Source organism: Arachis hypogaea, chromosome 8, assembly GCF_003086295.3.
Source record: "Arachis hypogaea cultivar Tifrunner chromosome 8, arahy.Tifrunner.gnm2.J5K5, whole genome shotgun sequence".
Classification (NCBI taxonomy): Eukaryota; Viridiplantae; Streptophyta; class Magnoliopsida; order Fabales; family Fabaceae; genus Arachis; species Arachis hypogaea.
Genome location: NC_092043.1, coordinates 31,187,583 through 31,259,435, shown reverse-complemented (window position 1 = coordinate 31,259,435; position 71,853 = coordinate 31,187,583). Strand labels below are relative to the sequence as shown.

Here is a 71,853-nt window from a genome sequence, read left to right as displayed (position 1 = left end):
AGATCTCCCAGACCCTACTGCTCCTTCACCATACCCTCGTACACTCCCAATCCCTCCAATGGAAAATGCTTGGTAAGGAGCCATGTCACCAACAATTGAACCACCTGTAAGTCTGTCAGAAGAAATGGTAAACAGGATATCCAGAATTCTTGTTGAAATTAGGACTCATAGTGTAGGAAAGACATGAAATAGTAAAATATACTATTAAAATGTCATAATTACCAACCTTGTTAACAGAAATGCTGGTCCAAGTTTGATTCCTTTAGAAGCAACAAATTTAAATCGATTAAAGATTAGCCACTTGGAAAGAACTGGAATGCCTTGCTCTATTTGAAGATTAAACTGAAACAGACAAGCATCTGGTCAGCCAAACAAATACACAACAATATCTTTGTAATCAATCGTATATAGATAGTAAGCAAACTGCAGATAAGAATCGATTGTATTACATGGAAAAAGCTGCGATCATTTGCCTTCGTATATCGAGACTCTTGCTTTAACACTACCATACTGTCATGTGTACTACCACTGCAAGCAATGTATATCATAAGGTCAAAATCAGTCCAACAATAGGAGAAATGAAATACTAGTTACTAGAATGTAGAATCCATGATTACCTGCAAGTCAAAGGCAACCCATCATGATCTCTACTTATCGAGTGACCATCATCGTTCAATGGACGGACATGCTACAAGATGGTTTATCATAATTAGTTTCCAATTCAACATTCTCTATTACCGAAATCAAAGAGTAATGCAACCTAAGGGAACTCAATCAACTCATGCTACTGAGCTTTAATAACATGAATGAAAGATTCACAAAAAACCTAGCTGAACCTCAAACTTTATACTGGTTGAACTGCTCCATTTCGTACTTGCAGGTTCCTTCAAGTCCAGCCCAACCGATAATCTAGACAAATTTACACCTCCACTTCCAGAGCGGGAGAAATTGTTTATAGGTATACCATGGATACCAATCTCAGGTGAAAGAGAATGCTGAAGATGCAAAGGGCGACAACAAATAAAATTTAGAATATGCTATAACAATTTTCATCTAATTTAGTAGATTTCACATATTAACTAACTTAAAAGTTCCATTTTAGAAACTAAGCTTATTTTACAGCATGGCCTTGCATCCTTTCTCATACCATAAATAAAATTAAAGTTAATGAAAGAAAGACCAACCTGTAACACAAAAGATTGTTGAGCAAGCCATTTTGGTCGTGGCCTTCTATAGGCAACTAAGATATTTGAATCATATAAACCCTTGTCCCACGAAACATCAAGCTTCTCACTCCCACCAAATAAGTTTGGGTGCTTGATGCAGAGACTAATCACACAAAAAAAAGTTAACAAAACAAATAAATAAATTGAACCACTCATTAAACAAATAAGGGACAGCCATATACTAAATCCGATGCATAACTCAAATGTCATCATCTTTATAACACAGAAAGCATACTGAATGAAATTCTTACCTCCCAATAACCAACGAAAGAGGACTGTCAGAACTCCTATCAGGTAAAGAAAAAAAGGGTTTTCAAATAAAACCGCTTTCATAAATTGTATACAAAATTAATAATTTGATCAGAAACAAACCTAAGGGTAGGGAGCATCAAAGAAGCGCAAAGCTTGTGAGAAAAATCAACATGAACGTCAATCTTTGCTGCAAAAACCATTCAAATGCAGAACAAAAAGAAACACTAATCAGTTAAAAGAGTAAACTTTCCAATTTAGGGCAGATGTATAATCTTCGGAAGTTCGAACCTTTGCCAGCATGGATGCTCTTCTGAGCTCCCATCGCGTTACATATGCATCAACCATTAAATTTCGCACTAAAAAATTTATGTTACCACATCAAGTTTGAACAAAAAAAGAAACGAAGAAAAAGGCAACGTTTGAGACAAGAATGCGGCGTCGTTTTGCAATTTCTGAATTTTGGGGAAGAAGAGGATTAGAGGAAGAAGAAAGAAGAAGGCGTTCTTTGCTTCCAACCTCTGTTATCCCTTTTGCTTCTCCACACTCCACCACTGAACGCCACAAGCATTGCACATGATACGCACGTGACACCCACTCAATATTAATGGGCCTCGTCAAAAATCAACTGGGCTTTATCCAAAAAAGTGAAGCCCATGAAAGGGAAGTGGTTGTAGCCGTAGCCACAAGCAGAGTAGCGCCACCGCCACTCTCTGACTCCTCGAACCGGAGAATTCTCTGGCATCAGGGGTTACCAGAAACGAGTAGACACGTGGCAATAGGAGAGAAGAGGATGATGAACAAGCAATTTGACACGTGCGAGATTGTGCATATTCCAGAGAAGGAACCGCATGACCTTCATAACCAACCCACTGGTGAAGTTGATCGAAACCCTATTTGATTTTTTGGTTCCCTCTCTTTTTGAAGCTCAAAGTTTGGTGCTTTGATTTTGGTGTGTGTGTGTTTTTTTTTTCCTGTGCAGAGTTTGTTTTTGCTTCAGCTATTGACCCACAGAATGCAAACCACATTGTTAGGTTAGCACCTCTTAAAGCATACTAGCATTTTGGTTTTGGTTTGCTTGTTTGGAAGCTTGAATTTTGAATTTTGTTGCTTCTATCAATAAAAGTGTGGATTTTTTTTATGCATGTGGAGTTGTGTGCTTTGTAAACTAACCTGTTGGGAGATGTTTGAATTTCATTGTTAGGCGTCTGAATCAAATAGCACCGTTAGAAAATCTCCGGCATGTCAAACGAATTCAGAAGAAAGTACTAGAAAGAGGTATGGTGGTATTTCATGTTTTATAATTGCTTTATTCTTCGTTGTTGTGTGAAGTGAGTGGCTTGTGGTGACACTTAGAATATTTGACAGGACAAGTACAGTTATCAGTGATCTTGTGTGCAGCATCTGAAGGTGACAATCAATTGGATAGTGTGCCGCCTGCTCTCCAGGAATTGATTAGTTCCTTTCAGTTGAGTCCTTTTATCACAAAAGTGGGTGTTCTTTTATTTTGTTATATTTATTTTTTCTCTTTTCCTAGTTAATACTTGCTCATATTATGCTTTGCTCTTTGGTTATTTGTATGATGATATCAATTTCAGATGGTTTTTTTTTTTAACCTGAGTTTTATATTCAGGTAGTAGCATTTTGTTCTCCCTTTTTTAGTATTCTATAACTTGCTAACTAAATCACAAAATGTAAAAGAAAGGGATAATCCTCAACATTTGAAATCAATTATATGAATGAAGTTTTAGTTTTATCATGTTTGATAACTGCAAGCTCCAGGACATACTTTATTTGGTGGCTATCACATATTTTTTCAGATACACTATTAATGAAGAGATGTTTTGATTAATTGAAGATATTGTTGAGAGTTTTGGTCAGAATCCCATGGATTCTTCATTCTTGTTCATTTTACATCAGTTAGTTTGTACAATAAACTTGGATTTAATTGTTATTAGGTCTGCAAATATGCTGCAACATCAAAAGAAGAGTGGCAAGAGCAATGTAAAATTTGGCCAACATCATATCATCCAAGGACTTAGTAGGCTTTATGTTCTTATTCTACAGTTCTTCATTTATCATAGTGCGAAATCCTGTCTTATATGAGAATAAACTGATTTCTTCTTTGTGTTTGCTTGGCATTTTGAATTACAGTAATATTGATGGTATTACTGGGTTTAGCGACGAAAACTCAGAATGCATTTTTAAGTTTATGCAATCAGCTATGGAGTTGGCAACTTCTGATGGCGTGGTAAATATGCATTTTTCCCCCTGTTCATATATTTGTACTCAAGAAATAATGTACTTGCACCTGGCTGTACTGGCTTAACTTCAGTTTCTTTTCTCTCTGATAATTTTTTACCACATAATTGGTTGAGCTATTCTTAGTAATGTCTAGCTTTTCTGTTAATATTTACCCAAAATTCAATCTGTTTAGGTAGTCAATGCTGCAGTCATAGTGGATCCTTCAGCTAAGCAAATAATTTCAAGGGCACGCGATCAGGTTTTTGCTTGGAGCACTAACAAAGAAAACAGTAGCATCGACTCCAGTTGCAATAGAAAGTCAGAATTCTCTAGTTCTGATGTTATTTCCAATAACTTTGCGACACATGAGTCATTTCAAGTAAATGAATCAAACAACCAACTCAAACAACCATATACAGGTGTTGCATGTTTATATCCTTGGCAATGGGCTAAGCAGCAATTGCATTCACAGAGTTCATATTATTGCCACCCTTTGCGGCATGCTGCCATGGTGGCTGTAGAATCATCGGCTGCCAGGGATAGATATCTTTTCCCCAGCGAGGAAAATAATGGAGAAAAACCTTTGGAACTGGATCACGAGAATCCTTCTTCTACTAGCTCTCCCGCAAAGAGACAGAAAACTGTTTGTACTACTGTAAGTACACCTGTATCTATATCTGGTACTATATCTATTTAAAAACCAAATATAGCTGCCAATCTTTATGAAGTGTTAACTATTTGAAATATCCAAAACAATAAGAACATCTTTACTTGAGCAGTAAGATTTTTTATTTTCATCACACTTGCCTTATGACCTTAATGAACTGTGGAATTTGAAGATTAAGTATTATATCAAGTTGGCAATTCGTTTGGATAGGTGATATACCACAGACACAGATTGCCATGGAGGCAGAACCATGCATTTACTTGAAACTTATATAAATTTGTCATTTGTCTATAATCTAGACCGTAGTGAGGCATCTCATACCAACCTCAACATTGATAATATGAAAATATGCATTACATATGCATTGTCATTAGCTTGATCATTTTTTGAAAGAAGTATTTAGGTATTGCATTATGGAATTTTCAGGTTGAGAATGATGATGATCAATTGAAAGCTCGAAATCAGAGTTCCAATCAGCTGTTAGAACGACCTTACTTGTGCACTGGATATGACATCTATCTTGTTTGGGAACCATGCACAATGTAAGCTTATAAACAAGATCATGTTCTACCTTTGAACCACGTCTGTCACTTTCTTGAGATTGTTTGAAGAAGTAGTTGTTCTTATTTGCTCAGGCATGTAATTTGTCAAATATAGATTTCCACCATTGATTGAATACATTGTTAATGAATTTCTAGAAATTCATAGAGGCTAGCACTATAGTATATTCTCCCGTTTATGTTGAATACCCTTTGCATCATAGAAATGAGAGAAACTCTAGGATTCACCTTTTGGCGAGTTTCAGTTTCTGATGGTTGAAACACGCCTTATGGTTCGTTTTTCTGACACATTCGCTGCCACTGTTATGTCAGGTGTGCTATGGCCCTAGCCCATCAAAGAATCAGGAGGATATTCTATGCTTTCCCTAACCGGAACGCCGGCGCACTGGGAAGTGTTCACAGATTACAAGGAGAGAAGAGTTTAAATCATCATTATGCTGTTTTCAGGGTTTTGTTACCTGAAGAAGCCCTCCATAAATGTCATACTGAAGTCCCTCAGACATAGATCATGTAATGGAATAGTGAAGACATGATTATGACCTACCTTCAAATTATCATGTTGTACGTCCTTTTTCCTGAGCATTTTTTAAGGTTTTGATCGTTGTTCTATTTGAGAATGAATTATTTGAGCTAATTACCGTTCTGTTACACTCTCTGGACATTTTGGTGTAGTGTAAATTTTTGCAAATGACAGCTTAATGTAGTGATTATACTAATTAAAACATGATTAATCATTAGACTTTTGAAATAGCTCTTGGAATTCATACAATTTATTGGTTAGAATTAACGCTTAAATTATATTTCTCATAAAAGCACTGTATAAATAATAACATTTTTTTAAAGAAAATAAAAAATGAGTATATATATATATATATACCCTCTACCAAAAAAAGTATTATTAATAAATCTCATTTCGCTATTTTTTATGGGTTTTTTAGAATTTATTTAAAAAAATAATATAAACAAAGCAAAAGTCATATTAAACAAAATAAAAACTTCAAAATACCGTTTTTGTAATAATAACGTTTAAAATACAGTTTGTGTTCTGGTTATGATGGAGAGCTGCGTCCTTTTCACTACCTATACTGTTTGCTTCAGTGGTTGAGTCAGTTTTTTCTTCCCCCTCTTTGGACCAATAACAAATTTAACTTTTTAGCCTTTAGTAACGTATAAAATCCACGGAAAATAATCAAATCTTCGGTGGTATGACTTAATGATACTGAAAATAAAATATACAAATTAATAATATAAAAATTAGTATTTTATATTTTATTTGATAATAAATTATATAAAAATGGTAATAAATAAAATATAATTTATAATTTTATATTAATAAATTATAAATTATATATTAAAAAATATTAAAAAAAGTAAATTTTATATATTATTTATCTATTAATTATTAATTTTTTATTTATATCTTATATTAAAATTATATATAAAAAATTATTATAAAATTTTAAATAATTAAAAATATTAATATATATTATATTCATTTAATCTATACTTTTAATATTATATATATAATCGAGCTAGCTCACAAGATAAGTTTATCTAAGTTCGAATTCGGCTCATTTAATTTATGAACTCAATTCGACGTTCAAACTCGATTCACTAGCTCACAAATTTAACTTATCAAATTATTAACGAGTCGAGTTCAAATTAATTCATGAGCTGACATAACTCACTTCTAAATCTAATTTGAATTAATGGTGGAAAATGGAAGGATACAGTATTTTTAATTACACTTATTAGGAATTTAGGATACATAAATGTATTTCACTATTTGGCAATTGGCATAACTCTATCTTAGCTTCCTCTTAAGGCATGCATGTGTCAACTTGGACCATGAAAAATTGATCAAATGATATGGCAAACTCTAGTGATTAGTTTTGGATTCTCTCATTGAATAATGTGACATTCAAATACAAATAGCGTGCTATTTATTCATTTAGAAATGCTGGAGTTGATAGAAGAAGAAAGAAAGAGAAGAAAGCTTTGTAAGAAAGAGAGAAGCTCTATAAAAAAGAGGAATTTATATTTTTCCGATGAATGAGTTTGTATTATCATTTTTAGCCAATATAAATTAAGAACATAAAACAAAGGCATTTTGTACATAAAAAGTATGGATTCTTTGTTAAATACATTTGCATAATTTATAAGATTGCGTTTGTTTATAGAGATGGAATACTGAAATATAGCGATACAAAATTGTATTTGACAGATAAGACATGAATACAAACATTATATTGAAAGATATTGAATTAGTATATTTTGTGTTCACTGACAAAAAAACACATAAACACTAACGAGAGATACAATTTAATTTTTATTTTTTTATTATTTTTATTAATTTTTTATAAATATATTTTTTATAATTATATTTTTCTTCTCACAATTTTTTAATGAAAAATAAAATGAAATAAAATAAATTTTAATAATTTGTTCTAATTTATTTCTAAATAAAATATAAAAATAAAAAAAGTTATATTTCTGAACTTTGTGTCTTATTTTCAGTCTTGTCTTATCTTGTCCTATTTTTTGAAACAACTATAATCTAAGAACATGGAGGGCGGTATGATTGATTGAGACAAATATTTGTTCAAGTTTCAATTCAACTTTTTTATTAAATTACTCTTTTATCTTAGTCTATGATAATAATAAAAAAGTCTCATACTAGTCCATAAATTCAATTTAACAAAATATATAAATTCGATTATAATTTCAGTTTGTATATTTAGCTTTACTTTTATAATTTTTTTAATAAAAAAATATATAACACAATTTTCTTTATCTTTACATCCTCTTCAAATTTTATTATGTTATCAAAGTTCAATTTTGAATAAACCAACCATTGATGTGAATTCTCATGAAAAGTTTATTTATTTGACTCATAATTTGTGATTGAATGATGGAACGGTCACTATACTTACTTGAGTTTGCTCCAACTTGGAGATGATAGATTTGAGCAACTCAATGTATTCAAAATGTGCTATTGAAGTATGGAGCTGTGGTAAGATTCGGCACATGGACTTAACTCTATTAGAATATGATATGTTTCGGTTTTAATTTTAGGTCTTTGATGTTTTTACATTATTTGTGTTGAATTTGTCATATTTGAATATTAGCTACCAGAAACTCTTTCTTTGTTCGTTACAAGTTGAAAGAACTTAAATTCAGGTCAACAAAATATATAAATTTAGTTATAATTTCAGTTTATATACTTAGTTTTATTTTTATAATTTTTTAATAAAAATATATATAACAACTTTTTTTAATTTTTGCGTACTCTACATATTCTTTTGCATATTCTTTAAGTTTTATCATTTTTATTGGATGATCAATTTAAATGAGTAATTTTTAAAAGAACAATTATATTATATATACAAAAAATCTTTCATTTCTATATATAAAACAAGTATTATAATACAAAGTAACATTAAAAATATGTGAAATAATATATATTTTTATAGAAATAAATAATTATTGATTTTTGATATATGCATAACATTTTTATTAAACGAATAAAGTAATGATTGATTAAATTTAGGATTATAAAAAAAGTGTGTGAAGATTAGAGAATAATTCACTAATGGTATGAGAAGTTATTGGTCCATGTGGATTGTCTTTGAGATTCCACCATATTTTCAATTTATAAAATTACTGAGCTGAAATAAATATGATAAAAGTCACCTTCATAGTTCTTCTTATACGCCAAACACAAATTCCTTATCGCACTTTAATTAATAACCGAAAGATCCTCGTCTCTCTAGGTTTAAAATAAAGTGTAATACAATTTTTTAAATTATAATAGATTTAAGTTGATCTCATATAAACAAATGTTAATATACTCTAAATAAAAATAACAATAAAAAATGTATCATTTTTTAGAAGTTAGATTGTTATTTTAAATTTTAAATTTTAAATTTTAAATTTTAAATTTTAAATTTTAAATTTTAAATAATTAAAAAACTAAAATTTATTTAATTAACAAATACTTTATTTATTTAATAGAAAATAGTATTTTAAGAATGAACCATTTAATAGAAAATAGCATTTTAAAAATGAACCATCTCTAATATAAAAGATACATATAAATGTAAATAATCTTCGAGTAAAGAACAAAATCACAAAAATTTAAAATTTATATTTAATAAAATTTATCAGTAATAGTATTTATACAAAAAAACACTTGTGTTTATTTAAATTTTTTATAATTAAATCAAATAATTAATCCTAGTTATTTTTTACCTTTAAAATTAAAAATTATCTAAGTAGACACTAATTTTTGGATTTGTTTTGTCTTTCGAAAATAACATCTCTTAGTTATATTTTTTTTCCTTGATAAAAACATTAAATAACTGCTTTATTATACTATTTTTTGCAAAAATTATTAAAACTATAAAATATAAAAAGTGTTTGAGACGGATAAGGAAAAAGACAAGTCTAAGAAAGTGTGATGAGTGTTTTTTTTTATTTATTGATGCATATCTGATGTCTCTGGCTATTTGGCATCATGGAATCGTCTTTTATTTTCTAATTTATTTTTAATTGAGAGCGTTAAATATAATTTTTAATTCTTTAATATTTTTGTTTTTATAATTTTTTTTATTCCACTCATAAAATGGGCCATGGATTCTATGTTCCTACAAAATTGTAGGTTAATCATTAACCATCATAAAAATAATTACAAAATGTACCCCGTTTTTTTTTTTGAAAATTGACTAATTAAATTTGAATCCCTTTAACTTTTGATATTTACAATTTTTCTCTTTTTCTTTTAGTTTCAGATTCAAAAGAGAAGAGAGATCTGCTAGGGTTTAAAGATTGGAAAACCTAACTCTGCCCTCCCCTTTCTCACCAAACCCTATCGCTATGCCCTCCAATCTCAGTTCGCTGCAATAGCCTGGACGCAAAATTCTCTTGCAGCATCACTCAGTGAGCTCTCACATTCACCGTACTATTCTCAATTTCACTGTATCCTTTTTGTTTTCGCGTGTTTGATGTTGCTTCCTGTTCGTTTAGGTTTCATCCCTGCGTCCGCCGCCGCTCCCTGCGTCCGCCACCGCTCCCTGTTTCTGCCGCCGCCGCGCAGGACTCTGCCTAAACGCTTGGAGGTTAGTTAATCATTATGCCTTTTCAATTCACAGTTGACCTGTATATTTATTTTTATGTTGATATGTGATTTTATTCTATGGTATTCCTGTGAAATTTTTTGATGAATTTTCAAGTGAGTTACCACCGTTTTATGTTTCAAGTGGGTTACTCTATGGTATTGCTATTAGAGGCTGTTGTTTCTTTCTTTTTTGTGTCACGAATTTCAGCGGCTAGATGCGAATCAGAGAAACTATACGGAAAGAAAGTTGCACCTTGGTAACAGCTATAACTTTAGAACTAGTGGTAATAACTCATTCCAAAGTGCTTGTTCCAAGTTGCACCCTTACTAACCACTATTGCTTTCTATTGGCATCAAGGTGCTCTTAAACTTGCAGTCTTCTATCATAGTTAATCGGCAATTGGAATAAGGCATTGCAGCTTAAAGTTTATATATATCCAAACACACCAAGGCATTCTATCAAACAGTTAAGGTTCAATTAAGAAACAACTTTAAGATGAGAAATATAGAGAAATGAAAAAGACAATTCAGTTTAGAATGTTATGTTACTGGGATTACCTGAGAATTTCAATAGATTCCTATGGCAAATATGAGAATCCAGAGGAGCCTGTGGGTTGGGTTTGCTACTTCACCGTCAACGAAGAGGAACGGAGGCACCAAAGCGCGACATCAGCGACGGTAACCTGGCGGCTTTGGACAAGGCAACGATAACCCAGCAATGGCGGAGCTATCACTTCGGCAACGTGACAAACCCCAATGTGACGGTTTATCTTGTATTGATTTTAGGGGATTTTATAACCTTTTACCCACATTTATTCAATGAAATAGCATGGTTTTGTATATTCTCCTTTAATTGTGCTTAAGAGTGAAAACATGCTTTTTAGGACTTAAAATAGCTAAATCTAATTCACCTTGATTCCATTAGATGCCTTGATATGTTTGTTAAGTGATTTAAGGTTTAGGAGGCAAAGATTGGATCAAGGGAATAAAGAAAGAAGCATGGAAAGTTGGAGAACTCATGAAGAAATGAAAGAACCGGAAAGCTGTCAAGCCGACCTCTTCGCACTTAAACGACCATAACTTGAGCTACAGAGGTCCAAATGATGCGGTTCCAGTTGGGTTAGAAAGCTAACATCCGGGGCTTCGAAACGATATAAGATTTGCCATAGTTGCTACAAGTATGGTGGCGCGCACGCGCATAGTACGCGCACGCGCCGTTGCTGCCACCTAGTCCACTTGAAGCAAAACGTGGCCAGCGATTTTAGAAGCCTTGTGGGCCCAATCCAACTCATTTCTGATGCTATTTAACCCAAGGAGTGAAAAGGGAAACATAAGTTAGTTACCATTAGTCATAGTTTAGTTTTAGAAGTAGTTAGAAGTAGTTTCTAGAGAGAGAAGCTCTCACTTCTCTCTAGAATTAGGATTAGGATTAGGATTAGTTCTTAGATCTAGGTTTTAATCTTTGCTTTCTTCTACTTCTACCTTTCAATTCTTTGTTGCTACATTCATCCTCTTCTATTCTTTTGTTGTAATTTCCTTTATGTTGTTCTTACATTTTGTTGTAGATCTAGTATTGTTCTTTCTACATTCTTCCAATTCAATAAGAGGTAATTCATAATAAATGTGTCTTCTTTGCTCTTCTATTGTTGATCTCTTGTTTTTGTAGTTAGATCTCTCTTTAATTCTTGTATTTAATAATGTTTACTTCCATTGCACTTTATGTGTTTGTTGAAATGTCTCTTTTAGTTTTAGTGTAGATTTTGTCCCTCTTGGCCTAGGTAGAGTAATTAGTGACACTTGAGTTATCTAATTCCTTTGTTGATTGATAATTGGAGAGATTGCTAATTGGTTTGGAGTGCACTAAAGCTAGTCTTTCCTTGGGAGTTGGCTAGGACTTGTGGCTCAAGTCAATTCATCCACTTGACTTTCCTTTATTAGCAAGGGTTAACTAAGTGGTAGCAATGAACAATTCTCATCACAATTGAGAAGGATAACTAGGATAGAACTTCTAGTTCTCATACCTTACCAAGAGCCTTTTATAGTTGTTAGTTTATTTTCATTGCCATTTACTTTCATGTCTCTTATCCAAAATCCCAAAACAACTCGAACCAATAACAAGACACTTTATTGCAATTCCTAGGGAGAACGACCCGAGGTTTGAATACTTCGGTTTATAAATTTAGGGGTTTGTTTTAGTGACAAACAACTTTTTGTATGAAAGGATTATTGCTTGGTTTAGAAACTATACTTCGACGAGATTTTATTTGAGAAATTCTAAACCGTCAAAAATTCATTCGTCAAAATGGCGCCGTTGCCGGGGAATTGCAATGGTGTTATGTTATTGGTTATTGTATATATGTGAATATTGTGAATAGCTTGATTTTTGCTTTATTTGCTTGTTGTAGAGTTGTTTCTCTTGTTTTCTATTAGCTTTTGATTTTTATTTTCTCTTGCTACCATGAATTCTCATTTTGGCTATGAGTGTGATTACAATTATGTTGTAGGTGATGAGGACTATAATAGAGATATGTATCAAGGATGGGATAATCAAAGGTGGGAAGAGCCATATGCATATGATCAATCCTCATGGCAACAACCCCCACCAATGAACTATGAAGAAGAGCCATTCCATGATGCATACCAATCAAATGGCTATGGTGAATCTCCTTGTGATTTTCAAGAACCACCACCATATGCCTATGATCCATATCCTCAACATGACCCTCAACCACACTCACAAGCCTATTTTCAACAAACACCTCCATATGACCATGATCATTACCCACCATACCAACCTCCTTTTGAACCATATGAGCCATACATGGAACCACAATTCCAAGATTACTCCCAAGAACCACCTCAATACACACCACCACCTTACCAAGAAGAACCACCTTCCTATAATGAACCCTCTCTCCAAGACAATGAACCCTCTTATCCACCCCAATCTCTAATGGATGAAACCCTTGATGTTCTTCTTCAAGGGCAAGATGAAATGAAAAGGGATGTGCAACAATTTGTAGCTACCATGACCAAGGTAGTAAATCATTTAGCCTCCCAATGCTTGAATATTCAAGAAACTCCTATAGCTACATGTGAAGGATCCAAGAAAGAGCATAGCATGAAGGAGAGATTGGAAACTCCGATGGAAAAGGAGGAATGCCACTTTGTGTTAGAACAATTGGAGGAACCTATGATTATTGAACAAGAGGAAGAAGTGGTTGAAAACTTAGGAGATGCGGAACCTCCATGGGAACCTATAGTCAAAGAAAATCCCTCCAAGAAGAGTAAATTTGATGTTGAGGAGGAATGTGCACAACCTCCAAGGCATATTCTATATGAAGACTTGGAGAGAATGAAGCAAGAATTGAGTTCCCTTGGTGATGAAGATCATGCATCCAACCTTCTTGGTGAAGAATCCTTTGAATTTGAAGAACCTTCTCCCAATGAATTTAAAAGTGATGTGGAGGTAGATTTCTCTCAACCTCCCATTTATGACTTGAGTGATGGAGAAGAGTTAGATGAAGTTGATGAACAAAGGATTGAGAATGAAGAAGTTTGTGAAAAGGTGGAGGCAATCAAGGACAAAAACAAGGGAGTAGAGCTTGCAAGCACATTGGAGATACCTCTCCCCAAGCCACCACCATCCATTCTCTCATTCAAGTGGGTAAATTCCTTATACTCAAGCTTTATTATTCCCCTTGAATATGGTTTGCTTGAAACGGATGGTCAACTTAGATATATTTGTGGCTTTAAGAGTAAAAAGGAGATGGTTAGTGGTTGGAAGCATCATTCTAGGTTCACTATGGTCACATGTCCAAAGCTTGATAGCAAAGGTTGGTGTATAACTAGAGTACATGGGTCTAGAAGGATGTTTGGTCACCTTGTTGAGAATTCACCTTGCTCACCACCCACATGGATTAATGATAATCAACTTGGAGATGGGTGTGAAGACAAAATATGGGATCCGGAACACATGAGGATCAACATTGGGAGCCCATGGTTTGTGAAGAACTCCATCAAAGCTTGGAGATATTAATCTTGAATGATGGAGCTTATTGGAAGTCCAAGCATTGGTGGAAGTTCCAAGATGAGTACAAGCACAAGCCACCTTGAGAGAAGCTCCCCATAAGTCCAACTTAAGGACAATAAATAAAAGTGCTAGGTGGGAGACACCCCACCATGGTAAAATCCTTGCATTTTCTCTTTTTGTACATATTGGTAGAATTGGTTTAAATTCTTGTTTTGATTGATTTGATGAGTTTAATTGGTATTTTAGTATGTTAAATAAGGTTTTAGGGTGTTTTGGTAGTTGCTTGGAGGTTTGGAATGCTTGGATTGGTGCAAAAACATAGCAAAAATTTTTGAAAAAAACAGAGCACCATCCACGCGTACGCGCACTGCGTGCGTACGCGTGCATCAAGCGTTATGGACCATCCACGCGAGCGCGCCATGCATGCGTACGCGTGGACTGAGTAGTTCCACCTTCCATACCTTGACCCGAGAGTTAGGCCTGCACTGTGCGGAAATTGGGCCTGAGGCACAAACTTATTTGCGCGCACGCGCATATGACGCGTACGCGCCACTCTCGAAATAAGCCATCGACGCGCGCGCCATGCGTGCGTACGCGCGGATTTCCTTCCTTCGCCACATTTCTTTTCTTCTCCTCTTTCTATTTCTTTCCTTCTCCTTTCTTCTTCCCTTCTCCTACCCCTCATCCAACACTCCCAAACACCATGGATAACCATTTATTTTAGTTAGTTAATTAGTTAGTTGGTTAGTTGCTTAGTTAGTTTTAGTTTAGTTTTCATTTTATTTTCTCTTTTCATCATAAGTGTTGGATTATTGACTTTGTTTACTATGCATTGCTTCCTCCTTATTGCCTAAATGCTAATTTAGCATTAATGTTTTTAGATAATCTTTGTTGGATCCTATGATTGAGGTTATATTTTGCTACTTGGTCTTGAGTTTTTCATGCTTATCTTTTGAAAAATACCAAGTGATGGGAATTGCCTTCGAGCTTGTGACTCTTTTGAATTGCATGATTTGGCCACCATGTGATTTGAGCCTTATTCTATGATTAGGCAATTTCTTGATGAATGATGTTGTGCATTTACCTTAATGCATTGTATTTCATGACTATATGCATCCATAAGCTTTGACTTGAATGCTTTCATGCTTCTTTAATGCTTGTTTTACCTTACAAGTTCACTTAAAGCATCTCAAGCATACTAGAATGAGTAAAGTGCATGCCTCTTTTGTGACATAACTTTTAGGCTACTGTGTGTTCTAAACCGCGCAATTTAGAATTCACACACTTATTCGTCATTCATGTCACACTAATTCACTCACTCATTTCTAGTGATTTACCTCATTCCAACAAAGTATGCTTCCTTGATTTTGTATTGTCTCATCTTATGGTGTTATATTTTTGTTTTTCATGAACAATGCACCACAAGCAAACATGGAAGCAAGACTAAGAACACACAGTAACTCGGAGAGTCGCCGTACCCCCTTGCTCATCTTTGAGTGCACCGAGGACGGTGCAAACTTTTAAGTGTGGGGAGGTCGTCCGACCGTTCGGCGATTTTGGGTGACAAATTTCTAATCCCAACACTTTTGCATTTCATTTTAGGTTTTTAGGATTTTTACTTGCATTCTCTTAATTTTTGCATATATATACACAATAAGCTTAGTCAAAATAATGAAAATTTTCAAGATTTTTATCTATAGGGCACCTCAATTGATTTGAGTGAAAACTCTTCATAGAACTTGCTTGAAATATATATATTGTGGATCATATTTTTGAGCTAAGAACACAAGCAAGTGAGATTTGAGCCTAATGGTGTGGTTACATCCTATAACCACTTATTTTTCCATTCTTGTGTGCATTATTCTCTTTCTATGAATGTAATCTTTGATTTGTTTGATTCTTTATGTCCATTATTTTGTGTATTCATGCATTTATATGATTGAGGCCATCATTTCATTGAGCTCACTTACCCAAATAGCCTACCTTTTATCTTCCATTGTTAGCCAATTTGAGCCTACGATTAACCCACTTGTTCTTTAATTTAGCACATTACAAGCCTAAAGCGAAAAACAATACAAGTCCTTAATTTGGATCTTTGATTAGCTTAGGCTAGAGTGTGTGAGTATCATTCAAGTGTGGGAACCTTGGGACATTGGGTGAATAAAAAGGTAGTTTTGTATTTTTATTGAAAATATTGGGAATTGGGTACATGCTCATGTATTGATCAAATGTATAGACCTTATGCATTGATGCTCTTGTATATAGAAAGAAAAAAATGAGAAAAACAAAAGAAAAAAAAAAGAAAAAAAAATAATATGGAAAAGAAAAAGAAAAAAATAGAAAAAGAAAGAAAAAGAAAAAAAAGAAAGAAATAAAAAGGGGACAAAATGCCCCAAATCAAAGTATAGTCCAATAAAATCAATGCATAGGTGTTGTGAAATTAAAAAGGAATACATGAGTATGTGAAAAAGTGAGGAATGGGTAGTTAGATTAGAACTTAATTGTATAGGATGTCATAGGCTAGGTGGGAAGTTTAAGCTTATCAAAGATTCAAATTCCAAGCTCACTTAACCAAATATGCATCCTACCTTGACCCTAGCCCTATTACAACCTATGAAAAGACCTCATGATATATGTATGCATGCATGAAATATTTGTTGATTGTTAGAAGAAAAACAAATCTTAGAAAGCATGATTAGGAGAGAATTGAGTGAATCAACCCTAAACACTTGAGTGAATAGAGTGCAAATACATCCGGTGAGGGTTTGATGCTCAATTACATGTTTCCACCAATGATCATCTCCTTTCATGCAAGTTTGTAAAAATATTTAATAGCTCAATTCAATTGTGGTTTGGCATGGTTGTTAATACCTTTTGCCCTTGTGCTTATATATGCTTCTTGGGAATTAATTTATTTTGACCAAGCAATTGCATTCATGTAGATAGTTGCATATAGGTAGATTGCATTTAGTTAGTTTTCATTGAATAAATGTTGATCCCTTTGCTTTCTCTTGGTTTAAGCATGAGGACATGCTCGGTTTAAGTGTGGGGAGGTTGACAAACCCCAATGTGACGGTTTATCTTGTATTGATTTTAGGGGATTTTATAACCTTTTACCCACATTTATTCAATGAAATAGCATGGTTTTGTATATTCTCCTTTAATTGTGCTTAAGAGTGAAAACATGCTTTTTAGGCCTTAAAATAGCTAAATCTAATTCACCTTGATTCCATTAGATGCCTTGATATGTTTGTTAAGTGATTTAAGGTTTAGGAGGCAAAGATTGGATCAAGGGAATAAAGAAAGAAGCATGGAAAGTTGGAGAACTCATGAAGAAATGAAAGAACCGGAAAGCTATCAAGCCGACCTCTTCGCACTTAAACGACCATAACTTAAGCTACAGAGGTCCAAATGATGTGGTTCCAGTTGGGTTAGAAAGCTAACATTCGGGGCTTCGAAACGATATAAGATTTGCCATAGTTGCTACAAGTATGGTGGTGCGCACGCGCCGTTGCTGCCACCTAGTCCACTTGAAGCAAAACGTGGCCAGCGATTTTAGAAGCCTTGTGGGCCCAATCCAACTCATTTTTGATGCTATTTAACCCAAGGAGTGAGAAGGGAAACATAATTTAGTTACCATTAGTCATAGTTTAGTTTTAGAAGTAGTTAGAAGTAGTTTCTAGAGAGAGAAGCTCTCACTTCTCTCTAGAATTAGGATTAGGATTAGGATTAGTTCTTAGATCTAGGTTTTAATCTTTGCTTTCTTCTACTTCTACCTTTCAATTCTTTGTTGCTACATTCATCCTCTTCTATTCTTTTGTTGTAATTTCCTTTATGTTGTTCTTACATTTTGTTGTAGATCTAGTATTGTTCTTTCTACATTCTTCCAATTCAATAAGAGGTAATTCATAATAAATGTGTCTTCTTTGCTCTTCCATTGTTGATCTCTTGTTTTTGTAGTTAGATCTCTCTTTAATTCTTGCATTTAATAATGTTTACTTCCATTGCACTTTATGTGTTTGTTGAAATGTCTCTTTTAGTTTTAGTGTAGATTTTGTCCCTCTTGGCCTAGGTAGAGTAATTAGTGACACTTGAGTTATCTAATTCCTTTGTTGATTGATAATTGGAGAGATTGCTAATTGGTTTGGAGTGCACTAAAGCTAGTCTTTCCTTGGGAGTTGGCTAGGACTTGTGGCTCAAGTCAATTCATCCACTTGACTTTCCTTTATTAGCAAGGGTTAACTAAGTGGTAGCAATGAACAATTCTCATCACAATTGAGAAGGATAACTAGGATAGAACTTCTAGTTCTCATACCTTACCAAGAGCCTTTTATAGTTGTTAGTTTATTTTCATTGCCATTTACTTTCATGTCTCTTATCCAAAACCCCAAAACAACTCGAACCAATAACAAGACACTTTATTGCAATTCCTAGGGAGAACGACCCGAGGTTTGAATACTTTGGTTTATAAATTTAGGGGTTTGTTTTAGTGACAAATAACTTTTTGTATGAAAGGATTATTGCTTGGTTTAGAAACTATACTTCGACGAGATTTTATTTGAGAAATTCTAAACCGTCAAAAATCCATTCGTCACAACGACGGGATCTTCGAGCTCAAGGGCAGCGAAGAGGAACGGGTGGAACGAAGCAGAAGGGGGAATTGCACTGCCTACTTTTTTTTTGGTGGAATTGCACTGCCTACTTTTTTTTTGTTTTGTTGTGGTTTTTAGTCACTTGATAAGAATTAAACTTGTATTTTGCTGCTTCATGTTAATGCCTTCTGAATTTCGATTATTTTTTATTATCCTATGTTATGTAGGAACAAATGTGTTGAGAAAGGAAACTGGTCATTCAAACTCTGGGTTGCTGTGGGGGTCAACAATCAAGCCTTCAATATTGCTCCTTTTTATTACAAAGAGAAGTGGAACATTTACTATGAAACTTTTTAGCTTTTGATTTGAGTTTATGTTTTAGTTATTAGCACATGAAAAAGAAAAACCGAAGTTGTTGATGTAATGGGTTTAACTTGCTGAAGTCTGTAATGTAGAAGACTACTTAGAACTTATGTTTGATTGATGTAATTAGAATTTAGCACAGGATGTTGCTATTGTGCCCCGTTTCTGATTGGCTCGCTGTTGTATCATTTATTTTCCCACTTTTTTGTTTTGGGTGTTTTGTTTCCCTAACATATTGTTAGTATACTAGTTGAGCATGCAAATATTGTGTATGATGTAGAGAGCTAACCATTCTATTAAGGTAATCACTCAAAGCTGTAGAAGTTGTATATAATATTGTCTTGTAGATTTTTTATTTTTTGGGTGGGGTTTAGTCATGTTTTGTATTTCATGATGTCATGTAAATATATTTTTTTGGGAGTTTTGATTCATGTAAATATTGATATTTCTTTTTTTTTAAATAAAGGTCCAATCCAGCTCAAGTTCTGATTTGTTTTCTTATCTTGTTATTTATGTTAGTGAAATGGAATCCATATGTTTAGATTTTGCGGGCTTCATTGTGTTTGTCTGTTGTCACACTCACTTCCTGACTCTTCAGGAAATATAGTTTAGTTAAGAAAGTCCATTAACTTTTGATTTTTTTTCTCATCTATTTTGTATCCCCATCTTAAAGCATTAGAGATTTAGAGTTGTAAATCTTGTTTTCATATGTCCGTTTTCATGAAATATATTTTTTGTAGAGTCCATTTAAATTCATTCAGATAATTGTCCAAGGCAATTCTTGATGCCCCTAAAATTAACATTATGGACAGAATCCACCTATCTCCTCTTAATGGAGGATTCCCCCATAATGAAACAGGTGTAAGAAAAATTGCAAATAAAACAAAATATTTTGGAAATTCTGTGTTTCATTGTGCGTGTTGATGATTGTTATTAATATTGCCAAAAAGCACAATTTTTGTATAGGTTTAAAAAAACCTTTATCACATTGTTCCTTACCCCCAACCTTCTACAAAAGATGTTAAGTAATGGTGAAGCGTCTTTCAAGGTTGGGATTAGTGTCTTGGAAGAAGAAATAAGAACATTTTACTTGTAATTTTATAACATGTTAGTTTTGACTTTTGAACAATGTAGGTCACCTTTGCATAATTGCATGTAACGTGAACATTCTTATTTATTCTCCCAACAAGATATAATCTGACCTTACCACAATTAAATTTATAAAATATCAATAATTGTTTAGCATGTTTACCATCAAGTCTTGGCGATTTGAATTTCCCTTTTTTTTAAATCAAGCCAAGGTACACTGGTAATCAATTATTTAGTTAAAAAAATTGTATAAATTAATATATATAAAAATAATTATCAATTAATATATAAATATATAGTGGTTGAGTGAATAATTAATTTTTTGTAACCGATAATATAAAGGGAATTAGTAATATATAATTGTAAAACATAGAAGGATAAATTAGTGTAAATAACTTGTGAAACATAGCTTAGTACTTTGTCTTTTAAAGAAAATATTAAAAATATCTAAAAATATAATTCCTCATTCCCAAATGTCTTCATGCTCTGCTTCCACCTTGGTCCTATATTGCCAAGCATTTTCTTGTATTACGAGACACAAATCGTTGTACTCCTCTAAAACCAGATCCACGGCAAGTCTCATTCGTGTGGAGTCGTTAACCTGCTTAGAGCACCAACAATATAATTCTAATTAGAAGTTTGTTGGAAAATTATTTTAAAAATACTTTCTTATAAATATGACCTGAATATTGAAGTCATCTTTTAAAGTACATTCTCTTATCCAACTGGTCACCCAAACTCCGCTATCATTCCTATAATAAAAAGCATTCAACAAATAGTTATTATATACATATAAGATATAATCTATTGAACGATTTATGATATTTAAAAAAAATATATAATATTAGACTTACGATCTATTTTTTTGAGTGGGTAGGCCAAAAGGTGTCATAGGCCAAAAAGTGGAGCAATCTACAACTTTAGACTTATCATCATCAAAAATATGATCATCTAACATCGCTTCTAAATAAGTCGCCTGTACAAGAGTGAATTCATGACAAAAAAAGAAGAAGAGTGAATTGTAATTGATTTAAAATGACTAAGAGTACTAGTTACAACAAATGGTTATTTAATTTGTTAAGTGATTCTAGTTGATTAAGTACTGGTTTAGAACAAATAATTACCACTTTAATTGCGTTCCTTTTGCGTTGCTGATGTTTTTCGACACAAGGCAGTGAATCCAATATGATTAGACGACGACTCTTAAAGTCAACAATGACCAAATACCAATGTAGTTCCTCGCAGATAGGGATAAAAACCTACGATAAACCTTAAACCATTATAAAAACTAAAAAAAATTAACAGCATATTAATGAGAAACAAATTGGTCACTTGTACCCTAGCGACGTGGCTAATTTTCAGTGAAACATATGTTACAAGAAAATCAGAGATAACCTCAGCCGGTGTGTATTTGTCGCTTAAAGCATATCGCTGCATAAAAAAAATTGTGGAATTAAAATATGTCTTCAATTTAACAACTATTTTTGAATTGATAATTTAATTATACAATTTACTCGTGTGAGTACATAGCATGGTTTAGTCTAGAAAAAAAGAACTTCCTTATAAATTAGTATATCCACTCAAATTATTAGACAGAAAAAAATAACTAATAATTTAGAGATATTATAGGGATAACTTTACTGCAAAATGTTCAGGCATGAACCAGCAAATTGGATCTTCATTCCTACGTCGAAATACACGTGTCATCATAAGTGCCACCAGATTTATAACCTACAATTTGTTAAAATTTACTGTAAAACATGTTTATATGTAAATAGAGGCTTAAAAATATAATTACAAGAAATTGTGTAACATGCATTGATCTCTATACTTACTCGTGATTCGACACATCTCTCCGGCACAAGACATCTAAATGTACTTCTATAACCTATTTCATCCGAGATTACCAACTCTTCAGAACTGCTAAAATCATAAAGTGATTAGTTGGGAGAATCATAGAATTTCTACACCATTACATTATACACATAATCATATAAGTACACGTACCGATCTAATGTATCCGAAAAAATATAGGCTGCAACAGCGGCTTGAGAATCGGTTAACATCATCGAAGCAGTAGGCTCAAATGCAATAAGTGTCCACCACTGCTCATAAAAAAAATAGTTTCAAGGTAACAATAAAAAAATAAAGAAAAAAATAAACGAAATAAGAAAAAAATTAAGTTTACCTTTGGTAGTACCGCTCCTACTCTAACATGTGGTTGTTCATTAGGTGGAGTTGTAGCTTCACGAGTAATATCCATGTGGAATAACTTCTTGGGTTGAATTGGCATGATACCAGTAAGATCACTAGTTTTTCCACTTTCCGAAGAATGCACAACTACAGTAGGATCCAACATCGAACTACTGTTTGTGGAAGTTTTCTGTTGCGCTATGATCAAATCAATTTTTTGGTGTAGAACATGAATGACCGATTCTAAATTTTCTATTCTTTTTGTTATATCGTTAAACATACTATTGAACTGCGTATTTTTTATTGGAGCCATCTTCTACTACTCACTCAGATAGTATTTTGTCTTGTACGGTACTATATAACCCCTTAAGATGAATATATAGTGAATTCGGTTATAAAAGATAAGATAAGATAAAAATAATACGAATTTTAAGATATTTTATTTTTATAATTTTTTTAAAAAAAGGTTATCTAATTAGAGTAAGAAGATAAGAAGTTAAGAATAATAAGATTACATAAAAAAATCTAATATTATCTTTTTCAAAAAGCTAATATTAGAATTAAAAAAATTATTATTAATTTAATACAAGAGTTTAGGCTGGGTAATTTATGCCGTGGAAACTATTTTAATTTTGGATATATTTTATTTTAATTTAAAGCATATTGACTAATTTTGATTTTTAATATTTAAATTTAAATTTTAAAAGAGAATTAATTGTGTGAAACATAATCTTATTCCTATATATAAACGCTCAAGCATAGAATACTATTAACTATCTCTACTAAAACTAAAATTACAATTTTATAGAGCAATGGAAGAAAAGGTAATAGACGATTACATTGGATCTTTTTCCATGGAAATTATTGAAAATTCTCCGTTGAAACAAATACTACATGCCATAGAGGTAATATATCCAACTCATGATAATATTGCAATGTTATTTATATATACCAATGCTAATTTTCAGTTTTATAATGTAGTCTTTATCCAAGAGAGTTGATGAGATGGAGAAGGCAATGTGGATGGCGAAGAAGTCACTTGATAAATTAACCGCCCTTTAATATAAAACTGATGAGAAGCATGAGAAATTCGACAATACGGACCCACATGAGATGAAGAATAAACCCTGTGATGATGTAACGAAGAAAAACTCTAGCCCGTCGGAAGTAAAGTCCAAAAATTGTGTGTTTACGGATTTATCCGACGAGAATAAGGAAGTTGAGATTTTGCACAATATGCCACCATCGTTCTACAAAGGCACGCAAACATGTCTGGATGGAGAAGAAAAATCGAAGCCAAAGTCAAGATTCGGTATTCAAAGAAATAGCAAAACTAATAAAACTGTGCAAGAACTTCCAAGTAAGTTTCTAAGGCAAAAGGACAAATTGGCAAGATTCAATAATCCACCATCTATCCAAAATATGGCAATTGCACGACCAGCTAAAATGCCAAAAATTGAGCACAAGGGTCAACTATCAAGTAAGATGGCGGAAACTAGAGTACGCAAAGGGCCTTTAACTTTCACCATAGACAAAGCACGGTTAACAACCGCTGCGAAACCAAAAAAGATGGCTTTCAAGAACACTTCTATCCCAAAGGTAATTGATTTATTTAAAAAAATTTAGTGACATAGTATTCACATACGTATATTGTGGATAACCTTTACGTTTTGTGCAGAACCTTAACTGTTCATTCAAACCACCACAAGACATGCGGTTGAGTGAGGATTTAGTCAACATGGCTATGTACATCTTTAATGCTGATATTGACATAGCGTGAGGATTTTTTTTCTTTTATTTTAAATTTTAATTTTCTCTGTGGCTAACGTGTTGGCTTTGTGTTAGTGAGGATTTGGTTCATATCCACGATACAATTGCAACTAGAGGAGATCTGTTTTGTCTCGTACCTGGCAAGCAAGTGTCTGAACTGGTAATAAAGCTGATGGCATTGAAGATAACATCAAATATTACCATGACCAAATTAAAAAATGTTTGGTCCCTTCCACCATCATTTGCGGTAAATCAAAATCTTGCTTTTTTTTCTTTTAACTAACTAAAATAAATAACCATTGTCCTCAAACATTCCTAGGATGACATGTCGTTACATATGGAGGATCATGACCTACTGGAAAAATATGCCCATTATATGCCACCAACCCGAGACCTTCAATTCGTACGTTGAAGATAATTATTGGAGTAATTTTATTATACTAAAAAGTACTCAAACTATGACTAATACATTTTACATCCTATTTGTGATACAGATATATGTCCCAATCAAGGAGAATGATCACTGGTATCTGATGGTAATGAGCATTCCTGACAAAATACTTTATCACTTAGACTCTCACTGTAAGGTTGAAGATGATGAACCACGCAAGCATCATATTAGAAATATAGTAAGTACTCCTATTATAGAAACAAAGTTAATAGTATCATTACTTCAACAAGTAAAGCACACTAAGTGGCTCTTTCTGAAATAATATCATCAGAGAAGTACGCAAAATGTGGTATACAAGACATAGTGAGTTTCGAGGGTTGGGAAGTCGGTAATGCAATAGGTATTCCTAGGTGCACAAATAGGTAATTATTCAAATTGTTGGTTATTTAATTTAATATATATATTGTGTTTTCGACTTCCTTATGTTGTATTGCATGATACGTTTTCACACAGCAATGATTCAGCTGTATGGGTTATGCAATGGATGGATGTGCAACAAGAATTCACTCCTGTGATCCCTCCAAAGGTAACTTTTAACATAAACAGTTTCGCTTTTTAATTACACTAATACATATGTTAACGTTTGGTAAAATAAATTACAGCTGCACGAGGAAATGAGTAGAATGTATTTAGCATTGGATTTTGTCACCGGAGATTGGAATAAGATACGGGCAGATGTTAACGAGAGGTTTCAATTATGGTGGATTATGATACACCCATAGCATATTTACTTAAATTGGGAAGAATTATTTATGTCTTCTTGTTAGACTTACTAAAATAGACGAATTTATTTATTAAAACTTTTTTATTCCTATTGTTTTGTATCGCATTTTCGTTATCCTACTAAGAACATATAATTCTGAATAAAACTCAGAATCATTAGTGCTATTTACCTCATTTTTGTTCAGTTTTTCTATGATGAGCTCTTCTTCATAAAATAAAAAAATAAAGTGTATAATATATATTTCCAACTAAAACAACATAAGTACTTGAGTTATTGAGATTTAATTAATAATGATTCGTTCACTAATCATGCTCATTATTTTCTTATATGGTTCTTACTTTCTGATGACCTAATTATAAAATTAAAGTAGTGTAAGAATTCTATTTTAGTAAATTATATAAGATCCTAATTAAAAGTACTCAATTTTTTCAAATATTACACTTGAAAATTAAATTTTACAAATATTATATTATATTACACCAAGATAAATTATTATGAAACCATAAAGTATTATATAATAGAAAAATATTATATAATATTATAAAAACATAATATCTATTATTAATTTCATTAAATATATCAAGTATATATACATATATATTTGATTTAACCAAAATATAATATGAAAATATTTAACCAAAATACGGAAGTAAGAATTTTTATTGACCAATTATATTTTATTGATTTCTGTTGTTCCCACTAACAAAATCGGTTAAAATTTATTTTCAATAATGAGAACATGAAAATATTTGACCAAAGAAAAAATATATATATAACAATTTTAATATGCACGACTTCATATACACGACTCCACAAAGAAATTTTAATCTCCATTATTCTTCCTAAATTCTAGGTGGGGTTCTTTTGGCAATTATGTATATATGACTTCTGTTCTAACTAAGTACTTCAGAAAACTGAATAGCCTTTGAGTGCGACAAATACACGTGTTTTTACATTAAAATACAATTCATATTCAAAACAAGTTAAAAAAATAATCAATTAGACAAGCAAAGTTAACGATCACGAACAAATGAAGAATTTCTACTCATTAATCCTTTCATAGTTTTCAATAGAACGGTAGCAACTAAACCAAAATTGTTGAGCGAGTTCCAATCCTTTTTCCCCTTTGAGGGAAGGAAAACTGAACTAAAAATGAACTGTTTTAACGACACAAAAAGAAGGAAAACAATACAGAACGATCACATGATAAAAATGAAAATCCTCCATCTTTGAGCTCCAGAACTGAAACTCTGAAGCCTTTGCTAGTCCTTCTTCCTCTAGCACGCGCAAATTTCCATCCTTTTGAACGAACATAGGGCTTGGTGTGACTATAGGGCACACCAGGTGCTGGTCCAAAGTACTTGACAGCCTCTCGTCCATTCTTATGGCCTCTAAGAAGAACCTGAAACAATATCACAAATATAATTTCATTACTTGTTATACTCTGCAAACATTTTTCCTTCCTTCATAGAGAACTAGTTGATTTGAGAAGAAATCATTAATTAAATATAAACTAAATATTTTCAAAAAATAAAAAGAAGTTTCAAATCATAATTTCCTTATATTTTGAAACCTTAACAATGCACCTAGCAAAACATGTAGAACAGAAGTGCTAGTTATATTTTCTGTTCCCTCTACAGCTATCCTAGCAGGAATGCAGAACACAGACTAGGGCCCTAATTAACTGGGATGAAAATTGCTGGAGACAAATAATACGTTATTATATAAATAGAAAATACAGTGGTTTGAGGGGGGTGAAAATGTAAAGATCGTTCAGGAAATAATCAAATTATGTGCCAAGTACAAGAAACTCTGGACTCCAAATATCACCAATCATCAAATCGACAAAAAGGTAGGTGAGGAAACCAGGGGCCAAAAAAGTAGTATTCATCAAATCGACAACCATATCACTATGACATTTTCAAAATGCATACGAACATAAATAGCTAGATTACAAATAAATATTCACCACATTTCCTTGAGAATAATCCGGCACCTTTATGCTCCATAGCAAAGAATCTAGCATAATATAGGCTGCATAGCAAGTATATTGCAGTAAAATAAAGGTTAAACTCCAAGTCTTCTAACTTTGGTCCCTAATCTTGATATCTAATATCAGAAGAAGAAAAGCCAAGCAGGACTTCAAACTTTGGTTCATAATAGTAAATAGCAAAATTCTAACATGTAAGAAACATAATATTTAAATAGATCAATGTGACAAAGAACACAACAAATACCAAACCCAAATAGAATAAAAATTAAAGAATACAAGAAACTTAACCCACTAACTATACCTTATTACAGCACTTCATTGCTACTGTACGAAGCATTCTCATCATATACCTACAATATCAGCAATATAATATCGTTAGTACTAGCTGATAAGCAGCAATTAAAACTTAGTCATACCTCATTGGTAAAAATACTTACCAATGAGTCATCTTCAATGTTCATGTGATCATCCGAGTCATTATCAAATGTGTCATTTCTCCGGCCTTCTGACTGTGAGATGCCACGACGAACACGACAAGTTGTTCGATTGTGGCCCTCCATGCCACACTGTCCACATCGATGTTTTCTTTTATTGGACTGTGAAGCCCCCCCTTTTGTCCTACATTTTCTTGGGTCCCTTGGCATGCTATGTCCGAGATCATTGGTTGCAAGCCCAGCTCCAGAATTATCCACTTGCACACCATTTCTTACACTATCTGCATCATTGACCAACTCTTTTTGTGCAGCATCTTCCTCCTTAAATTGTTTCAACAAATTCATAGCCATTTCCCGTGTAAAGATAAATCTCTCGTTATCTCGACAAGCAAAGTTGGCTAGTTGTCTAAACCAATCCATCAAACAACCGTATTGACTTAGCATCAAAGAATCCCAATGAAGCCCTCGAGCATTTTGGAAACTAACTTTGGCAGTCTTGGTCCACCGAGGCAAGACTAATGACCTTGGCAACTCCTCTATATCTTCATGCACCAAGACGCAAATTATGTGTTCACAAGGTATGCCAAATGATTCCATTCTCATACATGAACAATTGAATTCCATCTCAATGTCACAACAGAATACACGCCACATCTCATTTGGCATTCGGTCTAAAGCGACAGAGTAAATCACATAAGAGCCAGTTTGCCTCATATTTATTACCTTCATTGATGCAACCCGTACAAGGATTGGTTGGAACATATGAAATATTGATAGGGTGTAAACATTGGTAGCACTCCTCTCTAACTGTTGAAAACAGGTTTGCAAACTGGGTCTCCCATTCACAGAGGCGAGGTCAGCCTGGACCTCTTTCCACCTTATATGGTCGACACAACGATTAAAGTGTTGAATGAACTCAACCAGATTGTACCTTGAGTTGACATACTTTGCAATGATCGAGTTTAATCCCTCGCACCGAGAAGTTGTCCGGAAACCAGCAAAAAACTTCCCTCTTATATGTGCAGTTGCCCATGAATGTCTCTTTTTATACATATCTAGGACCCAATTCTTGTTTTCGACACCAAATCTCTCAACCATTTCAAACCACTTTTGACGAAATACATCAATTTCATAGTCGCCTAGCATACACTTTTTAAACATGGAGGTAAACTGGGGCTTGCCAATGTTACTTGTTGCATTGCGAATCAGATGCCATGCACATAATCTATGATGTGCATTAGGAAACTCTTTCTCAATGGCGAACTTCATTGATAAATCACCATCCGTGATCACCGAAACAGGTGCTTTCCCATTCATTGCCACTTTCAGTTGTTGTAGCAACCACCTATATGTGTCTTTTTCCTCATCGCAAATTAAAGCAGCAGCAAAGATAATTGTTTGATTGTGATGATTGACACCAGAAAATACCACCAGTGGACACATATATTTATTCCTCTTATAGGTAGCATCAAAAGCCAGCACATCGCCAAATAATGAGTAGTCTGCCCTACTGAGACCATCACACCAGAATAAATTGCGCAAAGTACCATCGGCATCCATGTGATGATTAAAATAGAGAGAAGGGTCATTTGTTGCTTGATCTTCTAGATACTTCAAAGCTGCATATACATCACCGGGTAATTGGCGCCTCTGCTTTGCTATTTTATTGTACATGTCCCTTTGCGTGAAAGAGAGATACTCGTAGCCACCTGCCTGATTTGCTAATGCCCGATATATCTGCCCAACACTAATCCCACCCTTTTTCATGTGAACCATGTGGCCAATATCAGCCTCGGACATGAATCTATGCCCAGGGAGCAATCCAGTCAACCGAGGATCCAGAAGCAGATGATTGTGTTCATCAGAAAAATAGGAAATAAACCAACGACCACTAGGTGCATCTACACGAATCTCCATCATTGCACTGCAACCACACCTTGTCTCGGGTGTAGGTTTTCTCTTAAGGTTTTCAATGCCGTAATTATTTTGCAGTCTAAATCCCTCACGATGACATACAAAATTCTTCAACTTAAGTGCGCCCGCACGACTCTTCCTACTCCTGTTCTTCCAAGCACTAAAGCCTCTTGTCCTTGCATATCTATTGTAGAACTCAAATGCAATGTCGATATCAGAAAAGTGAAAATGACATACATCTTCATCCCTGATGTTCCAAAATTCAATCATCCCAATGTCTTCAAGTGAGTCAATGTTATACCCTTCATCGAAGCCGTGATAATCGAACATTGGTTCCACACTTGTGTCGTCCTCATCCATATAATCCACGTCAACTTCTTCATATTTTTCTTCCTCCTGCTCATACTGATCATATGATGTATGCTCGCTATTAACCCCTTCATGAGAAAATTCTTGACCCATAACTTCCTAAACACCAATACACAATTCATAATCTTTTAAAATTGAAATCAATCCAGTAGTGTCAATCTTAGGAATCATGGAAGTGGACACGGATTTCATTTATTGTATTAGGGGGAAATGAAGGAGCGTGAATCCAAAATCTAATAGTGAAACTATAAGAGTAAAAACAGAAAGACAAGAACAGTTGGCAATGCCAGCTATGCATGCGATGGGTGCAAGGGGAATAAAATATTAAAGAGTATATATCCTATCTATCAATCTATCCTCCAGTTTGCCATAGTGACGAAGAAGATCAACCATGCATGTGTAGTGTTGAATAGTTGGATTGATACCATAATCCCTCATCATCATATCATAAAATGCTTGCCCTTCATTGAGCAGAAGCCCACGGCTGCAAGCTGCTAGAACACCAACAAAGGTTATAAGATCCGGCCGAGCCTCTTTCCTCATTACCTCAAAGAGTTCCAAGGCTTCCTTGGCAAGACCATGCATTGCATAACCAGTGATAATTGCATTCCAAGACATAACTCTTTCCTCCCTAAGCATCTCGAACAAGGCACGAGCGATTCTCACAGAACCACATTTTGCATACATATCTATCAGAGCAGTCTTAACCTTCTCTAACCACGAATCAGGACGTTCCAGAGAAACAAGTTCAGAGGACCATTTTAAGTTTTCAAACTTGTATCATGTCATTAAGATACAAGGTCAGAGGTCCATTTTGTGACACTTGATTTTCCGTATAAAAAAAAATTAACATGATTTAACAATATATATATATATATATATATATATATATATATATATATATATATATATATATATATATATATATATATATATATATATATATATATATATATATGCTTACAAGTTACAAGAGCATAAGAAAAACACCTACTTGTAACATAGGATGGTGGTGAAGTCACAAGATATGGAAGCTGTGATTTGTTTAAGAACTAATAACCAGAGCACAAATGAACTAGATATGTCACATATATGATATACAATAAATCAAGTGTTACTTCATCCTAACCTTTTGATGTTATCAAATAGTGATCCGCTAGAGTGAAGACTCAAAGAATTCAGATGAAGTATGATTGGTCCTGACTCATCAAGCAAGCAAGGAGAGAGAATATTATTCATCATGACTATACAATTATGTATATTATTCTACTAGTAAAATTGTTTAATTTAATTGAATAATAATAATAATAATGTAAAACCTTGTTACACTTTATTATAACAATGAAACTCTTAATTTATTTGTTTACTCTTTTCCTTTTGAATATATTTTGGGGTCACAGGAGAGAGAATACAAGGATGCCCTTGAAGCTTTCAATGAGAAAACAGGGAAAAGACTCAACTAGTTACAAAATTGATGGAGGTTAGAACTTCTATTTATATTTTCTACTATTGTAAAAAGGAATGAATATTTGTCACTAAGTAAAAGAAAACAGGATAATTTTCTACATATAATTTGATATAACTAAGTAACTTACATTCTCATTTTTTTTCTTTTTCTTTTTGGCCATACCAAATATAAGCATGCAAAGGGAGAAACAGATTATACCCAAAGAACGAGCAAACAAAAAAGTAATAGAAATATGTTCACCTCAGCGGTGAAAATTAGCATCCATGTCCTCCCAGGGGATTCATTGCCAACCAGGATTTCAAGAAAGCCAGAAGGATCAATTTTTGCTTTCTCAATGACAGAAAGTGCAGACAGAACCTTCTCTGCTGCTACTTTTCTCGTCTTAGATGCATCTTTTAGTACTTTTACACTTTCCTCTACTTCCTAAGCAAACATGAAAAGAAATAAATAAAGCATATCAAACTCATCATGGCCATTAAAATAGAAAATAAAAATACTTTGATATTGTTTTCCGGCTCAAACAGATGCATTATTCCATTTCTCTTCTTATGCGGTCTTCAAATATTTATTATCATTATTAGTTAATAATTATCATTGTTAGCCACTGAAATTCGTGACACAAAAAAGAAAAAAACAGCAGCCTCTAATAGCAATACCATAGAGTAACCCACTTGAAACATAAGACGGTGGTAACCCACTTGAAAATTCATCAAAAAATTTCACAGGAATACCATAGAGTAAAATCACATATCAACATAAAAATAAATATACTGGTCAACTGTGAATTGAAAAGGCATAATGATTAACTAACCTCCAAGCGTTTAGGCAGAGTCCTGCGCGGCAGCGGCAGAAGCAGGGAGCGGCGGCAGACGCAGAGATGAAACCTAAACGAACAGGAAGCAACATCAAACACGCGAAAACAAAATGAAATTGAGAATAGTACGGTGAATGTGAGAGCTCACTGAGTGATGCGGCAAGAGAATTTTGCGTCCGGGCTATTGCAGCGAACTGAGATTGGAGGGCATAGCGATAGGGTTTGGTGAGAAAGGGGAGGGCAGAGTTAGGTTTTCCAATCTTTAAACCCTAGCAGATCTCTCTTCTCTTTTGAATCTGAAACTAAAAGAAAAAGGGAAAAATTGTAAATATCAAAAGTTAAAGGGATTCAAATTTAATTAGTCAATTTTCCAAAAAAAAAGGGGTACATTTTGTAATTATTTTTATGATGGTTAATGATTAACCTACAATTTTGTAGGAGCATAGAATCCATGGCCCATAAAATGTATGATAAGAGATTATATTTTATACTTTTAAATAAAAAATTGAAAGAATTCAATATCAAATAAAGAACTATTTCATAATACTAAAATAGCAAAAAATAATAAATATGTACCAATTAAAAAAATCACTAATTAAGAGGATTCATTTCCCATTAATTCTAATGACCTAGCAATTAGTATATATAATTCTAGGATATTTATTATTAGAAGTTGATTTTAGATATTGAAGAAAATACGTAACTCATCATCTAATAATCTATTTTTCACTTCCAAATAATTTAGGTTTTTGTAAATAACAATTTTCTTTATTTTTATATGAGATGATAACATTAACACTTGATATAATAACTTTTTTTTTGTGACAATAAGTTTAAGTTATTATATAATTAAATTAAATGATATAGTTAAACGAGTTTATAGTTTAAGATAATATTTTTACATGGTCAACAAAAATTAATTTTTGCTTGATATAGACAAATTTTTTAATTAATTTTTTTCTTTTGTGATGCATGAAAATTTATTACTATATGAGTACATGTACAATTGATCAATGGTAATATTAGAGTAGAAAAAAAAAGAAAAATAGCCTAAATTTCTTTATTTAATATTATTAATTATAACGATAATTAATAAATATTAAATAAGATAAGTTTAAATTTTTTTGATTTATTTATTTTTGTTTCTCCAATATTATTGTATATGTAATAAGGCAGTGTATTAAATAGAGATAGATACATATATACATATTCATAAATTTTGAAGAAAAGGAAAATATTTTAGTATAATTAGAAAAATATCTAACATCTTCAATTCAATGTTCTCGTTGAAAAGGGAAAAAAAAAAGAAATATAAAAAAATGTGTATAACAATATGCTTCATTTGAGATGAAATGTTATTTGTTATAAAATTATTATCACTGATGCACATAAAGGAAATATAATCTATTGTCATTATTGGAGTTGACTAATAATAAGAGAATAACGTATATCACACACACAGTTTTTTTTAAGTTAGAAACTAGAAAACTATTATAATAATAATAATAATAATAATAATAATAATAATAATATGATATAATAATTATATGATAATGGTATCAGTTATTAATAACCAATTTATATTTCTCTAAATAAATTTATTTTAAAAAAATATCTTTATTATAATTATATTACAATATTATAATTAGTATTTAATAAATAATACATAATTATACTAATTTAAGAAAATATATTTATTATAATTATATAAAATTAATATTTAAGACATTATTAAACTAATTATCACTCGAAAATATTTTTAATTATTTTAATTATATTAATTTTCATTATATTGATACGATTCTAATTCTTATTTGTTATACAATAATTTTATTAATGGCAAGTTGTTACCGATAATCCATTTATGTTGACAATAATAATAATAATAATAATAATAATAATAATAATAACAATAATAATAATATGAAGTTGGTCCCGGTTACTCTATTCACGATAAAAAATAATAATTTTAATCATGATATGATATGATAAAATCATATAATTTTAAGAAAACAAATATACGATGTATAACTAACGTAAATAATAAAAAATTACCTTAATAATAACTAATTTGTATATTTGATTTTTTTTAATAAAGTCTATATATAGAGTTTTTTTTGGTACATGAGTCTAGATATGAGAGTTAACTCATTTTCTTTAAATTTATTATTCTTTGTTTACTATTTTATAGAAATGGAGCACATAATCAGATTGAATTCCCTCAATTTAAGTTCAGTTTTTCTAATTTCGTGTCAAATTCGAATATGCAATTTCAACGATTGGTAAAATAATTTAAGTTTTTTGTTATTAAAGTAACTTTATAACATATTGTGATTTTTTTCAGAAATTACTGGCCTTATTTTGCATCAATGCAATGCCATTGACGGAATAAGGGTCAGTTTAGTTTCTCGGTGTGGCAATTCTATATCTTGCCATATTGTATGGATAGAGCTTATTTAACAAGAGGATGGTTTAAATTTACACGAATTTTAAATGTCCAAACTTATGATGTTCAAGTTGGTTGTTATTACAAGAATTACTCTAATCTATACGTATCTAAGGACTAGAATAGATTAAATATTTTTTAAGTAATTTAGTTCTAATATTAGTATTTGATTAAATTTATTTTATATTAATTTAAATTTAAATTGTTGTTTCAATTTATATATTACGACTATTTTTATTGGATATGTTATTTTTAAATGTTTTAATATAAGATTTTTTTTCTAATATTTAAGTTTTTTTTCTTGAATATATGTATTACTTTTTTTTTTTTGTATTTCAGATTAGTAATGCAATTCTTAATAAAAGTGTACTTAAAACAAAAAAAATTTAAAATATCACTATTTAAAAGAAAAATAAAATGTACGTGAAAGAAAACAAAACGAAAAATTAAAATTGCTCAATTAAAAAAAATTGTATATAATTTGTGTATAAATAAGGCTGAAATTAGAGGCTATATATGGATATAAAACATACAAATTTATTGTATGCATTGTGAAATATATATATATATATATATATATATATATATAATTATAACAAAAAAAATATTTAATATATATGATGTAAATATTTTTATGTATAATTAATATATATATATAAATAAATATTTAGAATTATTTAACAAAACTAATATATACGTATACATAAATAAAGAAATTACTGTAATTTATGAAGATTACACATAAATTTTTTTTTTAAATAAATTTATTCTAATTATATTACAATTAGTTCATGAATAATATATAATTATATTATTTTAAGAAAATATTTTTATTATAATTATATTAAATCAATATTCAATATATTATTACACTAATTATCAATCATCAATGTTTTTATTCATTCTAATTATATTAATTGATATTGTTCTAATTCTCATTCATGTGCAATAATTTTATTAATAAATAAGTTCTTAAGAATTGTGAACTATAATTTAAGAATTGTGAACAACAAAGTATATCAATGAAGTAGTCAGATAAGTTGTGATGTTGATGGTTTGATGAACTAGAAGTGATTAAGAGAGGGAGAAAAATAAGTTCTTTTTATTGTTGAAGAAAATGTAGAATCTCCTTTTGAAAATATTTGTTGAGTTATTACACCTTATATATTATGTACTTTTTATGTACTCTCACTAAAAAATAATTACAATGGCAAGTCTATTATTAATAAAAAAATAATATAGATAACATTATTAAAATTTATTATTATCAATTTAAAAGATTGACAAATTCTAGGTGCTAATGGATAATGTATTCTTATTGTACATTTATAGTTTGAGAATATTAGAATTATCATAACAATCCGTATTATTTTATTTTTCTTATAAACAATTTTATAATTACATTAATCATATAATTTTGTATACTAGCATATATATAGTATTGTTTCAAGTATATTTTGCAGGCATCAAAGGATAGTTGAAAATGGATCAAGTGTAATCTCTCACCCTTAATTATATAAGTGTGACCAAAAATAAATATGAGAGAGAATAATAAAAGGTTAGATTTAACACTGGACACCATCCAATTTTTTTTTCACTAGAGAGGATTCACTTCTCTCTATTAGAATTCTTTAATAATTTGTTGTTTATTTTCAGCTGATTTTAATATGTTCTTACACCTATAATAATTTATTAATGGATTTAAATATTATTAGATTATTTATGATCACATTCAGTATATATGTCTAATTTATTAAAAAAAGTATTACTTTTTTATTAATTAAATTATTATAATTTAAATTAATTTTAACAAAATAATTTAAAATTATAATTTTAATTTTATCATGTGCGTGACACAAATAATTACACTTATTTTATATACGTTGGAGAGATGATTAAAAAGGTTGATGTTTATGCAATATATATCAATCAAAATCTTTTATATTGACCTCAAATTATGTTTTATTATACAAACAAACATAATATTTCCTTTTTAGAGAATGAGCGTGAAAAAAAACTTATTTAGCTTGATATCAAATTGCCATGTTTTGCATTTTTATATTTCTGGCTGATTTTATTAAGTTACGCTTTATGTTAGCTTGCTTTGTGAAAAATACTAATGTATCAGAAAAGTAGATAATATAGTCTTCTGCTTCTCGTAAATTAATTTGTTATTGAAAAATTAAAAACAAAAGAAAAACATAAAATATTTTAAATCATAATTTTTAAATTTTAAATTTAAATTCTAAAATTTAAATATAAATAATTAGCCAAAAAGTTAATTAATGTTGAGAAAAAAAATTGAATCGCATTATTCAAACAAATAATATGAAACATAATACATAAAAAAGATTAAAAGTTACTTAATTTACAAAGGAGATATAAAACTTTTTATTTAATAAAAAAGGTTTAGAGTGAATTATTTTTATGCTAATCCTAGGCAAAATTAGTAAATCCATATAAAATTAGTCAAACTCCTGTAAAATTTAAAAGAGAGTGTAATGCGCGTGCTTTTTCACTCTGCTGTATATGCTAGCTATCGCTGCGCTGTTAAACCCTTCTATTAAAAGGCAAACCTCCTTGCAATTAGGAACATTCCACCACCATTAACAAACACCGGATTTCGCTGAATCCTCTCCGTTCTCCGCCGCCACTGCCGCCGCATTCATCCCCATACACTTCTTACCCTAGCCGGTTGATCCCGGTCCCCCCGTTTTCTTTTTCAACGAGGAAAATAAACGAAACACTGTAGACCGCACCAACAAACAAAATATTAAAAAAGGAAAAAAACAGCAAAGCTTTTTTTTTTCTTAAAAAAATAAATCCAGACACTACAGAGAGAAAGAGAGAAGGGGACAGCACAGACAAAGCGATTGGATTTTTATAATTTAATTTCTTTATCGTTTGTTATTTGTTTAGCTATTTACATAAAATAACTTTTTTTAAAATAATTTTATTTTTAATATTTGGGGCTTTTGGGTTGAGTTTTTGTTGTGGCTTTGAGATCGTCTCCGTTTCCCGTTTCGTTGCCTCTTCGACCGCTTCTTTTCTTTTCTTTCTCTGGGTTTCAACTTTCAACACAGAAGAGAGAGAAACACAAGCGAGAAGAGAGAGAGAGAGGGGAAAAAAACCTAAAGGACTTTCCTCCGAGCTGCTTACTATTCTCCGAACGCGTTTCGTTTCTTCCGTCTTCCGATTGAAGAATCGAGGATCTGAGCTCAACCCTTCCTTTGTTTCAATTCGTCAACATTGAGTTCGTTCCTTTTAAGTTGTGTAGTTCCTAGCGTTTGTTATTGAAAGGAGCGAGTTCGTTCGAAGCCTTTGGATTCCGAGGAATGAATCCAAATGTTGGCTAGGAATTCGATTTTGCTGGAATTCTAGCCTCCGATCTTGACGGAATTGCTCGAATCTTAGGGTTGAAGTAATGGATGTTGATTCCTCGATGGTGCAGGAGGCCGATCACGCTCCATCCGCCGGTGCTGCTGCTCCGGCGCCGGCTGCGGGAGAGGTAGAGCAGCTGGCCGAGTCACCGTCTTCAGGCAGTGGATCTCCGGCGGCGGCTCAGCTGCCTGTGCAACAGCAGCAGCAGGCGCCTGCTCAGGTGCAGCAGAGTCCGGTGATAGGGCCGAGGCTGGCGCCAACTTATTCGGCGATGAACGCGATTATTGAGAAGAAGGAGGACGGGCCAGGTCCGCGGTGCGGCCACACATTGACGGCGGTGGCAGCCGTCGGAGAGGAGGGAGCTCCTGGGTACATTGGTCCCAGGCTGATATTGTTCGGTGGTGCCACTGCTCTTGAAGGCAATTCTGCGGCTTCAGGGACTCCGTCGTCTGCTGGAAATGCTGGAATACGTATGTGCTTCATTATCTTATTTAATTTTACCTTGCATTTGTTACCATTAGTTGTTATATCATGGCTGAGTATTTTGAATTTTTCATGGTTCGTGTGTTTTAAAGTTGAATTGCATTTTGAATTTGGATTCACACACGAGCTTTTGTTTCTTTGTCAATGTCTACTTGTCTAGTTATTAATTCTTAGGGATGTTTGAACGAAAAATCCCTCTTTACATAGTTGTTTCAAGACATGGAAAATGCATACATGGGAAGGAATGAGTGATTATTCAGACTTACTCTATGTCGTAGTCTGGGTGCTAATGATATAAATTCTTCCGTCATTGAAACTTGTGTTTTCATAAACCTGCTTTTATTGATTGCAGAGGCTCCACAATGATTCATTTGGTTGGGTGGAATAATATTAGAATAGAATTGAATGTAGTGGAGATGGCATGTTATTTACGATCATTCCTTTGTTGGATGGTTTAACTTGCAAAAACAGCAGTAATATTCCACTCGTAGGGTTTACATGCTTGCATTCAAACAACATCATAGAGCTCTATTCAAACTCTAAACTTGAATGATTTCATTTAGATTATAGCCTTCTTAATCTTTCTGTGGTCTTCACCCAATTTAATTAGACTACTTTCCATTTGGTTCACTTTTTAAGTTTGTCTCATGTTTTTCCATACATGATCAAACGACTTTGGATGACTTCCTGCCATTATTCTCATTAAGTGCTACTGTAACCTCTTCCTCATCTTAAGATAAAGAACTCACATACGCACACAGACTTGTGTGTATGATGCATTTAAATGAAATGAATTTATTATTTTTCATGAGAACCCTTTATTTTTTGACGCAGTTAATTGATAGTTAGAACTTCATTAAGAACCTTCCAGGATAACTTCCTTTCATTGGTTTTCTATCCTTCACTCAATATAATGCATCTTAAAAATGGGCGTGGTGATTTGTTTATGTTATTTCTCATTCGTGCCACATCATTATGTTTCGATCCGTTCACCCAAATGAGCTTGTTAAGACTAAAGAGTCATCTCTCCTAACTACTTAAGCTCTTTTAGATGAAGCTCTTTTATGCAAATTGCTCTGTTTTTGAAGCATAGATAATACATAAGCACAGTAAACTTTGTCATAGGGGTTCGGCTATATTTTTATGTTGGTTGCCGAAGACCTAACACAACCCTCCTCCTTTATCCGGGCTTGGGACCGGCTATGTACCGCAAGTGTATCATAGGCGGAGTTAAGCACAGTAAACTTTATGCTAAAATTTAATTTAAATTTGAAGAATGGCAGTATCGGTAGACATGGTATCGGACACAACAACATACATATTCATTAACTGTTGGATTCTTGATCACTTTGTCATGAAAGCATTTTTTAACCATGCCTACAGCATTCTCTCTGAAAAGCCTATCTAAGGTAGAGGCTCAAGAATGTGAAAAGGAGGTTGGAGCCTTTCCCATTTTGCATATAAATATTGAGTGGCATCTTTGGTTCAGTCATGTGGAAACCTTGTGAACCCAAATTGTTTTACTTAGTTAGAATGTTATATTTCAATTCGTGTTCTGAAGAGTATTTGTTTCAACTGTTATTGATCACACATTGCATTTTTTGGAGAATACAGTGAGTTTCTGTTTTGAATTATTTCCATGCCCTATTATAATAATTCCAATCATCATGCTTTTGGTAGCCATTTTAAGCCTGAAATGGTTTTTGTTTTTAATATTTAGATCTAGGTAATCCAAGTTGGATTTTCCATATTCATGATTCATGGTGCATAATAATGGCAGTAACAAGACGCTGAAAACTTTATTTGGTGCAAACATTATTGGTTATTTTGGCAATACCTTAATATGCTATTATCTATTCATCTTTCTGTGAGCAATGCCACAAAATGAACTCTGATTAATTTGGATTCACATCTTTTTTCCCCCCTCCACCTTCGTAGAAAGACTTTGATATTAACTAGCTTGAAGGGAGTTTTTTCTTGAACATGTCTTGTAGCTTTAAAAACTTAGTGATAAATGTTTATGCTTGGAATCTATCATGACTAGTATATTATCTGCTCTGCAGGTTTAGCTGGTGCCACTGCCGATGTCCACTGTTATGATGTCATGACTAATAAATGGTCTAGGTAAGCTTAGAACTAGGTCATTATTTCCTGCCTACTTTAAGACTTGAATAATGCATTTATAGCCTTTCGCACTTGGCTTTAGTGCTCATAAAGCAATATGCTGCAGGATAACTCCCTATGGAGAGCCTCCAACTCCAAGGGCTGCACATGTGGCAACTGCTGTAGGGACCATGGTGGTTATTCAGGTATCATGGAGGGGGCATCTCTTAAGTTCTCATAATATTGGTGGATTTGATTTCCTTTCTGTAAATGTTGATGCTCAATTCTTTTGAATTATTGCATTGTTACCCAGGGTGGCATCGGTCCTGCTGGTTTGTCAGCAGAGGATCTTCATGTTCTTGATCTCACTCAGCAAATGCCCCGGTGGCATAGGTTAGACTTGCAACCTGTTTTCCCCCTTGATGTTTCCAATGATATTTAACTAATCTAGTAGGTTCTGAATTATTTGTAGAGTATCTGTTCAAGGCCCTGGACCAGGGTCACGCTATGGACATGTAATGGCTTTGGTGGGGCAGAGGTATCTTATGGCTATTGGAGGAAATGATGGTAACTGGTCAAATGCCTAGCCCTTTTCCATTGTGTGCGTTGTTTGGTTGTTTTATTTTATTTTTATTTATTTATTGGACGTTGCACTTAGTTTGGCCTTTGCTTCCCAGGAAAGAGACCTTTGGCTGATGTTTGGGCCTTGGACACAGCTGCCAAGCCTTATGAATGGCGCAAGTTGGAGCCAGAAGGAGAGGGTCCACCTCCATGCATGTATACTTCTATCTGAATTTTTCTTTTCTAGATTGATATTTTCACGTACTATGTACGTTTTAGTTTTAAATTCTTATGAAGAGGTGATATGTTTATTTTTTAGCCTTTTAGGTGTTAGATTAGGTTTTGAAGATTGTCACTCAAATCATTCATTTACCAAACTATTCAGTGGTTACATTAGATATTTAATTTCAGTTTTACTTTATGTGAGAATTTTAATTGGTAATACTTATGCCAAGTTAATTTAGTTGCTAACTACATTTAATGTTTCCATTTTTCAAACTGTTTTCGTATCCAAGGAAAAGTTCTTGGATTGTGTTTCTTGTTCTTTTACTCTTGCTTTTCTTAAATTCCTTTTAAATAAAATTAGGCTGTAGTTCTAGAAAGCCAAAGAAAATCATTCTCTTAATTTAGTTACCTTTTCCATTTGTAGCAATAATTTTCATTGGTTTGCTGCTTTTTTTAATTTAAATTATATAGACCTGCCTTCCTTCTATTTGTGAATTTTGGCTATCTTATAGTGAAACTTATCAATGTGGAAAGGAGTTGTTATTTAATAATTTGTTTGTGAGTAGGTATGCAACTGCAAGTGCACGCTCTGATGGACTGCTTCTGCTTTGTGGAGGGAGAGATGCCAATAGTGTTGTGAGTTATTATTTATTCTGTTTATTTGTTTTACTTCCAAGCTTTCAATTTGTTCCTTATACAATTCTCTCATTTGGCACTCATACACTATTGTATCTTTTTGTCTACGGCTTGTGCATGTCCATATGATGGTCGTGCAGAGTTTAAGTGTCTTTGCTGGATTGTTTTTAGAAAAGAAGTATTATTAAAAAGGAGAGAATTTAGTATAGGGGGAGTGTAAGGTATTAGCAAGAGCTGAAAAAAGTAAAACAAAACAGAATATTTCCAGAAACAAGTAGTGCCAACCCAACCGCTTTGCAATTTAGAGAGTGCTACCTAAGAACATAACTCTATCCCAAACAAATTTGGCGCAGGGAGACGCTCTTAAGGACACGTGTGGTCCACTCCCATAAAATGCACCTGAAGATGGCAACCATTGCACATTCCCATGGAGTTCTTTTCAGTCTCTTTTTACCCCAAGCCAGAAAACAAACTCAACAGAACTGTTCTATATAAGAAACATGTGACCCAGTGCCTAAAGATATTCTAGGGTTTGTGAAATGTAACATGAGCCTTACAATGCAGAAGCATGTTACGGTCCAAACAAAGTACACCACAGGAGAAGCTTTAAGCTTACAGTGGTATTGTCCTACGTGCAAGGACATGGGTATAAGTACCTATTCCTCTATATGTGTGGGTGTGTGGTACATTTTTTCTGACTATTAGAAAATAAATACATGAGGATATATTATGTAAATATGAAAATAATTCTAATGGGATTCTTGTTATTATCATTATTATTATTTAAATTTTAATGTGATTATTGTGAAATGTTTCCTCCTAAGCTTTAGTGAAATTTTCTTCTTACCACTTATGTTGCAGCCATTGGCAAGTGCATATGGACTTGCTAAGCATAGAGATGGTCGATGGGAATGGGCAATTGCCCCTGGTGTTTCACCATCACCAAGATATCAGCATGCTGCGGTTGGTTCAGTTTCTTTCATTTTATTTTAATTCTTGTAGCTGATTTTATAAGTATTCAAGAATCATAATTTGTTTAATTTAATGATTTAGGTATTTGTTAATGCAAGGCTCCATGTGTCTGGTGGGGCTCTTGGTGGAGGAAGGATGGTAGAAGACTCATCAAGTGTAGCAGGTACTTGGTTTGGCTCCATGGTGCTGGCTTCCTAAATCTCTTCCCCCCACCTATGTCTATTGCATGTAATACAAAAACGTATTATTGATCTTTGTGCTCTAGTTCTATTCCCCCTCCAAAAGAACACTTGTTTATACAAGTTGTTCCCAATTCTGTTTTAGGAAATAGTATACTTTATACTCTAAATGTTTAGGATTAGTTTCAATTTCACCCCTAAGTTTTATTTCGTTTTAATTTTACACCAAAAATTTATTTTAATTTCAGTTTTACCCCCTTTTTTCCCCTAATTTGCTTAAAATCTATGACACCCCACCTAGTGGGATAAGACTTTGTTGTTGCTTAAAATCTATTAACAAAAATTGTAAATATACCATCATGAACTTTCCCTCTTCTCCACTGGTGTTGTGGTGCATGGTGGCAGCAGCTGCAACGGCAACGTTGAGTTTCAGAGTGGGAAGAGTTGATGAAAAAGGGCAAAACTGGGAAAAACAATTTTGACTAATCTTTAACTGTTAAAAATCGAATGGAAGGGTAAAATTGAAACTATAAGAAATGGTTTGTGTAAAATTGAAACGAAATAAAACTTATGGGTAAAATTGAAAGCAACTCTAAACATTGAGGGTATAAAGTATACTTTTCCCTTATTATTATATTATTATTCTTTTTTTTTTTTTGGAAATTAAGGAGCAAAGTACTTGTGTTTCCCCCTTAAAACTCCTTGTTGGTGCTATAAGTGCAATTATATTTGTCTATGGCTATTTTCTGTTTTTTTATTCATTTGCATTTTTGCAGTACTTGACACTGCTGCTGGTGTTTGGTGTGATACAAAATCTGTTGTCACTAGTCCAAGAACTGGTAGATACAGTGCTGATGCAGCCGGAGGAGATGCTGCAGTTGAGTTGACTCGGCGTTGTAGGCATGCAGCTGCTGCTGTTGGTGACCTAATTTTTATTTATGGTGGTTTACGAGGGGGTAAGTTTAAACATTAAATGGATTCATATAGCTTTCAGATTACTAGTTTATACAACCTGAGTACTGCTTGAAAATTGAAATCCTTTCTTGATGTTTTTGGGTTACAAGTTCTATCCACCTAGTAATGTTGGTTGATTATTTTAAAAAGAGCTCTTTATGGGTTGACTTGAGGCAGTCAAACACTTGAATCCTGCCTGTGATTTCTGCATTGAATTATAGAACTCTGCAAATAATCTATTAACTTGATGCGTATCATCTATTGAGACATAAAAACTGGGCTATAAAAGGACTCAATTAGTATGGTAGCCACGGCCTCTGATGCTGTTGAAGGCAACAATCATAGGGAATTCCAATGAATTAAGTTGCTCAATGGTTTCTTGTCAGATAAAATCTATGTAGTTAATTATTTATTACAACATTTTTCAATGTAACTTAAACAAGATTTCTTTCCATTTTCTTTATGAATAACCAAAATATGTTTCCATTTTAATCAAGATCTCACCTTTTTTTTGTAATTGCTATTCTCCGTGATAATTGCCTGTCAATGTTTGTTCACGCTCCAAGCTGAGATGTCTGGTCTTGTCTGGAACATTTTTAGTTTATGGTTGATTCTTTTAATATTCATTTTGGCATGTGGTTATCTTAACCAATTCATAACTCAGTGAGATGGACTGGAATGTTTTGGGATTGTGCTGCAGGAGTATTGCTAGATGACCTACTTGTTGCCGTAGATCTTGCTGCTTCAGAAACAACTACTGCCGCTTCACATGCAGCAGCAGCGGCTGCATCTAATGTACAAGCAGGCCACTTACCTGGAAAATATGGATTTGATGAGAGGACGAGGCAAACAATGTCTGAAGCTGCTGCTGATGGTTCAGTTGTATTAGGAAATCCAGTCGCTCCCCCAATGAATGGAGATATGTATACAGATATCAGCACCGAAAATGCCATGCTTCAGGGTTCTCGGTGAGAGTTTTTGTTATCCTTGGGAAAAGTGTTTAATTATACATCTTTGGCCTCATTAATCTGATGAACTTTGTTAACAGGCGAACAAGCAAGGGAGTTGAGTATCTGGTCGAAGCATCAGCTGCAGAAGCTGAAGCTATCAGTGCTGCACTGGCTGCAGCCAAGGCACGGCAAGAGAATGGTGAAGTTGAATTGCCTGACAGAGACGGTGGAGCTGATGCTACCCCAAGTGGGAAACAGTCTTCCTTTATCAAACCTGATTCTGCAGGGTCAAATATCATTGCTTCTGGCGGTGTCCGGCTGCATCATAGAGCTGTGAGTGATACATCTTTTGTTGTCAAAGAAAACTATGCTATAAGTTCTTATAAAATTTTATCAACAAAAGAGTTCTTATAAAAATTATAAGTGCAATTTCTTATTCTAAGTTGAATGTTTTCAAGGTGGTTGTTGCTGCGGAGACCGGTGGAGCATTAGGTGGTATGGTTAGACAGCTTTCAATTGATCAATTTGAAAATGAGGGCAGGCGAGTCAGTTATGGAACTCCAGAAAATGCAACTGCTGCTAGAAAATTATTAGACAGACAGATGTCTATCAATAGTGTGCCAAAAAAGGTACAGGTTCTTCTTACTACTAGTTATCAAGCGTGCAAAAATAATAATTATAATTCATATGATAACATTACCAAAATAGTTTGTTTCTATTTAGAATTCATAAAAAGTTCTCTCTCTAATATATATGTAGTGCACATATATGATGATATTAAGTAACATGGACGTTGAAATTCTGTGGATTTATCTGTCAACTGTTGTGGACCTAACTTCTAACTGTTGTAACCATGAACAGTAGACCAGTTAATCAGGTCTAGAACATCAGATAGGTCTTTTTTATTGACCTTCCTTTCATTTCCTAGCTTACTCCATCTTGTATCACATCTCTTGATCTAATTGTGTTGTGTTGAACTGTGGTTTATGTTTACATCTACTTGTTGCCTTCTTGTTATATATGTTATGTTGTATTTCAAAGTCTGTTGCGTCATGTTATATTCAAATTTGTTTCTTATATATGTTATATTGTAGGTCATAGCACACCTCTTAAAGCCTCGTGGATGGAAACCACCAGTTCGCCGGCAGTTTTTCTTAGATTGCAATGAAATTGCTGATCTTTGTGACAGTGCCGAGCGGATCTTTTCTAGTGAACCAAGTGTATTACGGCTTAAGGCTCCAATTAAAATATTTGGTGATTTACATGGGCAGTTTGGGGATCTCATGCGGCTTTTTGATGAATATGGTTCACCATCAACTGCTGGTGACATAGCGTAAGTTCGATTGTGCCATCAATGTTTGTATTTGTAAATAAGGATATTGCTATGTGTTCTTACTTCTGTGCATGTTGATGGTTGTTGTATCTTGGTTTAAGCAATTGGTCAATAGGTTACTTTTAAGAGTATTTAACATGGTTGTTGATATACAATATGTGAAAACCACAACCTATTTTTGAAAATAATAATAATAATGATAGTGACACAAGTCTACTAGAGGCTTTATTGAAGACAATTAGTGGTATACAGCAAACACAAGGCAAATGTGTAATACCTGAAAGGAGCTGTTCATCCAAAGAAATCTATTTAGAGAGGGAAGAATCATGCTCCATCAAGTAGATCAACAATTTACGTAAGTTGCACATTGCCAAAAGAGTTTCGCTATTCCTTTTCCCATTATCAGTTAAGATAGTCAACAAGAAATTATCCAAAAACCCAGGGCACCTCCTGCACTTTGTTAAATTCCTAAACCAAGAATTTCATAAAAAAATCGCTGCAAAATAATGTGACAACAAATGGCTTGTACTTCACCCAAGGTAAAGGTTCATTGTTGTTTCAGTCATAGATTTAGTATGAATAAAAGGTGTCAGAAGAACTGTTACCGCATTAGTATAATATACTTCGTGTTTTACCTCTTTCTTTTCTGATTTCTATCCAATCCCAAAAACCTTAACTTGGCTATTATACATTTCGTGATTTAGGCATTCAATATTTTCTGTTGCTAATTTGCATAAATGACTATCAGATATATCGATTATCTATTCCTAGGAGATTATGTTGATCGGGGACAACACAGTTTGGAAACTATATGCCTCCTCCTTGCTTTGAAGGTACTTTGATGCTTGATGGCTTAATGTTGTCTTACTGTGTTATTATCAAGATTGATGCCTCAGATTTTTGCATTGTGATGTTAATATTACAGGTTGAATATCCCAAAAATGTACATCTAATTCGTGGAAACCATGAAGCTGCAGATATTAATGCTCTTTTTGGCTTCCGAATTGAGTGCATTGAAAGGATGGTAAGGAATTTTAAGTGCCAAGCTTTTCCTCCCTAATTTATCTATGGTATTGGCACATCAATCAATGGTGTTAGTTGCTTATCAGGGTGAGAGAGATGGAATTTGGACATGGCATCGGGTGAACCGTCTGTTTAATTGGCTGCCTCTGGCGGCTTTAATTGAGAAAAAGATTATTTGCATGCATGGTGGCATTGGTCGTTCAATAAATCACGTTGAGCAGATTGAGAACATTCAACGTCCAATTCCAATGGAAGCAGGGTCAATTGTGCTGATGGATCTATTGTGGTTAGTTCATTTGTGTGCTATTGTATGAGACAATTTACTGGGTGTCCTTTTGGATGATAAGAGCATGAAATGTTTCTCTAGGTCTGATCCTACAGAGAATGATAGTGTGGAAGGACTACGGCCAAATGCAAGAGGTCCTGGATTGGTTACTTTTGGGGTGAGTACTTATTATCTTCCAAATGATTGATTTTTCTTTTCTTTCTTTTTTTTTTCAATTCTATATGGCCTTTTGGTAGTTCAAAAGGTTTTAGATGATCACTATGGTAATCATTTACTTAAAAAAATTACTTTTTTGCATGAGAAGTTGATAAATCTAAAATGCTTATGAACATTGCTTCATTATTCTAGAAACTTTAAAGTAATTTAAGGATATTTATGCTTTTCTGATCAATCATCACATACCTGTGTTATTATGCTCATGTAAATGGTGTTTGGCCTGCAGCCTGATCGTGTCATAGAATTTTGCAATAACAATGATCTTCAGCTGATTGTCCGTGCACATGAATGTGTCATGGATGGGTTTGAACGTTTCGCCCAAGGACATCTGATCACGCTTTTCTCAGCTACAAATTATTGTGGTATATATTGCTGACTTCTAAATTACTGTTTGCTCTCTATATATTTGCTTCTGATTTTGGCACGTCCTTGTTTCTTTAGGCACTGCAAACAATGCTGGGGCAATATTAGTTTTGGGTAGGGACCTTGTTGTGGTTCCTAAATTAATTCATCCATTACCACCAGCGATGTCTTCACCGGAGACATCACCTGAGAGGCATATTGAAGATACATGGATGCAGGTACTCCAATAATTGTTCTCAATTGAATTGCGGTGCTCTGTAATTTAACGTACTGCACCTATCAAATATACATGAAGGCGGCTAGATGAATTTCTTACTGTGGTCAATTTCTTACATGGTATAATGGTGATTAAAGTAATATTTCTATATGTTATTGTATAGGAATTGAATGCCAACAGACCACCGACGCCAACTAGAGGCCGTCCCCAAGTAACAAATGACCGAGGTTCGCTCGCTTGGATATAGTGATCATTAAAAATGTCCTTATTATTTGTGCCTTACCGGTTCGTGCTATCGCCTTGTTTTAGTGCTCTGTACATAGCATGATGCGATTTACGGGAGGCCCTGGGCTTTTGGTCTTCATCCCTGCAGCAGAAAGCTTGGCTTTCCTGGGTTTGGTTCTCACTGCGTAATCAGCAAACCTTCGAGAAGATAAAAAGGTAATGTGCAAGGTTGGTAGCCGCTTCTAGGTTTGCTTTGACAAAAGCTAGAAGCTGCATTCTGGGTTCACCCACCCCGTGTAAATTGAGCATAGGTACTAGTAAAAAAAAGGTCATGGTTTGTCAAAGATGGCTATTTTTGTCATTAATTCTTCAATATTTTTTGCTATGGCTCCTTGGTTCCCTTTCTTTCTTAATCAAGAGTACAAGAGGGTTTTATGTGGTGAGATATATAAAATCAGAAACCTTTGTCGGATGTCCCATGTATCATAGGTGTTGCTTTGTGTAATTTTTATCCTTAATCTGTACAATTAATTTTTGTGTGAATCTACATTCTCTGGTAGGGAATATCGCAAATTCGATAATAGATTTCGCAGTCTTAGGATTCAAGAAGCTTACGTGGTTCTTTTATTGTCTTTTTCTCTTCTCTTCCGGAGCCTAGGATTATGGGGTTACTCCATTCTGATTCATTTCCGTCTTTACAATGCTTTCTTGCAGTTCAATATTGCGGCGATAATGACGAAATGAAATACGTTGTTTGTTCATATTAACTTGACTGTGAAATTTTATTATATAATCACACGTCTAATTTTTAAGCGTCCAGAAATTGAACATTTTCCAGTTTTTAAACAGATTGCATGTTCACTGAATCTCTTTCTAAATGGACTTCTTGGCACTATGAAGGAAATTCTCAAATATGACTCGCTGGAGACGCAAACTAAATATAATCCTATTTTCAATAGGCCGGAACCAGCAAGTTACATAATTTCTGACAAAGACTTAATAATGACACACTAGTTAAAATCCCTATGTATGAGTTCTTGTGTAACATCCCATCTAGATGCATCTCGTGACCCCACTGATAAACATGCTAACAAGTATCCATCAAATTGACAGACAAAGGAATAGCCAGCATAAATGAGTGCTCTCTTCTCAGGGACTTCTTTGTTAGATTGATTGTGTATGAAATGCCTCCAAACACAGTCTAACCTCTTTTGACAGGCCTCTGAACGTAGGATTTGTTTGGATCTTCCGTCTTAAGCTTAGGGGGCCGAAGTTCTCCTTTCTTATTCTGCACATATATACGCACAACAAAATATTAGTCAAGGAATTTACCATTTCTTTTGCTCCGCGTGTCAAATGGAACAGCAGCTTATACAAAAAACAGCAAGCAGCATATCTCACCTTCTTTCCACCCTTCATGAAATCTCTCCAACTCGACACCTGATAATAAATCCGTTGTAGTAACATTATCCACATTTTGTACAATGTTAAATCTTTTTCTGAAGAAAAGCAATAAGAAAAAAACTGCATTGATATTTTAATTAGACTAAATTTCAAGTTCCTGTACAATATGAATCATCAACACTGTCAAAACTAAGTGGCGTGCATGATGGTTTCTTTGACTATATAATCTATAAATTCATTGCAACCAATGAACCCATATTAACTTCTTGTACAGCCATCTGAACAGAAAGTTGTTACTGACAATCCAAAAGAGCATTAATTAAAAAACAATAGAAAAACAATAGCCAAGTATTGTTTCTGAATTCAGAAACAAGTTAAATAAAGAACTGATGGTACTAAATGAAATAAATAGAAATGCGAAGTAAGTTTCATAATTGCCATTTGGCAATGATTGGGTGAGGTAGAGGAGAATGCATCCATATGAACAAACAAGGCTCTAGGGGTGTGATTCATAGACTCATGAACAACTAACATGCAACAAGAACTGAAAAATGGTGGCCACAAGACCAAGGCTGGCTTCCACCGTTTTGGGGTCTAAGGATGGACAACTTTATGCCAGCCTTATCTTCATTATTTTCCCTAATAATGTTTTATCTTGTTACTTTAATATCCACTTATATACTACTATCACACTGCTACTCAACTTTATTACAGACAGAAGGGAAGTACATGTGAACCCAAAAAACATATTGGGTTTGGGCCATAATCAGGAACAATATACATATTTGTATTATTGTACATTTCATAGGGAAAAGTTCGAAAAGTGAGACAAAGATTATGTTTTGTGGAAGATAATAAAACAAATTGCAGTTGGATGTATAATGAAAGTTAGACAAAATCATAGAAAACTAACCCTCTGTTCTCTTGTTCCTTCCCACTCTTCCTCATGTTCACGCTTCCTTTTCCACATCTCTTTTTGTTCCTCTTCATCCTTTTTTAATCTGCCTTCCTCCTCTGATATCTACATAATATTGAAGAAAATACAAGGTAAGAAACAAGAATGCCTTTTATGCATATAATTACTTTCAGGCTAAGTTTTCCTACATAAACAGCATCTTAAGGATAATGACAAGTAGTTAGACTGTTAGAGCATACCCTCATCTGCATTTTTCTTCTCCTCCATTCTTGTTCAGTTAATAGTTCACGAACCTTGATTTTGAGCTCTTTCTGGAACTCCTCTGACTGTTCATATTGTTTATCATATTTTCCCTGATAAGCACAAGAGAGAACAAAATATAATAGGTCTTTTGGGGGGGAAAAGAAAGGCAACCAGTATATTTTTTGTTTAGTATTGATAGCATACTAATTATAAGAGATTAGAAACAAGCAGGGGATAGACAGATGAAGAACAAAAAGAAAGACTCAGTGCATCACAACAAGAGGGTATTCCAAAATTCTAGGTTCTAGGTGCATAATAAAGATCACAGATTTGTATATAACTCTAATAAAACAGTAAACATACCTCTTCAACCAAAGACTTAATTTTCGAAGCTGTATCCTTCTTCAACTGCTTCTTCCTCTTTGCTCTAAGTTCTTCTGCAGTCCATATCAATAGGGGAAAAATGAGAGGCAATTCTTTCAGAGATTTGAGGACCAAAAAAATGAGAAACTAAAAGATGAGCAATTAAATAACACATGCAATGAAGAGAATATTGCACACAATAACAAACAAGTGGAGGAATGCAGACAAATGACCAGTAAAAATTAAGAGCACTCAGCTAAGAATCAATCAATAATCACAGCTGAAGTGCTAAAATTTCAAAGAAACAGAGAATCCAAAAAAGAAAAAAAATCCCAACCCACAAAGGAGGCAGAATAAAACCCCTTAATGGAAAGAATTTTCAGGTAAGAACTATATAATAAGTAAAAAGACAACCATACTAACCTTTAGCTGAATTGACCTGGATAAGAAGGTAATCTCTTTCATTTTGGTCTAGTAATAATTGTTGGGCTTTTGCTAGGGCTGCAGACAATTAAATAGCACAACAAGCATTAAGAACAATTAAAAACTTTCATGTGAACTTCTCTAGCTGCGCCTACAGAATAACATGCTAATTGATGTACAACTCTGAATTCTGAAATCCTACAGCAATAACATGCTATTTTACATCATAACGTTGCAGAATTCCATGCAAGATAACAAGAATAAGCTTAATAGAGAGGAAAGATAAAAGCATTAATTTCATATACCTCCAAAAGCCTCCTTTGCTTGTGGATGCTTACATTTATCAGGGTGAACCATCAAAGACAACTACAAAAAAGGATTAGCAAGTGTAAGTTGTAACAAGGCCAAGAACAAAATAGTTAGTTAAACCAACCATGAAGTTACCTTGCGGTACTGCTTTTTCACATCATCAGGTGATGAATCAAATGGAAGCTTTAGATACTCAAACGGATTCAACTTAAAACAAGAGAGAATCCTGCAAATGTTGATCAGCATACATACTTTAAACCAATAACAAATTAAAAAAAAAATCTTTTGTAGAAAAATTGTTGTTGAGCATAGTAAGAAACATCAAATTGAAGAAACATCCAGTTAAAATCAAAATTGAAGTAGTGCCCCAAAAAAAAAACCCTAATACCTAGCGACTTCGTTGTCCCTCTCGGCTTCGCTGACTTCGGCGAAGAAGTTCTTGAGAAGCAAATCGTCGTCGACGGTGGACGCAGCCGCAGAAGCTGTCTCTCCCATTTCTCCGATTTCAATTTCAATTTCAGATTTTACCAGCTTCTCGGATCAAACCACACCTGCAGCTGCAACCTCGCCAGAAAATATAAGATTTAGCTCCACCTACAACAATTTCGACGCTATGTTTGGGGACTTTTGTTTTTTAGAAAATAAAAAATAAAAAATAAAATTGAAAATTTCTAGAACCTATGTTTTTTTACGCTGTATGTTTGGGCCTTTTCTGCAAGTTGTATTTCAATGGTTTTGGGCCTTAATTCCTAGTCCGAAAAGAGATCCATTTTTTCTTATATGAAAATCTTTAAAACGACCCATTGGCCAGCGGCAAACCCTTAAATGGAGCTCAGTACCGCGACGGATTAGTCCTTGGCCTGCTGAGTTGGGGGATACCGTGAGAAACCAAAAAAGAAAAAAAAATCTTTAAAACGTTGAGGTAGGCAGGTAGCTGTTCCTCCTTGGTGAAATGTTCATAGAAATTATTTTGGATGATTGTGAGTGTAAATCAGTTTTATATGTCTTTTATATTGATAGTATAAATAGTTATGTAAAAAAAATAAATATAATTAAATGATTATATAAAATATTTTATATTATTAATATATTAAAATTAAACTCATATTTATAAACTAGCAAAAAATCAATTCTCGAACTTAGTTTGTTAGTGGGATAAAAAAAAGTTTGTAATTAAACTATAATTAAATTGGAACTAGGCAGTTGGTTGTCACGAAGGAATTGTACACTTGAAATGAGAAGGTTCAGTCGTAAATTATTAGAACATTTTTTAATTAATCTTAATTAATTAGAACCTTAAAGCATAAGTCAATAATAGATTGGGCTAGGAAAAAAAGAATTGTTGGGTCAGATGAATTGAACAATTTTTACAAAAATATTTAATAACAAATAAAATTAATTAAAATCAGTCAAAATTTATTTTATTTAATATTCATTAATTGTTACAACAATTAATAAAGTCTCTTTAATATTATCATAATTTTTAATCCTAAACATTACAAATTTATTCGCACTATACTTATACACACAACATTTAAAAATTTTATCTATTATTTAGTGTCAACCAAATTTTGAACCCAGGTACATCAGTTTTAAGAGAGAGATAATGATCACTAGATCAAAAATAAGTTAATTAGTGGTCAATCATAATAACTAAATTGAATAAAAGTTTTGTTAACTAAATATAGAGAGATTTAAATTTATAATTTCTTAGATGAATATAGATAAATTATGCTATTTGAATTATAAAGTATTGATAATGGACCATAAAGTAAAAGTGAGTGTAGAAAGCAAAGGCATGGCACTTACTAAAGCCTCCTTCTACAATACATTACATAGATATAGATTTTCCGTGGTGGATGAAAAAAATGACACGTAATGGAAAGGTTTCTCCAATAATTAAGGAAGAAAAATAAAGTATAATAAAATGACAGAGTTTGGAAACCAATTGCTTTAAATTAATATTCTAACTAATTTGGTCATATTTTTCTTTCCCTTTCTTTTTCTCTTCTTTGATGTTGACCCAAAAGATCATTAGAATGAAAAAAAAAAAAAAGCAAAATCACATTTCACACATTCACACTACTCTTTGCTAAATTGATCATCATATTTGTTTGTTTCCCGCCCAATGAAATTGGTAACTAAAATACACTATATATAATTTGTGCATCATTTATTTTTTAGTTGTGAATTTACTTAAAAAGTGTGGTACACTTACCTGACATGTGTTGATAGAGATTAGATTATGTTAAAGATTGTTAAAAAATTTTTTAAGAGTTGGATTAGAACACCAAATTATAAGTCTGAGCAAAAAAATGACTAATAGACTTTTTTATAGTTGTTTGGAATATTTAGTTGGAACGAAATAGTAGAATTTTCAAAATACTGAAACAGATGTTAAGGAAATCAAGATTAGATCATTTTTGAGTTACAGAATTTGAGATGGTGTTGATTATTAATAGCAATACCAGAAATAACAACAAAATATATCTTTTTATTTGTGTTTAGTATCTCTTATTTTTATGCTCTTTATTCTTACTTGCTTCACTTCACTTCAGTGTATTGAGCTCTTTTTATTTAAAAAAAAAATACACTATATATAATTCATTTAAAAGTTAATTAAAAGTAGATGATGTTATTGTTATCATCATTCTCTATATAGGTAACTCAAATTAACGATGACATAGAATGGTCTTGTAAATTATAAGAAAGATATTATTGTATTAATTATTAAATATTATCAGTTATTGATTAATTACATAAGTTATTAAAAGTTAGTTACTAAAAAATAGATGTATATATATAAGATTTGAATCTCACTGTATTACCTTCTCACCTTAGTTCGGCATTTTTATAAGTTTGTCAATTTTAGTATAGAAGTTGGGATATATATAGAATTAAGAAGAAAAAGGGAAAATAAGAGTGTTGAATTTAGTGTCTTAATAAGTTGGAAAGTCATGCATCATGTGAGGCAAAAGACAAACGAGGGGTGGATCCATGATGTTCCCAAAGAATAAGAGGAGTTAGGCAGAGACAGGACCCATTTTGGAATAACCCCATAAATAAAAGGGACTACAAAGTTGAAATTAAAATAAGCCATCCATAATAACGTTATAAATATAGGACAACATGATAAGTACCTAGCCAGTTAGGTAGGTCAACTATGAGCTTAATTAGATTATTACTATATATATATATATACACGAAAAAGGTTGAGTCAGTAGAATTTACTTTTTTAACCACTAGTCAATTAGTAAGATTTTAAAGTGTACATGTTAAATTATTAAACTAAAAAAATTAAATTAATGACTAAAATTATTGACAAAAAATAAAAAAATTTTATTAATTTTCTGACCTTTTTTTATACACACGGGTAGTGGATACTAAAATCATATGATAAGTATGAATTTTGATCATGTTTAAAAATATAATTAAAACTAGTCGTATATTTTTTAATTTAAAAATAAAGAATATGATAAAATTAAAAAGTATTATCAAATTTGATATCACTGTCAAAATTTACCTGTGTATACATGCACAAACACATACATAAATATAAATATAAACATGTTAATAATAAAATATGAAAAGAAGATAAGCATATATGAAATATATATGATGTTACAAATAATAAGTAAAGTATCATTGTCTCTTCCTCTGTCCAGTTAATTGATTTATTTGAACTAATTAATCAGCAGCTCCCTGAAAAGAGTGGAGCTAGCTGCTGGTAGAGACAACAGAGAAGACAGATATTAAGTAGAGTGATATATATAATAAAAATTAAATAAGAGTACATTATTATGGCTAATTAATTAATTAATCATCATGAAATTAAGTAGCAATGCAATGTGGTTCCCATAGTAGAAAAGACCTTCTAGAATCCTTGCAACTAATAATGCTCTTTGGATTATTATTATTGTGATGATGAACCAAGTAACCATCATCATCATCATCATCATCATCATCATCATCATCATCATCGTGATTTGCTTCCTCTACTTCATCATCTTCATCATATTCCTCTTCTTCATCAACAACAACATTGTCATCTTCCTCAAATTCTTCTTCTTCTTCTTTAGAAGCAGCAAAGGTAAGGACGAGACGACCGTCTTGGCGTTGAGCACAGAGCTTATTGTTGTTCTTGTTAATGTTTTTGTGAGAAGCTGCAGCAACAGCTGGCAAAGCTTCTAGAAACAGCCTCCCATTGCCGTCACGCCGGCGGGACAGCGTCCCAAGCGAAGGCAGCGGAGGAGGAAGAGAAGGAGGCGAACGCGGTGCGCACTTGTTGATGACAACAAGATTATTAGCACAATGCTGTTCTGGCAGAGCCTGAGTTTGAGCCTGAAATTGAGTCTGAACGCGAGAAGGGACCGTATAAGAAGAAGAGGAAGAGAAGAGAAGATGATCGGAGCCGGTTTCGGATCCAAGGCTTTCAGTGCATATCTGGAGACTCTTATCACTGAGAGAGGCTTTTTTAGTCTTTGCAACGTAATAAGGAGGAATGCAATTCAATGAATTCATCAATGTTTCTTCTTCCATGGACTTATTATTATTGGACATCAAGATTGAACTCCAGCATGTTCCAACAAACATCTTACTATTACTTTCTTCTTCTTGCTTCTTCATTGCCGGCACCATCATCTTAATTAGTAATCTGCATCCAACAAGTATTATGATCAAAGTTAATTAATTCACAATAACAACAAAGCCTAGCTAGTGATATTAATTTCAAAACCCAAAGCATATTAAGAAAACACATAGATATATATAGTACCTGTGATTATTATCAACAGAAAAGTTAGGTTTGAGATGAGAGTTCAGGTGATGGTTGTGGTTAATTGATGTGAGAAGGAAATGGGGTATTTATAGGGTGCCAAAAGGAAGAACCAATAACAGTATCTATCTACTGCCACGATTGAAAAATCTCCCTTTTCAGGTTTTCAATATATTTTTTTTTTCTTTTCTATTGCTTACGCTAGGGTGTTAATTTTTTCATTTTTTGCTATATATCATTAGGTAATCTCTACCTACAAGTGTTTTGTATTTACAAATTTTATAAGTCTGAACAAATCCACTCATTAAATGTGCTGCTTATATTACGTGCCTTTTTAACAGAATTTTAAATCAATTCAAATCAATTAATGCATAAATATATAACTTTCATTTTTCAAAAGATTTCATTTATTTTTTTGAATTTCTTGCCATATTTGTTGGATCTCCTTTGTTCGTTCTCTCTTTGCTTCGTTTTTTCGATTTTCATGGTTTCTGAAATCAAGCTTTAAAATCGTTTTGAAGATAATGGAACTTCAGAAATACACCAAAATGATTACATAAATACACCAAAATGATTACAGAAATACACCAAAACGGTTACAGAAAGGATTACATAAATACACCCAAACGGTTACAGAAATACACCCAAAGAATTACAGAAATACACCCAAAAGATTTAAGAAATACACCTAAAACAGGGAGAGACAGTATATTTCTTTTTGAAACCTTTTAATGTTTTGCTGGTTAAGGATGAGGCACATGGCAGAGACAATCTAGAAGAAAAACCTAGAAGAACAATAAAACAGTACCTTGAATAATGTTTCTTCCTTTTTTCTGGTGATTTTTTATGGAGATTTGCATCTTTTCTTCTTGATTTCTTCTACTCTTCGCGAGGAGTTAGAACGTTTCTGCAGAATCGTAGTAGTTTGTTTCGAATGTTCCTTGAATCTTGATGGTTCGCGTTTTGATTGAGGAAGAAGAGAAAGAGTATACGTGTTGTGGAAGGGGCGCGTGTTTTTTTCTTGATGGTTTGCGTTTTGATTGAGGAAGAAGACGAAGAGTGAACGTGTTGTTGAAGAGGCGCGTGTTTTTTTCTTGGACTTGGAGCAACTTGTATAGTTTGTAAGCCAAAAATGCTTGTATGTGTAGCAGGCCTCATATCATTAATATTATTAGTTGACATTTTTTCTTTTAAAATTTTTTTTCTGTTCAATAATAACCCAAAAAATTGTTTTCTAATTTTATCACATTTATCATTCATACATATAATTAATCATGATAAGAGTACTGTTCATACCCTGACTCAATACTATGGTCCAGGCCCAAGTAAATTAAAAAGGCCGAATCAAAAGGTTGGCCTTACCCCCTAATCGACCTCCCATGAAAGAGGTCGGGTTCGACATGAGCCCCTCCCCAAAGAGGTCGGGCTCGAGATGAGTTGGCAGATAACACTTATTCAAATAAGTAATTGCCCCCTAAAATCTCTTATCCACTTCCAGAAGCAATATCTCAACAACCCTAAGATAAAGGGACGGTTATCCACCTTCAGAAGTAGAACTACTCCAACGGTGGTTATTGGATCACCACTATAAATACACTGATACACTCAGGTAAAACTAAGTTCCAATATTCTCAAAACTTGCGTACCCCCTTACTGACTTAAACATCAGAGTGTCTTTGCATGTACCACCCTCTATTCTTCAAAACACATAATTTCCGATCGTGAACAAGTCCGAAATCACCCTCCACTGACGTTTGGGCCAATCCTTTAAGTCCAATCCACCTATCTCAGATTAACTACGTAACAAATACCAAATTAGATTTAAAATTAAAATGTTCTATGTACATAAAAATCAATTATTATATATTTATATATATTTATTTATAATAATATAATAACAAAAATTTATAAGATGTCAAATACACATATAACTAGTGACTGATTTTTTTTAGGCATAACATAATTGAAATAAATTTTGTACTCGATCTAAGCTACTTGAGATGAGCACTATCAAACAATTAAATCATGTCAAAATATTGTCATTTAGTTTAAAAGTAATAATTAAGATATTTAATTGATCTTTTTAATTAGTAAAAATTTAAATATATATGTTATTTTTTAAAAAATGTCAAAAAAGATAAAATATTTAAACTTTTTTATCTAAAATAAAAATCATAATTTAAAACTCTCAATTATTTTTCTTAGTTTAATATACCACTAAACGTGTATTATTATTAGTAAATTAATGTACCATGCATGCTTGTCTGATCTTATCTTATATGTAATCAACACATGATGTCTTTTTCATTAAGTTCTAAACATATACACTTGCTTTGATGACATATGGTAAAAATCAATAAAGCATATGTAGCTAATGATCTACCATTTTGGTGTAACAAACAAACAAATTAAAGCTCCTTTTGAATTAGTAAATTGGAGGAAATTAAAAGGCTCGTCTACTAAACGAAAGTGAGCACCACAATCCTCCATTCTCTCCAATACCCATCACCCACCAAAAACATACATAGTTGAATAATTCATAAAAAGTCATTGATTAACATCAATGAAACTATGAAAAGGGTAGTGAGGTCATTGCCACTACAACCATACTCAATGGAGAAAATAAAAGAAAAAGGCATGGCTATAATGTAGAACTATTATTATATATGTACATAAAAACATTTATTGGATGAAAATGGCTTAAGAGGGAAGCAAAGGAATCAACTTTAATTTTGGAGAGAGCAATATGATTGGGCGGCTAGAAATCCCACAATCTTATTGCCTCGTGGAGAATCCGACACTAACATCTAATATTGATTTCAGACTATAGTAATAGTGTATACCTTTCTTTGTCTTTTTTTTTTCCTTTTTACTTTTTGATGGTATATATATATGTGTATAATTTATTTAGAAATCATAATGGAATAATAATATGTGGAAATAAATGAAAGCGCGTCACGTCTAACTTTTTATGAACCTTTTCGGACGGACACAAGACTTACTTCATTTGGCAGTCGCTCTTGTTTATGCTCCGTCTTTCTCACATTATTTTGCATTTGTGCATGAGTTAGAACAAACATGTTAAATATACATTAAAATTAGTTATTAAAATATAAAATACATATTAAAAATAAATTAAATTATATATATTGATATATAAATATATAATAATTAATTTTAATATATAAATAATATTTTTAAAAATAAAAAATATTAAAAAATATTATTAGTTTGCATGCATATGATTGTAAAAAAAAAAGAATGAGAAATTTAAATCAAGTTAAGTGTATAAAGAATAAAGATGGAAAGATTTTAGTTCAAAATGAGAAGATCAATGAAGATAAGAGAACTACTTCTACAAATTATTTAATGAATGACAGAAGATTCTTTTGAGCTTTGGTTAGTTGTACACGAGGGAAGAAGATCAAAACTTCGAATACTATTGAAGGATTCGAGACTTCGAAATGAAAAAGGATCTAAAACAGTTAAAAAATGACAGGGTAATAAGACCCGATAGTATTCTGATTGAAGTTTGGAAAGGCCTTGGAGATAAAGACATTAGTTGGTTAACTAAACTTTTTAATGAGATTTTAAAGTCAAAGAAGATGCCAGATGAGTGGAGAAAAAACACCTTAGTACCTATCTACAAGAATAAAGGGGATATATAAAATTACGAAAATTATAGAGGGATCAAACTCATGAGTCATACCATGAAGTTATAGGAAAAGGGTGATAGAACGGAAGTTGAGACAAGAGACACAAGTAACAAAGAACCAATTTAATTTTATGTCAGACAGTAGAATGTTAAATCTGAATTTGAGTGGAGTGCTACAAAGAGAAGGTTTTATTCAGTTAAAACATGATTACTCTCTTTTCACTAAAATCATGGACAAAGGATTTACAATAATTCTAATTTATGTAGATGACCTCATTCTCTCTGGAAATGATATGGAAGAAATCAGCAATGTAAAGAAGGTATTGGATGAAAAGTTTAAAATTAAGGATATAAGCAGATTGAAGTATTTTATAGGACTGAAATTTGTTGATAGTTCAAGAGAATTGATAATTTGCCACTACAAATACACATTAGACCTATTAGAAAAATTTAGCATGTTGAGTGCCAAGCCAGCAAGCACTCCCATGTAATATTCTACTGCTCTTTCTCTGAGAATTCTGGGACGAAGTTGAATGATTCATTATGGTACATGCAACTAGTTGGAAGGTTGTTATATTTCACCAACATTCTTCCTCCTCCTCTTGTGAATCTTCCACCTCCTCTTCCTCTTCTTCCTCCAGTACCACGATTGAAGTTTGGAATGGATGAAAAGGAGGTTTGTGTGAGGTTAGCTTGCATCACTAAATTTTCTGATTTTCTACACTTGTCCAACATTTCATCATGAGTTAATAACATAGTTTCAACTTCACATAGCGTAAACATATCTGGTTTTGAATTGATGGTAGTCATAAGTATTTGATAATCTTCATTTAGACCTTCAAGAATAATTTTAACTTATTTTTCTGGTTTGAGAGGCTTTTTCGAGGCTGCTAATGAATCTGTAATAACTTTGATCTTTGAAATATATTCTAAAGCAGTGAGGTTGTGTTTCTTGATAAGCTTGAGTTGTGCCTTTAATTGTTAGATTCAAAGTTTTGTAGACTCAACAAAATATGCCTCGATCCTATTCCAAATCTGGTAGTTATAAGTACATCTAACTATTGTAGGTTTGATAGCAAAATCCATAGAGGCCAGAAACCATGAAATTAGGCTTTGATCATCTTGAATTCATTGTTTGTATTGAAAAGATTCAATACCACCAGATTGATTTTCTGAATTTTCAAAAGGTGCAAAAATCTTTTCTTGATAAAGGTAATTTTTCAATGCTTGTCCTTGAATGACTACTAAAGCTTGTTGCTCCCATGTCTTGTGGTTATTTTTTCCTAACATATCTTGAATCGAATTAAAGTGCCTTTGGTTGAAGAATTGCAGTGGAATTTGAGAAGAATTTATATTTGCAACACTTGAATCTTTATTAGCAGAGATAGTAGAATCATCTGACGGAGAAGTCATGGATCTTCGAAAGACCTAAGTTCTTGATACCATAAAGAAGCTTTGGAACACTAACTAGTTTAGCAAGAAATCAAAAATGGAGAAAAGAAAGGAAAGCAAAATGAAGCAAAAAGGAATTCTTTTATTTATGAATACCTAGAGATGTATGAAATAAATAAAATGCTATCTCCTTCCTAAAAGGTCAACTACTGATATATATACTAGTACAAGAGAGAGGAAGTTAATAACAAACCACTAATTAGCCAAACTAATACTCTGTTTCTAATAAAGATTTACAATCTTTATCTTTGTTATCCTTCACACCCCCCTCAAACTGGAGTATGGTCGAAGAACTACTCGCAGTTTGACCCGTAATCTCTCAAAGGCAGCAGCTAATAATTGTAACATCCTAGGTAAAATCCTATCCTTGAAGGCCTTTAGATAGGGTGTCACCCTTGATAGAAAACCAATAAACTCAATCGTTATGCAAAGAAGGAGGAAAATACGCATGAAATTTTGGGTAGCAATCGAATAGCACTGAAAAGACAAAATTGAATACATTCAAAGAAGTTCGAGCAAATAGAGTAAAAATAAAATTCCCATGAGCACGATTCTAAAGGAAGAAAGTGCTTAAAAGTAATTATGACGAAAGAAAAAGAAACAAATGCATCCTAACTAATTTCATCGAAGAAACTCCCGTCCTTGTGTCATATTCTATCCTTGGTCAGGACCTTTCAGTCTTTCACGAATTGAGGTACTTGCAGTCCTCTTCCTAGCTAGGGCTGTCAGACTCCTCTTCTTCTGCCTCGAAATTTGATTTGAGATATACCACCTCGGGTGACCGTTTCTTGAGTGTTGAAGTGTTCGTATCTAGAAAGGTTATGACAAGCAGTTGGGGGTCTCTTTCTATGAAATTCCGACCTAAGTAGATAGTTTGGAGTACGGTAGTAGTGGTCGTAACTACCCATGCATGCTTCGAGGGTTCATACTCAGAAGTTACTCTCAAGGGCGCTGCGTCGTCTCCATTCGTTGTGCCATGTTCCTCTGGAGATAGTATGGGAAAAAAGAAGGGATGAGAACTTAAAAAGTCTCGATAGGAGTGCTATGTAATATCTCAATAGGAGTGCTATGTAACACTTCCATATCTATCCCCAACCCATATGCGAAATTTAAAAATCATATGGCATTGCATGTATTATGAACATTTCTTGTAAAACGTAAAACATGATAGGCATAAAAGAAAAGCACGTAATATTGACATAGGCAAGTCAAATAGAAAGGATAATAACTCATGAAACATCAACATAACCACAACTTAAGAAAATAAATCTTAAAAATATAATTATAATCAAACTTTTCTTTATACTTCTCCTTTCTTATCTTGTAGCTTTTACTGAAGGTATTGAGGTCAAACAGGTATAAAAATGGAAGTCCCCTTCTCTTACCGAAAGTTCTTATCCCGAACATTTTGGCGATCACCTTCCCTTACCGAAAGATCATCTCGATCGATCACTCTCCCTTACCGAGGGATCATCTCGATATCTTGTCTTTGGGGTCACCTTCTCTCACCGAAGAATCATTCCCTCAGTTCAATTTACAAATAGGGTTGTTTAGACATATACAAGAAAATCATACAAGAAGAACTCATGCAAGAAGATAGACAAATATGGTGATAAAAGAGACATATGAAATAATGAGACCCTAGTTATATGGCAACATGTACTCTCTAATTAAAGAGATATTAGTAACAGAATGGCATAAATTGAAAGATCATATTAAAGTACAGGAAATAGGGCATATTAAATAATTGAATAAAACTTATAAAATGGTACGTACTCTCGACCCTAAAGGAATATTAATAATATAATGGCATAAAAGATCATATAATTGCACATAATGAAAATAGGCATATTAAATAATTGAATAAAACTTATAAAAGGGTATTTACTCTCGACTCTAAAAGAATATTAATAATATAATGACATAAAAGATCATATAAATGCATATAATGAAAATAGGGCATATTATATAATTAAATAAAACTTATAAGAAGACATGTACTAATGAAGAGGATATAAATAACATAATGGACAAACATGATCAATGTGGATAAAAGATGAGAAAAAAGATAATTAATGCCATAAGACACTGAAACATGATAACATGCATAGATAGTAAAAAAATAATAATAGAGTATAATACATGCCAAACATAAAAGTAAAAGAAAGTATAATTCTCTACTCTTTTTCTAACGCCTCTTTATTGTCTATGAGCTTGTCTCTTGTATTTACACACAGAATATTTTCGTAGAGAGAGAAGGGGGAGAAATAGTGTTTGAGAGGGGTGATCTTCTACCTATTGGTGTACCTCTATTTATATACTTTTAGTCGCAGGGTGGTTGAAATAATTTTAAATTAAAAAAAAGGCAGTTATTAGATTCATATCCATAATTCAAAATTCTAAACCGATCTCCTAACTGATTTTCAAAATTTGAATTTAATTTTGTTTCCAAAAGGGGTGAAGGGCGGTTGTTACAATAATAGCTTGGTGAAGATGTTTGCAATTTGTTCAATCCCTGGAATATGCATAATATGAAGGGAGTTGTCCCTCAATTTGTCTCGAATTAGCTGGACTTCAAGCTGAAAATGCTTGGTCTTGTCATGCAAGATTGCGTTGTGCATAAGCAGAACTGTGCTAAGGTTATCACAGTAAATAGTGGGAGGAGTTGGAAGGAAAACATCTAACTCTTGAAAAAAGTTTTTAAACCAGATTAACTCAGTTTCACAAGATGCCAAATTTCTGAATTCTGCTTTATTAGACTCCTACTAACAGTAGATTACTTCCTACAAGACCAAGACACTAAATTAGTGCCAAAATACACACAAAATCCAGACACTGACCTTCGATTCTCAATATCATCAACCCAATCCAAATCTGAGAAAGCATAGAGTCTTGTATCATTGCATCTATGAAATGTCAATCCAAACTCCTTTGTCCCTTACAAGTATTTTAATATCCTCTTTGTTGCTTTCCAATGAGAAAGAAAAGGTGCATGCATAAACTGACTTAATTTATTGACTGCAAAAGAGAGATCTGGATGAGTGATGGTTAGATATTGCAAGGAACCCACCACTGTCCGGAATAGCTTAGGATCTTCAAAAGCTTCAGCTCCTGAAGACAAGAGCCACAGAGAAGAAATCATTGGTGTTGGCATTGGAGATGCCTCTCCCATGCCAACTTTAGACAACAAATCTATTATGTATTTAGTTTGTGACAGATGAAAGATACCATCTTTGGTGTTTTGAACTTCATTGTCCAAAAAATAACTTAATGGTCCCAAATCCTTCAATAAAAATATTTGATTAAGTTGTTGAATCATAGAGGTTATTTGATTAGAGTTATTCCCAGTTATAATTACATCATCAACATAACATAAGATGTAGATTAAGGAATCTGAATTTCTTCTAATAAAGAGAGATGTGTCACAATTAGCACTTTTAAAGCCAAATAGATTCAAAGTCTTACTGAGTTTTAAAAATCATTCTCTTGGGGTTTGTTTTAAGTCATAAAGAGAATTGTTCAATTTACAAACATGAGTATCACTTTTTTGTTCAAATTCAATTGGTTGAGACATGTAAATAGTGTGTTGTAAATCACTATTCAAGAAAGCATTATTAAAATAAAATTGCCTAATGATCTAATTTCTAGATAATGCTATACTTAAAACTAATCTAATGGTAATTGGCCTTATAACGGAACTAAAAACTTACTCAAAATCAAAGCCCTCTTGTTGATGAAATTTTTGTGCAACTAACCTAGCATTGTATTTTTGAATTGATCCATCAGGTAGCTTTTTGATTGTGTACACCCATTTGCACCCAATAATTTTGGCATTTTGAGGTATAGGAACTAAATCCCAGGTTTTAGTTCTTAGAAGAGCATCATACTCTTCAATCATAGCTCTATGCTAATGTGAAATACCAAGAACAATAGTTAATGTTTTATAGATATAATATAAACTATTAGTGATAGTATTAACCGTAGCAGTAAAGATTTTTGGTCTAGAAGAACCAATTTTAGACCTGGTTGCTATAGGATGTACATTTAGAGAAGGTTTAGATTGTTATGACTCAGATAGAAAATTATCTTGTCTCTCAACAGAAGAAGGCTCTATGTGAATATCTGATATGGATATTATAGAATCAATATTAATAGTAACTATATCATCATTTCTAGTATTAAGAGTATCTTGGTGAGTTTGAGTATCAGGATGATTTAAATTATTATTAGTAGTAACTATATCATCATTTCTAGTAGTACGAGAAGACCAATCATTAATATTAGTGGTAGTGCTAGTGTTTCTTGGCATAAAAGAATCCGTACTGATAAAAGGAGTATAAGAGTAGTGATAGGTAGGATTCGTGTCGATTCGGATTTTCTTAAAATAAGAATCACTTCGTTGGTATCATAGTCTAAACCGGCAATTAAATTTCTCCAATCAAAATTTGATTTTCCAAATAAAAATATAATCAAAAGTAATTAAATCTCGAGTCGTTCTCTTTAGGAATGCAATTAAGGTTGTCACACTTTTGGTTGTGAGAAAAAGGGGTTTTGCAAGTAATAAATGGAAAATGTAAAAGAACTAAGAGATGGTCAAAATTGAAATTAATGCAATTAAAAGAAAAATAAGGTCAACTAGTGAAAATGCTATAAATGCATAAAAGAGCCTTGACTTGGGAATGAGAATTAAGAAATCCTATCATCGTCATAACCATAACTATGGCAACTATGATGAGTCAATCTCGCTTCGTCAACCTCTAACATCGAGGAGTAAATCAAGCAAGCATAATTGATCTTAATCTATAAGTCCTAGCTAACTTACTAATTTTTTAGTAAAAAGCTAGCGTCAATGGAAACAAGAGCCAACTAACTCCCTCCTTCTCTTGTGAATCTTCCACCTCCTCTCCCTCTTTTTCTTCCAGTTCCACATTGAAGTTTATAATGGATGGAAAGAAGGTTTGTGTGAAGTTAGCTTGCATCACTAGATTCTCTGGTTTTCTATACTTGTCCAACATTTTATCATGAGTTAACACATAATTTTAACTTCACATAGGGTAAACATATCTGGTTTTGAATTGATGGTAGTCATAAGCATTTGATAATCTTCATTTAGACTTTTAAGAATAGTTTTAACCTATTTTTCTGGTCTGAGAGGCTTTCCCAAGGCTGCTAATAAATTTGCAATGACTTTGATCTTTGAAATATATTCTGAAGTAGTGAGGTTGTGTTTTTTGATAAGCTTGAGTTGTGCTTTTAATTGTTTGATTTGAAATTTTGTAGACTCAGCAAAATATGCCTCAATCCTATTCCAAATTTGGTAGCTATAAGTACATCTAACCATTGTAGGTTTGATAGCAGAATCCATAGAGACCAGTGTTGAGTTAAGAAATTAACTAAATTAATTTGATAATGAAAAACATTATTTTTAGTGGGTTAAACACCCAATTAGTTTTTAATTGAATTTAATTAAGTGTTGTAGGTCAAAGAAAAATAAAACAGCAACCCAATTGGATGGAAAATAAAACCAAGGTTGGTGGGCTACAAAACAATAAACATTCCAAAGGAATCAAATCAATAAAATCAGATGGGCCAAAGAAATCAAACGGGCTGAATGAATCATAACTGACCCAAACCCGAATTGATCACTCAAAGCTGATCGCTCCAAATTGCTTTTACCAAAAGCAACGTTCAACTTTTTCCTCTTCAGTCATAACTCAAAGAAAGAGAGAGAAAGCTTAGTTCCTAAGATGTTTACCAAAGAAGAAAGAAAAAGAAAGATTAAGCTAGAAAGGTAGAGGTCTAACCACCCACATCTAACCATATCAAGATAAGTTAGAAGCTAAAGGTGATTCATTTTTCTCTATATGTATTTTATTTTCTTCTCTTTATTTTCAACTTTCTGCCAATTCAATTTGGGATATATGAAAAAAGATTATCTCTGATAAACACTGTTATGAATCAAAGGCCAAAATTATTTCTTGGAGACCAAGTAGTATCTCAAGGGTTCAGATCTGGTTTACCATTGAAAGATTGTTTCTCTTTGTTTCCCTGAGACATTTGGTCAAGTGAGAAAAAATCAGACTCAAATTTCTAATTTGGGGATTAATTGAAAAAAGTGATATGGTAAGTTGGTAGCACACAGCTCAAGAAGTTGACTTAGGAGAGAGCAACTCAGAAACATGCAAGGAGATACAAAAGAAGATTTTTCATCCTTCAGAAGACAAGGAGAGAGAACCCGTATTTTGAGGTTTATGCTCTGAAAAGAGTTCTCTGAAGAAGTTCATCAACTTAGACAGTGCTTCCTAGTCAAAGGAACAATCTGCCAGAATGAGAAACTAAATCAGAGGCAAGCAAATCTGGTTCATCACGTAGCAAAGAGGCTATTGAAGCATTAATATCCTTCATGTTTTACAGATTGTAATCTTTTTTCTTTTAATGTTTATCTTTCTGTAATTTCTTAAGGTAAAAGGCAGAATGAGAAATCTCAAGTAAAAGCCTAAGAGTGGAAAGAGACAGAGTGATACACTTGAATGAAAAGCCTAGAGTAATTTCAGATTTCTTTAGGTTGATTCTATGTCTTGTATCATGTACCAGTGAGGTACTCCTTTCTTAGTTGGGTGAACACTAAGAGTGAAGAGTTAGGTATAAGCATAACCAAGTTAAGTTAGGTTAGAACTTGAGTGTGAAAGAATTGTGTCAATCCTGTGGAATTGGTGTATGTAATACTTTAACTATAGTGGAAATTTCACCACTGTTGTGGTAGAGACTGGATGTAGGTTGCATTGCACAAGGCAACCGAACCAGGATACATGATGGTGTCAGCTTCTCTCTTCCCTGCTCTGTTCTATTTTCTGATATTCATGAGACAAAATGAAATTGCCTCATAAATTTTCCGCTGCTAAGTTCAAACAGATTCAGACTGAAAGTTTGTTTTTAAAGGATTATTTCATTAACTTAAAAGAAGGTCATAGATTCAACCCCCCTTCTCTAAGCCTTCTACAACCTTCAGCCAGCAACCATGAAATTAGGTTTTGATCATCTTGAATCTATTGTTTGTATTGAGAAGATTAAATACCAGTAGATTGATTTTCTGAATTTTCAAAAGGTGCAGGGATCTTTTCTTGATAAAGGTAATTTTTTAATGCTTGTCCTCGAATGACTACCAAAGTTTGTTGCTTCCATATCTTGTGATTATTTTCTCCCCATTTATCTTGAATCAGATTAAAGGGCCTTTGGTTGAAGAATTGAAGTGGAATCTGAGAAAAATTTGTATTTGCAGCATTTGAATCTTTATTAGCAAAAATAATAGAATCATTTAACGGAAAAGTCATAGATCTTTAAAAGACTTAAACTCTTGATACCATAAAGAAGTTTTAGAACACTAACTAGTTTAGCAAAAAATCAAAAATGGAGAAAAGAAAGAAAAGCAAAACGAAATAGAAAAAAAAAATTCTTTGATTTATGAATATCTAGATATGTATGAAATGAATACAATGTTATCTCCTTCTTAAAGGGTCAACTACTGACATATATACTAGCACAAGAAAGAGAGTTAATAACAAACTACTAATTAACCAAACTAACACTCTGTCTCTAATAAAAATTTACAATCTTTATCTTTATTATTCTTTACAAAATGTTCTATTCAAATAAATCAATATTATATATATAATTTTGGAAATCAATATTACACAACTGGCAATATTTAATATAAAAAATATATAAAATTTATAAAAATAAAAAACATTCAAAATTTAATTAAAAAAATTTTAAAAATTAAGCTTTACAAATCTCATATTTTTAGTGGTAGATTTTATACATTTAATTTATTTAACAATTTACTATGATATTAACTGAAATTGATTGTTATAGTATTAATTTTTTAACATTACTCGTATTTAGCAAAGCTATTATTATAATCAAAATATAGAAAGATACATACTCAACGAAAATTACAAATAATTAATAGTAATGCCACTCAAAAGGGAAAAAGGATGCGACTTGTCTGCCTCAACCTATAAAACAATGCCACCCAAAATCCACAAACTAAAGCTTATGTTTACCAAGCTTCTTATCTTCAAATTTTTTTTTTAATTACAGTCGATTATTCTATATATATACTAAAATCAGTTATTAAAATTAATTATTAATATTAAATATATATTAAAAATAAACTAAATTACATATATATTTATTATTTATACACAAATACATAAATAATTAATTTTAATAACTAATTTTAATATACTAATAATTTTTTTAATTAAAATATCTGCTCAAGTTTAGCCAAAAGGGCGACTGGATGATTTGGCGCCATATATATTTTAAAAGGCATGCTATTGAAGTGCTAAAGAAAAACCTCATTTTAATATCTTTGGGTTTAAATGTAACTTTTAGGGCAAAAAACGCAAATGAGCTAAGGCTAGCTCAATTTTACGCAAATCTGCCAAATGAAACTTTGCTACGACAATCCACCAGATCAAATATATATATAATTCGAATCAATAAGATTCGAATTAGCCTAACACATAATTCGAATTGATAAAATTCGAATTAGTATATGACAATGTAAGCACGTAGTTCGAATTAACTTGTCCCGAATTATGCATGCACACTCACACGTAATTCGAATTGATTTGTCACGAATTAAGATGAAAAATCACGAGTAATTCGAATCGATATGATTCGAACTACCAAATCATAAATCGAAGTATCTTAATTCGAATTAGTAGGTTTAGGTGAAGAAGTTCATATTTCGAATCATATAGACTCGAATTATTCACACCGGGTAATTCGAATGTAATTGATTCGAATTAGTTAGGAGCCGTTTTCTATATATATGTTGTGAAATCATGTTGCTGTGAACAAAGAGGTGAGATGGCTAGTGAGGATAGTTTTCTAGTGCTAGTATACCACAGAGGATCGATTAAGAGAAAAACTCGGTCTGGGGTGAAGTTCACGGATAAGGATCCTCTATGTATTATCATGAGCCCCGCGACCAGTTACGATGGTCTCGTGAGCTCTGTGCTTGGCAAACTTGGTCTGGAAGGAGTGAAGAGAGTTAAGAAGTTTTTCTATCGCATTCCAATCACGGTGCTCCACAATACGGTGAAGTATGATTGTTTCACGATCGGGAGTGATGAGGACTTGCAGGTCATGTTTCTTTCTCGTAGGCAGTTTCCGGAGGTGAGGACACCGGAGCTGTTGGCTAAGTTCGTCGACGTGGTATCTAGCTTTGGTGGGTCGAACCGGAATGCCAACACTATAGCCACGGCGGCCGGTTCGAGCTCGAGACCTGCGGTTGCTTCTTCCTCCGTTCCAGTGTATGAGGCAGCGGTCCAGCCTGCCGCCTCCCCATCGTTTGCTGTTGATCTCGCCGACAATGTTGGAGACGAGGTTGGATATGAAGAACATCATCCGACTGAAGTATAGTGTCCTCCTCCGGCTGGTGTTGGCGAGGGATTGTGTGATGATCCAGATGATGATGAAGTC

The 71,853-nt window shown here is 32.9% G+C and overlaps 5 protein-coding genes across 9 annotated transcripts in view; 2 read left to right on the top strand and 3 right to left on the bottom strand.

Annotated features, from left to right (window-relative positions):
- Nucleotides 1–2,055, bottom strand: part of LOC112706963 (outer envelope protein 39, chloroplastic) — a 3,495-nt gene extending 1,440 nt beyond the window's left edge. For both annotated transcript variants that reach the window (XR_003155931.3, XM_025758503.2), the window contains exons 1-9: nucleotides 1,767–2,055; nucleotides 1,599–1,665; nucleotides 1,478–1,513; nucleotides 1,185–1,329; nucleotides 837–995; nucleotides 618–688; nucleotides 450–528; nucleotides 227–342; nucleotides 1–112 (exon numbers count right to left, since the gene is read on the bottom strand). The exon at nucleotides 1–112 is cut by the window's left edge and continues 36 nt beyond it. Coding sequence is in view for 1 of the 2 variants with exons in the window: in XM_025758503.2 (XP_025614288.1) it covers nucleotides 1–112; nucleotides 227–342; nucleotides 450–528; nucleotides 618–688; nucleotides 837–995; nucleotides 1,185–1,329; nucleotides 1,478–1,513; nucleotides 1,599–1,665; nucleotides 1,767–1,800 (819 nt within the window). In the remaining variant the exon portion in view is untranslated. The remainder of the gene's footprint in view (nucleotides 113–226; nucleotides 343–449; nucleotides 529–617; nucleotides 689–836; nucleotides 996–1,184; nucleotides 1,330–1,477; nucleotides 1,514–1,598; nucleotides 1,666–1,766) is intronic.
- LOC112706962 (tRNA-specific adenosine deaminase TAD3) lies at nucleotides 2,055–5,696 on the top strand. 2 transcript variants are annotated; one of them, XR_003155930.3, is made up of 9 exons: nucleotides 2,055–2,350; nucleotides 2,458–2,509; nucleotides 2,680–2,753; nucleotides 2,844–2,965; nucleotides 3,434–3,516; nucleotides 3,630–3,726; nucleotides 3,913–4,374; nucleotides 4,813–5,021; nucleotides 5,259–5,696. XR_003155930.3 is itself a non-coding variant. In XM_025758502.3 (9 exons), the coding sequence occupies exons 1-9, from the start codon at nucleotides 2,083–2,085 to the stop codon at nucleotides 5,449–5,451; spliced, it is 1,467 nt and encodes a 488-aa protein (XP_025614287.1). In that variant the 3' UTR covers nucleotides 5,452–5,696. The 2 variants fall into 2 exon arrangements, 1 of the variants encoding a protein (XP_025614287.1); XM_025758502.3 differs by having other exon boundaries at nucleotides 2,083–2,350; nucleotides 4,813–4,928.
- Nucleotides 5,697–37,203: 31,507 nt separating this feature from the next.
- Nucleotides 37,204–49,428, top strand: LOC112706960 (serine/threonine-protein phosphatase BSL3). 2 transcript variants are annotated; one of them, XM_025758498.3, is made up of 22 exons: nucleotides 37,204–38,566; nucleotides 40,643–40,703; nucleotides 40,810–40,888; nucleotides 40,996–41,075; nucleotides 41,155–41,249; nucleotides 41,360–41,459; nucleotides 42,035–42,104; nucleotides 42,966–43,067; nucleotides 43,158–43,239; nucleotides 44,032–44,211; nucleotides 44,910–45,177; nucleotides 45,258–45,492; nucleotides 45,618–45,788; nucleotides 46,254–46,492; nucleotides 47,241–47,325; nucleotides 47,418–47,516; nucleotides 47,602–47,801; nucleotides 47,883–47,958; nucleotides 48,244–48,379; nucleotides 48,459–48,598; nucleotides 48,761–48,824; nucleotides 48,907–49,428. In XM_025758498.3, the coding sequence occupies exons 1-22, from the start codon at nucleotides 38,140–38,142 to the stop codon at nucleotides 48,918–48,920; spliced, it is 3,003 nt and encodes a 1,000-aa protein (XP_025614283.1). In that variant the 5' UTR covers nucleotides 37,204–38,139; the 3' UTR covers nucleotides 48,921–49,428. The 2 variants fall into 2 exon arrangements, with proteins under 2 accessions (XP_025614283.1, XP_025614282.1); XM_025758497.3 differs by having other exon boundaries at nucleotides 37,305–38,566; nucleotides 48,761–49,022.
- Nucleotides 49,429–49,748: 320 nt separating this feature from the next.
- LOC112706961 (uncharacterized) lies at nucleotides 49,749–53,166 on the bottom strand. 2 transcript variants are annotated; one of them, XR_011864770.1, is made up of 9 exons: nucleotides 52,869–53,143; nucleotides 52,616–52,706; nucleotides 52,477–52,537; nucleotides 52,172–52,249; nucleotides 51,749–51,822; nucleotides 51,382–51,495; nucleotides 51,140–51,247; nucleotides 50,224–50,321; nucleotides 49,749–50,110 (listed from the first exon to the last, which is right to left on the bottom strand). XR_011864770.1 is itself a non-coding variant. In XM_025758499.3 (9 exons), the coding sequence occupies exons 1-9, from the start codon at nucleotides 52,973–52,975 to the stop codon at nucleotides 50,024–50,026; spliced, it is 759 nt and encodes a 252-aa protein (XP_025614284.1). In that variant the 5' UTR covers nucleotides 52,976–53,166; the 3' UTR covers nucleotides 49,749–50,023. The 2 variants fall into 2 exon arrangements, 1 of the variants encoding a protein (XP_025614284.1); XM_025758499.3 differs by having other exon boundaries at nucleotides 50,224–50,262; nucleotides 52,869–53,166.
- A 2,891-nt stretch (nucleotides 53,167–56,057) lies between these two features.
- LOC112706958 (protein FAF-like, chloroplastic) lies at nucleotides 56,058–57,414 on the bottom strand. The gene is made up of 2 exons (XM_025758496.3): nucleotides 57,255–57,414; nucleotides 56,058–57,134 (listed from the first exon to the last, which is right to left on the bottom strand). Exon 2 carries the CDS (start codon nucleotides 57,119–57,121, stop codon nucleotides 56,312–56,314), a length of 810 nt encoding a protein of 269 aa, XP_025614281.1. The 5' UTR covers nucleotides 57,122–57,134; nucleotides 57,255–57,414; the 3' UTR covers nucleotides 56,058–56,311.
- Nucleotides 57,415–71,853: the final 14,439 nt, after the last annotated feature.

Bases quoted from the DNA above. Each gene is read 5' to 3' on its own strand.
- LOC112706960 (XM_025758497.3), top strand. From the start codon at position 38,140: ATGGATGTTGATTCCTCGATGGTGCAGGAGGCCGATCACGCTCCATCC. The intron at 41,460-42,034 runs GTATACTTCTAT...GTTTGTGAGTAG, and splicing joins GAGGGTCCACCTCCATGCAT to GTATGCAACTGCAAGTGCAC. The intron at 42,105-42,965 runs GTGAGTTATTAT...CTTATGTTGCAG, and splicing joins GGAGAGATGCCAATAGTGTT to CCATTGGCAAGTGCATATGG.
- LOC112706958 (XM_025758496.3), bottom strand. From the start codon at position 57,121: ATGATGGTGCCGGCAATGAAGAAGCAAGAAGAAGAAAGTAATAGTAAG.
- LOC112706961 (XM_025758499.3), bottom strand. From the start codon at position 52,975: ATGGGAGAGACAGCTTCTGCGGCTGCGTCCACCGTCGACGACGATTTG. The intron at 52,538-52,615 runs GTAACTTCATGG...CCTTTTTTGTAG, and splicing joins TGAAAAAGCAGTACCGCAAG to TTGTCTTTGATGGTTCACCC. The intron at 51,823-52,171 runs GTTAGTATGGTT...TATGGACTGCAG, and splicing joins CCAGGTCAATTCAGCTAAAG to AAGAACTTAGAGCAAAGAGG.
- LOC112706962 (XM_025758502.3), top strand. From the start codon at position 2,083: ATGGGCCTCGTCAAAAATCAACTGGGCTTTATCCAAAAAAGTGAAGCC. The intron at 2,351-2,457 runs GTGAAGTTGATC...TTTCCTGTGCAG, and splicing joins CCTTCATAACCAACCCACTG to AGTTTGTTTTTGCTTCAGCT. The intron at 4,375-4,812 runs GTAAGTACACCT...TGGAATTTTCAG, and splicing joins AGAAAACTGTTTGTACTACT to GTTGAGAATGATGATGATCA.